Source organism: Ischnura elegans, chromosome 6, assembly GCF_921293095.1.
Source record: "Ischnura elegans chromosome 6, ioIscEleg1.1, whole genome shotgun sequence".
Classification (NCBI taxonomy): domain Eukaryota; kingdom Metazoa; phylum Arthropoda; class Insecta; order Odonata; family Coenagrionidae; genus Ischnura; species Ischnura elegans.
The window spans coordinates 73,190,258-73,262,346 of NC_060251.1; positions in this window are offsets into that span (position 1 = coordinate 73,190,258).

Here is a 72,089-nt window from a genome sequence, read left to right on the forward strand (position 1 = left end):
GTCTCTTGGACACATTTCTACTTTCACTTTAGGTTTTGGGTACCTATTGCAATTTTCTACGCTGTGAGCCTGTGTGGCATTTATATTTCAGCACCCACACCATGGAATGCGTACTCTAAATTATGCGCTCAAACTGAGCATTCAATAGAAGGTCGATATCCTTTAGAAATAACACCTACTCCAATGGTGTGTAGCAAGGTATATACGGAATAAAAAGGCAACAGTTTATCCCATAGAAGCAATAACCTCATCTCTTTTTGAAATGATTTACTAAAGGTGAAATGTCAATGAAGGCAACTAGAGTAAGTCGGGTATTTAAAATGGTTATTTGCGATTGAACTCAAGGTACATTCCTGTCAAGGTAATTAATTGGGATGCAGCAGGGAGTAGAAGGATTCAAGAATGAACATTGCTTTTAAAAAGTAGGGCTCGTTTTAATCACATTACATATATTTAGATGCGCATGTTTGATCAATGCATCCACCTAACATAAATAAAATACTGAAAAGTACTTGAGGTCACGAAGTCATAAATGTTCTCTTTAAAGTATTTACCCAGGAGCTAATTACCTCGAGGTGATGGGTAAATATGTCGATAAGAAATCATTTATTAATTATATAATTTTGGCTCTCACCTACGAAAGTGAACGTATGAGAACGAAAAGTATTGTGGTAGTACACCATGATCGAGCTAGAGTTGTCTCAAGGATTGACATATTTATTTTTCATGTGGGTACCAGCATGGGTGGATAAGCGAAGAAAAAGAATGCGTTAATTTCTAGAATTTAACAGAATACCACAAAAGTTTAGCGCATGAATTCAAAAGGACAACGAAATGAGAGAACAGTGAATATCAAAATCGGTAAGCATCTAGGAACGGCTTTAAATACAGCATCCGAGGCTCTTGAAATGATGTAACCCCGGAGCTAAATACGTCCATCAAAACAATGCAAGCAGAGATTATCCAGATCATTAAGTTTGGGACGCAGGAACTCGAAAAATTAAATGCATGCAATTGAAAATGAAGCCATTTCCCGTGTCATTTAACAAATTACTGGATTTATTAGTCTAGTTATGATCCGGCAATATACACGTCATGATGATGTTCGTGATTATAAGTACCAAATTTTTCATGATCGGAATAAAATAAAGAGGCATTGACTTAAGTTATTGCCGGTCTAAATTAGGCAATATTTTGGGCTTTCTTCATTTAAAGTGTTATTTTTTTCTGCTTAATGCGGTGACGTTAATCCTTATGCCTATGTATGCCGAATAAAGTCCCAATTGTAGTAGCGTGTACCTATTATTTGCATATTGGTATGGAAGACTGTAACTTGTTAATACTGGAGCATTTTTCCACAAAGAATGTAATGCCATTGTCGTCTACTAACTTAAATCTAATATATCTTTATAAAAATACCTATCTTTTTGCCGAGAAATTGAGTACTACCCTTAAGTCAGAGGTCCTCGTAAAACAGAGATTTCCTTGAAGTGGTGTGAATTGGGAGATCAGTGTTCGAACCCCGGTCAAGGTGAATGGTTTTTTACTCTGTTGAATTATCGCACAATTTCGAATCAATCCGTAAAATTTTGACAGTGGCCAGTCCAAGTATACTTAAATAAGAGGTTTCGCTCTATATGATATAATTAATACTACAAAAAAGTGCAACGGTGGAAAGATAAACGACGGAAGATAGGGAAGACAACACAATGCTTTTTCTCGACGGTATCAAGGAGAAGGGTACTTTACCGTCATAGTTTTATCGCATTCATAGCATCACTAGTCGACCTGAGATTCAGACGAGCGTTTTTAGCCGAATTCTTCATTGAGTAGTCCCACTCATTACAAATTATGCGTCTTACTTGCCTTGAATTAACTCAATGAAGAAGCAATAACATTTTACTAAAATTCTTTAAGTAAAGTACAAGCAGTGTATTTCAGGCTTTTGCACTACATTTTACCAAAGAAGCAACGTAGTCAGTGAATTAATCAATTTCTCTCAAGGTTCTTCAAAGTTCAAACCGTTAATAATTCGTCGAATATTAAGATCAAATATTCACGATGACGCAAAGAAATGTGCAGTTAAAAGACGCTGATTGTGCTAAAGCGAAATTTGAATCTTGGAAGCACTGAGGAGTATTTGATGTCGCTTTATATGTCCTGAGTGATATCTATACTAGGGCTTTTCTAGTTTCAAAGAATTAAAAATACTACTTCTAGTAGCAGTGAATCTATTAGCATCCAGAGTGAAATAGCTGATGGCTATCATGGCTGTCATGGCAGCCTGCACTCGAGGTAAGTTCAATATTTCTGCGGTCTTCTTCGCTCCCTTGCGGCCATACGTTGCATATACGTTTATATGGATGCCTCTAGAGCTTTAACTATGAGAGGGAGATGGCTTCTGAGGAAATTCCCCAGGCGGACGAATCATTGTAGCACACAGAACCTCTTGCCTTTATCGCTAGCAATTCCAAGTAAGTCATCATGGACGCTGTTTGCAGGGTCATTTATGACTTGTTTTCCCTCATTTTTTCAACCCCTCGGCCTCAACGATACATACTACATAGGTATGTGATATAATTGACAATACAAATGAGTAAATAGGAAAAGAAAGTACCTGTATAACCTGTGTAAAGGAATACCGTTGGCAATAAAGAGTCGCATATGACTATTTTCTCTCATCCTTTCAACCCCTCCGCTTGCTATTCACACAATTTCCGTGATAAAGTCTATATCCCTCTCACACAAAGGTTTTAAAAATGTACTACTCTTGGTCGACGGCTTCATCCTTCTACCGGTTCAATGTTGCAACTCCCCGATCGCGTCTTTTTGCTTGTACTTTCAACTTCGTATAAGTAATTAATTCAATAAAATAGTTTGAATTTGATATTTTTCCATTCGATGATATGGAGAAAATAATAGTGGCTTTTATATTTTGAGAAACTGTATACAGTAGAATGCGTAAATAAAAATACGGAATCTCACGTCGTTGAAAAAGTTTGATGTTAAATAAACCTCCATTCCGTACTTCTATACATATTATCATCTCATTCATATTAATTCACAGGAATGAAAATTTCTGCAATAAAGGTGTATTATCTTGCCTAAAAATATTAGCAGCATGATTATCCAAAGAAAAGCATATGAAGAGGCAGGGAGAATGAAAGATAACACATTTCCCAGCTCAGGACTTCTCTAGAATCGGGTGACTACTATTTAAAAGTTAACCAGCTCTGCTATGAGCCGGGGTGATTAACTGAAGGGTAATAAATTTACTTAACAAAATATCAAATTTTATATCAGACTGCAGGATAATTACTCAAGCAGGCGTGAGTCATGGGAAGCACATCAAATATTTTAATACGCTCCGTGACATTTTATACAGCAGAAAAAATATTTTCTATTTCTGTGTTAGATATTAATTTCTAAATGGCGTAGCAACTTGATTCAAACGAATAAAAGAAAATATTTTATCCAATAATTACTTTGGGATACACTTAATATTATCCTTCAGCATGAGTTTTAAGGTAATGAGCGCAGATAACAAACAAAATTCAGCACATTACACAAAACTTACAAAGAGCATGATGAGAAAAAATCGAAAATTTCTCGGTACCTACGTTATAAGCGATATATGTTGCCGTAGAGAAACTTGAAAGTACCGCCGCAATTACAGTATTTAGGTTAAATTGCGGCTGCCTCAGTCCTTCTCTGACATAAACAGTACTGATTGTGAGAGGGAATAGATGACCCAGGAAATAAAACTATTCTTAAAGAAATATCGAGTAGAGAGTTAAAACATAAGTTTAACTCAGGATCATTGAGTAAGGATTGGAAGGAATGCTGACGATAAAAGAATATTGGGGATATATATACTACTTAAAAAGTAGACAAAACCGAATAAATCACGTTTATGTGAGCGTGTATTCATTGTTTCAAAGGCAGTTAAAAATAAATTTTTGCTGAGTGTAGACGAAGTACTAGCTAGTGATAGACGGCTACTTTTCCAATGATAGTGAAAACGATAAAATGGCTTTCACGGATATCTATAGGGCAATAGTTTGGTTGATAGATTTCATTGGTTAGCCAAATGATTCCTACCAATTGAATGATATTTTACCAGTCCACGCTTGTACAAATCGACGAAATTCTGTGATATTTTCCATCTTCTTTTTACAAATTCAAGTTTCTTTGAGATTGATATGGATTCCCTGTTGCTGTTAGTACACATTGTGATCAGGTCTGATCTACGGGTGAAGAATCAACGAGATATTTGCACCGATAATTTTTTCCCCAATACCCTTTGGGTTTGCTGCATTCCTTGACGATGTCCCACAGGTCTCTCTGATTGTCTTCCCTTTCATCTTTTCCTCCCTTTCTACTTTCGATTTCCGCTTCATTTGATCTGCTCCTTCGCAGCCCCTGCCCCTCGCCCTTCCCGTCACTCCCCTCACATCAAACCTTCCTCGCGTTCCATTCTCTGTTCTCTCCATTTCAAGCTTTTTTCCATTCCACTATCCACAGATGTATGGTTTATGCCTTCCCTCCATTTCATATGCAGCCAAATTTAGGTATGCGCGAGTAGTATTTTTTGATCTCGAGTCGAGTATCGAGTCGAGTCAGACAATTCCTGAACTAGGCAATGCAGCAACGCATTCTCCAAAATATTGTCATTTATCCAATCCTCTAGTCACTTTTCTATTGGGAATGCTTAGCTTGATCTAAAAATATAAAGATAATGTTCAACGTTGATGGTAACTGTTCCATAATAAGGAGATGAATGACAATTAATGTGTCTTAAACAGTTCCATAAGCACCATTGAAATTAATTTACCCCTAGTAATATTTCGACAATTTAATTAATGTATTCATCCAAACTGCCGACAAGAGCCCTCAGTACAGGCATTTTTCCAATTTCAATAAAGATTATACACGTAAATAAATCATATAATATTTTATACTAATACGCCGCCGGGTTGGAAGACGGTTGGCCGCCGTGGCTAACGAAAAGGTATTCGGCGCCCACGTTGATTACTATAGCGTTTGACAGCTACGTATATAAAAGCTGAAACTCATAGGCAACGACATGAGAACGACTTATCAATTTTAAAAACGATCGATATTATTACAAGAGTTTCTTGATAGCGCTACCTGTAGACTAACTTCAAGAAGAAGTTTACTTAATATTTATCGAAATAACTTATTACACAAAAGTTAAATCTACTGATTTGGTATGCATTAACAATTTCAAATAAACAGCTTGAGAATATCGAATAAATACAATTAATAACATCTCGTGTGTTATTTTAGCAAACATTTTTATACATATTAATATCTCAATATGTGTAGGGAACGGAGATGGTACCAGAGTGGCTTAACTGCAATACTATATTGTTTTATTACGAGATGGGTGACCTCGAGGAAAAAAATTGAAGTTACTAATTTATGACATGTCTAAGACACCTTCCAAATTACATTTGATGGATTTTGATGGAGCTGATGTGGATGGGGAGGTGATATTAAACCTGTTAGAGGGAAATATGATGGGTGAACGAGGGAGAGGAAGGAAATGATTAGGATTTCAAGATAACATAGGTATAAGGGAGAAGTCTTAAATGTGAATGGAAGAGAAAAATGCAAATGCGCGAAATTCCTCAACAGAAGAAAAACCATTCGCTTTGACTGGGATCAAAATTTTCGAAAATTTCTGTTACTTCCAATTCATACCGGTGAGGGCGAATGATTTTTTTGAGGAATCTTGCACATTTTTGTATTGCCGGGTGACTCCGGAGAGTTATCACCATAGTCCAAGTACATTAGAATGACAGAAGTCCTATTTGAAAAGAAAAGCAGACCGAGTGATTGCTGGCTGAGACGATTATCTATTATTATTATTAGTATTTAGAGAGAATTTTTTTCCATTCTCGTTCAAACTTTGGAAGTAAAATTTATGCAACTGAAAATTTCAATGGCTTATAGATGGCTGGATAAAGCATCAGGCATCACAAAAATCGCAAATTCATATCCTTATTTCACCAACGGCTGCCGCTAACTCCAATAATGCCATAAGTATTGCGAGAATTCTGAAATACTTAATCCTGATCTATCAACCTTTTGTTGTCAGAACCAAAATGAAGCGGATGATTGAAAATAGATTAGCATTGATTAAATTATTTTTATTGCCTTTGGTGACTTATTAATGGAAATTTGTACGACCATTTATATACCTATACCTATATTGGTTGTATTCCTATTCGTATATTGTTGTAAAAATGAATTATTTCTTAGATCCAGTTAGTTTGGGAATTGGAAGAACTTATTACGTCCATCAACGTTAACGGAAGTACGTTACCCTCAGAAAGCGCACTTCCTTCACGCCGAGTAATGGCGCCGATAATCTCTACCGGATAAAAAGTTAAAACGGCCTCAGGACGAACCCCATCGAACCCTCTCCTCTCCTCCCTTCATCTCAGCCCCAATGAGAGTCCAGACTTCCTCTCTTCCACTAATTCTATTAAATTACTATTCCCCCACAGGAGAGCATAGACTCCCTATCCTTGACCACCCAGAGGAAAGGGTGGGAGATCTTTCGGCCGAAAAACGAGCACGAAAAAGAGAAAAAATTTGCCGCCGGGCGGGGAAAGTGGGGACTTGATGACCCGGGGACTGCATGAAAAGGAGAGAAGCCAGTCTCGCCATTGGAGAGACGGGTCGGTTTCCTGCCTTCCGCGTCTTTCCCCCTCCCAGCCGGGGAGCAAGTGGAGATGGGGAAGGCGATGGACAGTCGGCGAGCCTAGTAGGAGAGTAATAAGAAGTCCCGACGGGGTCATAATCTGCATGAAGTGCGGACGAAAGGCTGGGAGGAAGTGGGAGGTGTGATAGCTCGTCTGGCTGCACGACTAAACCCTTCATTTTCCCTGAATGAACCGGAGAGGATGTTAGCAGGAGAGTTACGTTTCGTGAAAAATTCATGCAGACTAGTTTATGCTGGATAAATACATACTAAAAGAAAAATGAAAATTTGAAATTAATAAATAAAACCCCATAAAATTTTATAGGAATAAATTCGAGGTACTTCTTTCCGAGAGAAATAGAGAGGAACTAGTGGCCAACATCAAGATATTTTAGCTTATTGAATCATTTACATATATCGGGAGCAACATTACCCAGGATGGAGGAAGCCAACTTGACAAAATAGGTAGTCTAGCCCTAGATAATACGGCGTTTATGAAAGACCATTTATCTGCTCCAAATGCGTTAGAATGAGATAAATGAAGTACAAGTGAAATCCGTGGTGGCAATGTTAGTCTTCGGATCAGAAAAATAGACTAATGGAAAACTGCCAGAGGAGATTTGAAAGCTTCGAGACGCCTATTGTTGGATGTAATTGTTGAAGATCAAATAGAGGGAAAGGGTTAAAATGTTAGAGGCATATTGGAAGAACCGAATAGGTAAGAGTAGAAGTAGAAGGGACAGAAGACTAGAAGAAGAGCCGAAGAGGTAAACATGGAGTAAAACAATCGAAAGAAAGAACTGTTGGATAAGCTATTCCACAACAAATCTATTACGTGGAGATTAAACAAAGGGTTTAGATTGAAAGAGCAGTAAACCAGAGAGGACGCTGAGAATTGTCCTGAAGCGAAAATTGTTAGGCAAGGGGAAAAAATAAAATATATTGTGACGGAACACGACATCACATATAGGGTAGGAAGGAGATCGAGCAAAGGAATGATCACGCCAGAGAAATCATTCTTTAACATATTACACATATATTTTCACCTTCCAAAAAAACACACAAAAATACCCTGATGATAATGATTACAATGAAACAATATATTTTTACCCTCCAAAAACACACAAAAAATACCCTGATGATGATGATTAAAATGAAACAATATATTTTACTTTCCAAAAACACACAAAAAATACCCTGATGAGAATGATACTACTTTTCTTTCACGAACAGTACTTGAAAATTAAAACTAATTGAATCTTGAATGACAGTGAGAGATTATTGCAAATGAGTTCTTCTTCATAACACGAAGAAAATATGAGAGCATTTATCGCGCACTTGGGGAACACTTTCACGTAGGATTGGAAAGTTTCACTTTGGGAAAAAAAAAGGACTGGGGCGTGGTGTGCTTACGCTTCCGTTTTTCCGGTGAGGATAACTTGTAGAGGAACTCTGCAAGAACAAACATCTACTTGCGTTTGTTCATTCGTGGCAAGTCCTCTTTTCTTCCGCTCAAACCGGCGTCGACGTCATCCACTGCCAAAATGGCCCTTTCCCACTTTCCTTCCTATTGTAGGTGTTCTCTCCTCTGCGTCCGCGACCAACTGGGCATGAATCACCCTGCATTGCTCATTCACAACTCACTGTCTCACTTTTTCTCCCTCTCGTCACCTGGGGACGTTTCCCTATATATCCGTCGTCACCTACCCATAATCCCAACCACTTGACGTCGTCTGCACTCGGCACTGGCAGAGCCGACGTAGTGGCCACTATTTGAACTAAGCGAACAACATACACTAAATTTTTTAATACAATGATGAATGAATCAAATATTGCTACAGAACATATTCTTTTATTTTATTTTATTTCTTTTTTTTATCCCCTGCTCGAGTCATCACAATATATAAAAGTGGAAAGGATTATCCCGAACTTGATCTTTTCTGATAACGTCCCCATCTGCCACCCGACCGGGTGGAACCATCCGGATAATGAATAACCATGGATAATATTAGTTTGTTTGTTATTAATTGTGCGAAAAGATTTATAGACATATAATGACATAAAATTTAGCAGTCATAAAGCAGTCATAGTCGGTTAAATCATAACTACATTTCAATATTTATGGACCATAATAAATTTATCTGAGGAACAGAGAAATTGAATGTAGCATACGAACTATTCTACTTCACTTCTGTCAAACAGAACTTCAATCAAGTCTATAAACCTAGGTATATCTTAGGTATTACGATTTTCTCATAGTTTTATAGTTTCCGGCAGCAATAATAATGCAAAAAAATAAACATTTGGACTTAATATACCTTCGTTATTAAATGCGCCACTTGCTTCTTTAGTACATTTCATGAAATTAGATCATCTTCTCAGTTTACGACTAATGAAAATGATATTAAACTAAACATATGGAATAATAAGGTCTATTAAACCAAGAAAGGTTCATCCTTTCTATAAAAAAATATTATATACCTCAATTAATAACTGTCGAAAATAGCTTCAAAATAAATATTTATACAGTTTGAAATGAAATAATAATGCATTCGATCTTAGTAGAAAAAACACATATTTTCATGCCGGCAGTTTTCACTAATTGTATGGAAAATTACCAGAAAACTTAATAAATACTTTCAGTGCTGCAAATGTGAAATACTATAGACTCATCTAACAAAAAGCATACTAAAGGTTTTCGTGTAGCTCAATTCATATAGTCGTTGGCAAGCGTAGTTTATACAAGCAATACGGAAATACGTCATTGTTCTCCGATTCCTATACGCAAACAAGCAACCTCGAAGGAAATCCTCATAGATGCAATTTTTACGAATTATTTTAATATATACCTACTTGTATAAATCAAGTGAAACCTCTTAATAGACTTAAGGATTTATCAAATTTACCAAACATGGCAATGGGGATATTTAAAAAAATATAATTTAATGATTTTGGAATGAATGGAATTTTACGCTCTTTAACTTAAGGTAGAACCTTAAACTTCATTGTATTTTTGAGATCCAATTTCCAGAGATTAGCAATCGTATACATGAAATGGTTATTAGCTTTTACATTGATTCAGCTCCAGTATAGAATTAGTGTGGAGCATGTAACCAAACAAAATACATCTACTAGATGCCACGATAAATTATCGACCAACAGATGGATTTTTAGATCATCGGATTTGTACCACTGCTGAACAAGATTTGATCCCTGGAATCATAAACTGGTTCCATGAATAATTCTACGTTTTAAATTATTTCCCTCGCAAAAATCTATTTGCATTCATACGAGTTCCTCAAAATTCTATGGTGAAGCGTGACACCATACGTATCTAGAAGGTGGATTGAGGTTTTGGGCATTATGGGAAGAGGTTTACTTTGGAGATCCAATCACTTCCCAGTCTATTGGTACCCTACGGGTCTTGAATCTATTGAAGTGCAAAGGGGAGCCATGAAAATTTCCCTCATAAAGAGATGATATGCCATGCAAGAAGAGGAACTTCCAGAAAAGATGACATCATTACTAATGAAACTCCCCCATGGGGCCTATCGTATCTGTCCTAGGCTACAAGGTGTAATATTAAAAGGTTTTCCTTTGCAGGTCTAACTCTATGCTAATCTAAATGTCACCGATTGCGAACAAAGGAGCACCGGCATAGTTAATAGCTTTCGCCTTGAGGAATACAAAGGAAACCTGAAGCTATCTTGGGGTCTCGCAAGGTAATCCTACTTAAAAATTAATAATATTCAGCGATGGTCCCAAAAGGTATTGCGAAGCTTACGTATTCCGAGAAGAAAAAACTAATGCGGTGATGTGGAGTTGAGAATTCTATTTCTTTCGTATGAGATCAGGAATGCATTGAAGTAGCTTGTGACAATCTGCGGAAGAAATGATGAGAATCTCCTCGAAAATCTGAGTGAGGAGAATGCATTTAAGATCTCAATATATGAATTTCTTGGAGAGTCACCAAAGGTTTTCAGAAAGTGGTTCAGTCACAGAGAGATGAGGGAATATATTTAAGACTCAATATTAAGCATAGAAATAATTTTTTTCATGAAGAATAGGTTGCGCATCGAGGTGAATAGCAATTGAATATAAGGGAATTCAGAGGGCATATGCATAAATAAATATGTTTAAGTTCCAACCTTTCACAAGGAAGCAGAGAAGCAAAGATGGGGAAGTCCCAATACAAGTCCCAAAGTAAATAATGACTAGATAACACTAACTTTATGTAACCGCAATACAAACACCTCTATCAATCTAGGACTTTTAATTTGTCCAAGGAGAAAGAGATAATGTAAAGCGTTCAATTTCAAATGAGAGAAAAATAATTACGATTCGTATTAAATAAAAAACTTTATTTTTAAAATATTACCATTTTGAATAAAATTTCCATTTTTATTGTTTGAAAAATTATGTAAAACATATTTAAGAATAAAATAAATCACGGATCATCAACCAACATATACACTATAAAACATATTAATTCATTGAATTCAAAACTCTCTCTCTCTTATTTTTGACTGCACTTATGAAAATATATGCGCAAAGAAACCTAATTGATCTTAATGGAACCAAAAATCCAACAAAATAACTTCAGACTGAGATAAATGCTAAACCTTGCAATTGATTGTATTGCGTATAAGATAAGACCATAATATAAGTTTTATGGTTCAAGAAACGCTTCAGCGTATCAGCTATACGTGATATTAATGCTATACGTAAACTACAACCTGTACAACCAGACCGAAAATTGGCCTGAATTTGACTATAAGAGGTTCGTAGGAGGTAAAACGAGAGGTATTTATAAACTTCTGAATAATAAAGGATATCAATATATATTCTTCACCAAAATATAATAGTTTTATTTAAAATAAATGAAGAAATGATATGTTATGTCCTTATGATGTCTGTTACTTCCTAGTTCAATTGGCGCTACATGCATCCTACCTCCTTTATCTTCCACACCCAAATACTAAATAACTGCGATTTTCTTCTCTAATTCTTTCTTCAGAGTTAACGTTTCCAAGTTTCTCGCACAACTCAATATTAAGACTCTTCAATATTACGACTCGTTTTACATGACCTTCATATGCCTATTCATTCTGTGAGTTAGAAAATACAAATGAAACGAACGATCTGAGGAGCTCAGTTGTGAATGATAATGAGGTCTAGATTTATGAAGAAATGATATGTTGTATTGGAGGAGAATTGCCCCGGGTTAAAATTTTCATTCGATGATTACTCTCAGGCATAAATATATCTATCAAATCACATCCCAATAGAAAGATATTAAAAATTTTATTTATTATTAATTGCACATCTACCATATCATAACTTAAGCATGAGTTCCTTGCAAATTGAAGACTAACTCTCATCAAAATGGAACCTGCATGACAGTATAGTATTATCCTAGAATGAAGGGACTGATATAATGAAAATATTTTGCATACGACCAAAAATGCACAACTTTATGGGACAGGCAAGCATGCGATTCAGAAAAGACACACGTCTGTATAAACTTCTATTTTTACCTTATTGTTAGCGTAGCATTAATGGAAGTTAATACAAAACCAGTGAAGCACCATGGCAAATCAATTTTCCCCGTGAATGTTCAGGGTCTATACTTGCTCCAAAATTTGCGTCAGGCATGCTGCTTCACGCTTCTACTGTTGAACCTTCCTATGAGAAAGTCTAATGAAGGGAAGATTCTTGTTCAATATTTAAGCCTCAAGTTCTTAATAGCCTCACATGAGACGCAAGTTTCTCCTGAAATGTGAATCAGATGACCGCTCACGATTTTTTTTCACACAAGCGAGGATACTTAGCATGATGATCAAAAAAACAAGACATTGATTAATATTCCTCATAAAGAACTAAAATACCACTGTTTATCATTAAAAACTCTCAAGATAAATCTCTGAGTGACAGAGCTTTGAGTGGTCGGAATATAAATCCGATTTTAAAATTTCTACCCTTATTTCAAGTATATTAGTATGGTATCTTCAATCCAAAATAAGAATTTGTAAATAAAATATCGATAATACATCAGGATGATCATAAGGTATATGTGGAAATGATTAATTCACAATATCTGGCAGGAGAGTGCCCAAATATTGTCAAATAGTCTAAAAATGATTATTGCAAAGTTTTATTACAGAGTGATAACAATAACTCTTGCCTAATTGAGAGTAGAGTTTGGAAATAATATTATTTTTTTTTAAATCCGTCATAAAATGATAACACTTTTCTCACATTCACTGAAAATTTATTTGATTTAAAAGTTTATTTTCTTTAAGTTTTTTAATGCAAATTTTTGTAAAAGCTGATGACTTAGGCTGTAACTAAAAATTTTCAGGGAAGATATTGGCTAACGTTCGCATACCTTGAAGATAATTCAACATTTGCTTACAAATTCTTTCCAGAATATTTTATCCTCCTAATCATTTATGATGTGTAAATTGTAGGGTAATTTCTGCTAGAAAATAATTTGACATTCCCATTTTTAGAATATGATTAGTGTTGTTAAAGAACGGAAATCCATATTCTTCCCTAAGTTCTTTCACTAAATGCCTAGTGTACAACTTATATTATACATACTGCCATAGTAATTGGTGAAATTAAGGTGCACTAAATCAATGGTTATCGATAAATGATAGCATAATACTTGGGACGCATCCCCCTAGGCAAACACAAGGGGTCCTCCTTACCGTCATGATATAGATGAAGGCTGACGAGGTTGAGACACCCGTGAAGCACCTTGGAAAGAGGACGGCCGATCGCAAGTATTTAAGGAACTCACGCATGCGAAGGCCTCGCTCTCCCAGAGAGCCAGGGACTGCATCAGAGATGATGGATTTCAGGACGATGCAAAGGAAGTCCATGATCCGCATGGGGAGGGATGATTAATAACCCCGGTGATAGCCGGGATAAGGGAAAAGAAAGATGGAAGTAGATACATGAGGAGAACTGGGTGATCCAGCGAACGTCGAATTGATGATGGCGAGGAGATGCGCAGTTATTAGCCACGGACACAGATGAGTAAGTCCTGATAACGGTATGGCTTAGCCAAAAAATAAGCTTTTCAGTTTTGAGAACACCATAAAGTATCTGGTTTTTATATTTGCAAATATACGGCACCAAGAAAAGTGAGAACTATTACCATAGCCATTAAATGTATTCTACAAGTAAACCGTGGTTGGGGTAAGTTTATGTCTAGCAATACGCAAATCAGCTCCGGATAAGCCCTCTTAATTATTTCAGACCTACGTTAGGCAAAATGATCATTTCCATCGATACAATTGGTTTTCATTCATAAAATTAGACGAAGAACAAGGAAGCATCTATCGATTTGTGAAAATAGAAGTTAATATAATATATAAGGCTTCAAATCATTTCTGTGACCCAATATAGCACAATACGCCAAAATTAATTTTTTATCCATAAAATGATCGATCATAAAATATTTTGAACAATGGATGGCGGAACATCTAATAATTTAAATTACTTGTTTCATAGCACTTGAAAATAGCCCACTCTTGGTGTGACCTATATTTCACAATCCAGGCACAGATCCATATGTTGGGCTCTCTTCGATCCCTCGCCATTCCACTGGTTATAATTCTCACATTCCTGCACGTAATCATAATTATATTCGGGTGGAAGATTTAACAAAATCAGATAAAAAAAGTAATAAATATAATCCTTTGAACTACGACGTGATTTTAACCATGGAAGTAATTAATAAATGTGGTATTTTGTAACTAAATTCATAAAGTTCTGATTTTTTAAGGTTCAACTACGCATTAATTTTTATTATTATTTACCTGAATCACCAGCGCAATGGGTAGATATATAAATATGGCAGAGGGTGTATGGTAGAGGTCCCAACGAAGTTAACTCCGATTATTCTATTGAATGTGTTAAGTGTGGAGATTCATACGAAGGGAGGTCAAGATTTAGGTCTCGTTCAATAGATACTGTCGGGAAAAGCTAGTAGATATTGAAACAACTGTCTGTGTACGAGGTCATGATAGAAACTAATGAAAAGCATACGAGTCCACTCCATCGCGGAATTCGCGGAATTGGGGTATCAGGACTAGTACGATGATCCATAAAATGAAAAGGAGAAGCGAATATCAGCGCCTAAAATCCTAGAATCACATTCAATAATAGATCATCAAGGACAATGTTGAAGAGCAATTTTTTAAGTGTCAAATTTTATTATATTTCAAGTGTTCATTGTGATAAAGTGTCTAGCCGGTTAAGATGTGCCGTGTTTTTGACAGTGTTCCACAAATTTTAAAAATCTTAAAAAAATTAGGAATATACTTTGATGTAGGGGTAACAACATATATTTTTTCGGCGTGTCTATTGTTTCCTAAATTTTTTAATTTAATTTTGAAACTTATATTAATATTTCAATATACTTAATATTTCAAACTTATGTAAAAGTTTAGTTTTCGGTCTAAAAAGTTTGAAAAAAATCAGGGCGGTAGAACGTAATTGTATTTACATTTAAAATCAAGATAACGATTTTACAAATATAAAAACTGGAGATATAGTCAAAAAACTAAAAATCGTGTTTCAATTTTTTTTGGGTTATTATCCATTCTTAAGACCTGAAACTTTGGGGAAACACATAATTTTTTATGTACTTCAAGTTTATATTTTTTATTTTTCAAAACATCGGGGGGCACTTTTCTCCATCTTAACCGGCTAGACCCTTTGCTTCATATGAAGTATTTGTCGAGTCACCTGTTATATTTTCATTTCGTACTTGCCTCTTCAATTCATTACTTCATTCTTCAATTCATCATGCCTACTACCTTCCAATTTAACAGATTTAATTACACCTCCTACCGCATCACCGAACATACTTCTCTCTATCACAGTTTTAGCATCACATTCTTCCTATGCACTATCTCGTATCTCCTCCAGATGTTTCGTATTTTCACCCACCATGCCTGTTACTTCCTAGTTCAATTGGCGCTATATGCATCTCACCTCCATTATCTTCCATACCCATATACTAAATAACTGCGATTTTCTTCTCTTATTCTTTCTTCAGAGTTAAAGTTTCCAAATTTATCGCACAACTCAATATAAAGACTCTTCAATATTACAACTCGTTTTACATAACCTTCATATGCCTAGTCATTCTGTGAGTAAGAAAATACAAATGAAACGAACGATCTGAGGAGCTCAGTTGTGAATGATAATGAGGTCTAGATTTATGTAAAATAAGCACTAGTGATAATCAATTGAAGTCTTAAACCCAGATGGTCAAAATATATATAATTACGATTAATAGTATTCAGTCGTTTCAATGAGATAAAATACCCTGAGATTAGAAATAAGTACCAATTGATACTAAAGCTCCAGAAAGTTTTATTCTTATGGAAAACCAAATACAGTATTTACCGCAGTTATTGCAGATAGAGGTTATCATCAGGAACGGTAAGTAAACCTTTTCCGTTGGCAGAAGATGAGACGGTGAAATTCGAGTAGACGTATATTGATGGATAGATAAAAGCTTTCAGGGAATAACAGGGCATATGAGGTCTATGGAGAGGCTGGGATCATTATTCAGGGCTAAAAACACATGAGAAGGTTAAGGCGTATGAAAATAAATGCCGTAAAATGATGAAATGGCCCGGGAGGAAACTTTTATTGCACCTTTTTCCCATGATGCCTAAAAGTACTCCAGCAACTGCTATTTCAGAGTATGGTCGTAATGAACACTGAAATGCATTTACTTTCCATTACTGAGTCGTGACCTTCATTTTACTTGAGTCACTACTAGTTGATGGCAAAGTTTTTCGTCCCAAAATGCACATACGTGAATGAGAATGTACAAGGCCGAACACATATCATGTGTAATCGTTTTTACCTAGCTGATTCAATTGATGAGTGACTATTTCGAATTTATACTCCATATTCCACTTTTAATACTTAATTGGAGTTTTCCCAACGCAATTGTTTAAACAATTGCTAAAATATTATTGACAATTTTCGAGAAAAAATATTTTTTTCTGTTTAAAAGCAAACTCAAGTTTTTATTACAAAACATAACGCATTAACAAACTTAAGACCATTTTCGAGTGTCTAAAAATAAATGTTGGAGAATGTTGCTAAGAATTCCTTTTCTCGATTAAAATTATATTTTATTATAGGTAAAGGAAACGTCACGAAACATCGAAATATGTGCCCTTGGAATGATGAAATGAAGTATTTAAGAGTAACGATACCTTTGAATCTATCGTATAAATATATTCCGTTAAACATCGCATTTGCCGGTATCGGATTAATCCGTGAACTTAACAAAATGTAAAGGAAAGCTGCGTGATTAGTCAAAATCTGCTGAGGGCGCACAGAAGGCGTTATATTGGTATTAAAGGAATTAGGTTGGGAGCCGCTAGAAACTCGGAGGCTTCGCGCTAGGCTTAGTTGACTTCAGGAATTTAGAATAGATGCCATTAACAGCGCCACGGTTAACATCTTATCAGAGTTTTGAATGAAAAATCAAACATTTTATATTTCCACAGTATCTTTTTATTTCTACACTACAATGGTTTCGACGCTCCGCGAAGTTTAAATTTTCATTCAAAATGAGTAAATTCTAGAAAGCATCGCCAGAAACCATCAACATCATCTTAGAACCCCACCATATTTCTTGGTCCGACAGGAACGATAAATCAAGAGAAATATTTTGCTTAATGAATAGGCACGGGAATCCGATTTTCCCGCTTTCAAAAGGACTTTCATGATTACTAGGCGGATTTTGATTTGACGAAGCATTTCCTTTTTATGTGTAAACGGCTGGTGTCCTAACAGCCCTCGCCACACGCCTATTGAGGTGACTTGCAGGGTAGAGTGTAGTTTTAGATAATTCCGCTTTTTCAACGCTAACTTTTAAGCACCATAAGTTCCACAATCTACATCATTGGTACTCTTTGCCAGTCCCGATCGCGGAGGTTATTGCATATACATTGAAAATTTCATGATGAGAATTTCTACGATTTCGCGGATGGCTATGAATCTTTGCTTGTGGCAACTCCGCATGGCTAGGCCTCACGTTTAACATAGATTTTTAGCCCTCACAACAGTTGCTGAAGAAGCAGAATGAGAATAGCAGTGCAGAAAAAATGACGGCAATTAAAAAATACTATCTAAATTGCCGTCAAACGCGTTGGGGACTCGAATATTGAGCAATAGAGACAGGAGACATTAAAAATAAATGTACGAAATACGTTAAATCCAATCATGAAAATGCCGTCGTCACGGGCTACAACAAATTTTATGGAGTATAATCGACAATATGGTCTCTGTAGGTAATAGCCGATGAACAGCCTCACTTGCATTTCATTAGCTAAAAGAGCCAAATCACGGTATATATGTTGATTGAATTATGGCGACATTATTTTCGCCAGAGGCGAGAGTAACGAAAAGTGAGGGAACGTGAAAATATAAATAGGGCCGTATAAATTGAGATGCATGCAATGAGGGTCGTTAAAAAGGCTGTTGCATCGATACAGCGGAGAAATGTTTTTTTTTCCAGTGAACGGGAATAATTACCAGTTTTTTTGTTAAAAATTCAGTTATCTGTAGAATTAAAAAATCGTGGGTGTACAGCAGTGGGATAGCCAGGAATTTTGTTCGGGGAGGGGTCCAAAACGGGTGGAAAAAAACAGGGAACTTGGTAGAGGGTTTTAAACTAATTTTAACACTCTTAATTTTAGAAAAAACTTCATTTTTCAAGGATGTATTTATCAAAGTTTAATATTTTTTTACATTTTCTGAAGCAAAGTAATTATGTTTTTATTTTTCAGGGGGGGGATCCCGACCACCCCGACCTTCCCCCTGGCTGCGTCACTGGTTTACAGAGGGTAATCAAAACATTATAAAAATGCATAATCACTGCTAATTTTGATAATTGTTTTTCGGATTAATGCCGCGTTGACTTATTTTTAGTGGACGAGAGTTTTGGGCGCATTCCAGCTCCCGTCTTCGGGTTTAACGTTTTGGGTTAGTTTAATTTTCGGGGTTTTCTAGTAAACGCAAGGATGTATTCGGATATCGTCTTCATTTTGGAATGATCTGCTGGAATGTTCCCGAAACTGTCGTCTGCTATTAATGAGTCGACGCGGCATTGACCCGAAAAACAAGTATCCATTTAATCACCCCGGAAGCCTTCATAGCAATATGGCTAATATTATTTAAATAAGAAGATTTTTAATCTGAAATTTCAAGGTTTTTTTACTTACCAACTACGCTTTTGGTAGAATTTATTAGGTACTTATGACAATTAATAAATTTCAACTTTGGTCCATATTATTTTTTGGTTTAACATTTCAAAATCTCATGTTTCAAGCAAAACATCTAATTCATCCACTAACATGGGCGTATATCCGGGTTATATAGAGTTGATCAAGCAGAAAACCACGAGCGTTAGGGGCATAAATTGGAAAGGGTATTGTAATGAGAGAGAAATAGCTATCAAAATCCGTAAGCATCCAGGAACTACTATAAATATAGAGTCCGCGGCTCTTGACATGATGTGAACCCGGAACGAAATGCGTCCATCAAAACAATTTAACCAGAGATTTAACAAACAATTAAGTTTGTGACGCAGGAACTCGAAAAATTAAATGCATGCAAATGAAATTAAAGCCATTCCCCGCGTCATTTAACAAATTACTGGATTTATTAGTCTAGGAGCACAGTTCATGAGTCACCAATATACGCGTCATGATGATGTCCATGAGAATAAAGCCAGCGTACCAAATATTTGATGATTGGAATTAAAATGAAGCGGTATTGACTGAAGTAATTGCCTGAATAAATTGGGTACGCTTTCAGGCTGACTTTATCGAAAGCGTTAATTTTTCAACATACCGTGGTGGCGTAAAGATCAATTCCACTGCATGCCAAGCAAGATCCCAATTCTGGCAAGGCGTACTTATTTATGTACTTTGGGACAGAAGACATTTGTACGCGATTCTGGAAGTGTTGCTGGCATGGAGGAACCTCTTAACATTAAGTTTTGATTTTTCCCATTATTCCCATCCATTTCGTAAAACATGAATTAATTATTCATGAATAAAGCTCAAGTAACAGTCTAATATTGATTATCAAAAATCGATACAAAATAAAACGTAAATAAAAAGTGTGCATCACTTCTCACGCCCTTCGGAAAATATTAATTTCACCACCAGTCTCATGGTTGCATTTTACTAGATTTGCAACAGTAATTTTACTTCATTGCTGGCTAACACATATTTTAATATCAGTGGCGTACTTTGAGCCATCATGTACATGGTAAGCATAAATAATTATTTAACACGTTCGCTGCCGGGCCCGAATTCTGCTGTCATTCCGCGTGTGCCAGGCGAATATTTTCGAACCTATTACCAAACGGCAATAATGATATTGAGCCTATCTCCGGGTTTTACTAATATTTCTCGGTATATTTACACTCATTACGTGATGCGCTATCGCTTGTAACTTTATTCACGTGCGACGCCATAGGGCGTCTCCCCACTTTTGACAATGCCTAAAATTTGATGAGACGCCATTTGGCGGCTCAGGCAATTGGATCTGCGTTCCAACTTTTTAGTGTACACTCAAAAGCTATGATTGAAAATAATGTTAAAGAAATTTTAATTGTTGATTATGCTTTTAATAATATTTCATATCGTATCCGGAGATGATTAGTACAATAATTTAAATTTGGGAGGCGTAGGTACGGCTGATCTGGACAGATCATAAATTTTTGTAGAAACACGTTTGGCTTTACTGAGGGCAACTTTGCGTCTCATCGTCTGCAAGAATTCTTTGTAACATCCGCGACAGCCAACACGGGCTTTTCTAAAATGAAGAAACAGCGCTAAAATAGTACGAAAAATACTAATTCTCGATTTTATGTAATGATAATTTTATCCTCTAAATTACCAGACTTCGAAGACTTCCTTCAGTGTTATTTGCATTTACCAGGTAGTGCGTCAATTTTTTTAGACCCTATCAACGGAATCCCGAAGAATATGCAGTCATTCTTCTATAATTTAACGTCTTCACTGCTGAAGAGAAATCATGTGGGCACCTAGATTCCGTGTTTCATTCCACAGTTTAAAAGCATTAACAGTGCAAGTCCCAAAAAGAGCATCATCGGCCACCTTCTGGTACCACCTCACTGTTTTTCGATAAGTGCAGTGATACAACGAAAGGGTGTCGTGCAACGAAAGGGCAATGTCAATTCCTACCTTTATTTTATTGTACTCAATCACCATCTTTGGCTTAGTAACCACTTCCCCTCTTCGATTTCTTTCCCCGTTGGGATTATCTCCAATCTGATGGTGGTGGAGATCATGAATACGTCGCGCTGATCTTTCCATTTCTTTACCGTTGCTCCACAAGTTTTTCATTGCACTGAAATGCCTTTCTTTAATTTAGCAGTCGTTATTTCTCTTAACAGCCCTTTCCTATTTTTCCTAATGGTTCCCACAAAATGAGACTTATCTCCCAAGATTTCTTTCCATAAGCGTGGGATGAATCACCTCACTAGAAGTATCTAAACATTACAGCAGGAGCAGGGGTGCCGACTTACAAAAATATTGGGGGGCCAAACCGGGGACCTTGTCTCTGTAAATTTTATAAGTAGTGAATTTTAAGTTTTTTAAGCATTTTAGAAGAGTCATATGATCGACATTAGAACCCTGATCACTCAAATTTCGATATCTGGACACTCCGGGGAAAATTGACAAGCATGACACATTTTTTCTTCACATCTGTAACGAATTTTTGGGGGGGCTCGGGCCACCTCAGGCCCCGTGGAGTCGGTGACACTGAGCAGGAGTTATTAGAAGGTGAATAAAAAAAGTGGAATAAGTAATCATACCTGTATTAGAAGAAGAAAGATTACCTGACTCTGAGGATTCATACGACTCCTCAGACACCCTGAATTAGCGGTGTCACCTTCAGAAAATCCTTCAAGGTCGTTGGTGGAAGCCGAATTGTCAGAATGAAACATATGCTCGATTTCTTCTTCGTTAAAACGTTTCTTTCCCCCAATAATGCGTGACGGAGTACACATGATATATTCACTAAACTGATTATCACTTCCGTATCGAAGGCACAGACACAGAGAATAATTTTGGTATATTGATGCGCTCCTCACTCGGTTAGGTATGAGCGACAACTGAGGGAAGGAAAAAAACGAAAAAAAGCTCTGCAAATGTAATTTGAAACATTGTGTGGAGATATAATACCTCAAGCTTCCACTTGAAACATAGAATGATATAGCCATTGAAATATGCCACTCCCGAAAAAAACACGAGAAACCGAAGGCGAAAAAAAATGAAATTCGAGCTGAAATGTGTTACCAATACCCTCCCTTGACAGAAGATAACATTGTCTCGTCAGTGCATTAGGAAATGTAGCTTAAATTTCAAGTTCTATACATCGCTTGATGATTCAACGAAAACGCTACTTTGACGCCCATTGGCGTCTCACTAGTTGCGTCCAGCAGCAATGCGAGACGCCATATGGCGTCTCACTAACTCGGATTTGAAGTTATGTGAGACGCCCTATGGCGGCGCGTGGCAGGGAACGTGTTAAGCCCCATACGAAAGGGACATGAGTGAATCCTCTACGTGATAATCCGTGAATTCTTCGATTAGTTTCATCCAATTAATGACTACCACAACTTTTAGCCACAGCAAAATTAAACCAAATGTGTCAGTTCTGCAGGATCTACGAAAAAATGGGCAGCAAAGTGCTCAACGTAAACATAATTAAAATGCTTTCATTCTTGCTGGAGGAGCAAATCGTTGAGCGTGAAGAGGATAATACAGAGATGTAGAATATCACGCAGTTATTCCGTATCAAACGCTCCTATATTTTCGTCTATCCAATGCCATTCATTCACATCATCACACCTTTGCTCTTTCTTATGAATCCTAGAATATACTCAACACCCAAACGGTTTCACAGATTATATGTGGGGATGAGAAACTGTAAGATAAACGTAATTTTTTTCTAAACCAAGTAAGGTACAGAAATTGCTAGAAGAAATATGCAGAAACTTACGGTTCATGGACGCGGATGAATCGCTATTATGTGTTGGCATCGAGTGGAAAATCAAATTAAATACCGTGCATCAAGTTTATTACGATTGTTTTCTTTACAAAATTTCCATTCTTAACTCAGTTCGATCACTTGTTCCCCTTGGCTTCTCACTTCCTTGTATATAATTTGGTCACTAAAATGAATAATTTCCTGTTTAACATTTCTAATCCTGCCGCGTGAACGTCGGTGAAATATACAAGAATTGCCATGAGAAAAAATTTCCCAGGACTGGGAATTGAACCACGGACCTTTGGCTTTTCGGGCCACTGCGCAGATCACTACGTTATCCAGTTTCTTTAATTCTTGCAAAAGGTCCGTGGTTCGATTCCCGGTCCAGGGGATTTTTATTCTCATGGCAATTCTTGTAAATTATTTCCTGTTTCCGTTTCGGTGATCGATCATTTTATTCTATCGTTTAAATTAACATCCGCTTCGCGTTTTCGCAGCTTCTGTGAAAATCAGCATTTCCAGTGTATGCGAGAAATGCTTTGCACAAAAGAAATAAATTAATGCCAAATATTACGAACAAAGTAGCACAAAAGAGATCAGGGTAGCAAGATCTACGGTGTACTTAGACTCGATACACTCGATATAAGCAAAAAATAGCTTTAACCCCATAAATACAGAACATAAGCGAATCATATGTGTGCTAACTGGCCAATAATTCGTTTTTTCTCATAATTCTTGGATACCACCGCTTTTATCCGCAGAAAGACCGGCACCAAAGAAGTCAGAACTGTTTTATCATCAGCATAAAAATGAGAAGATTAAACAATTGTGACGGCTTTCACCACTTAGCTATGAGAAGGAGGCGAATATTTTATCGGTCAAAGCGGAAATGGTTCAATTATTTCTACTGAATTACTGCTACCTACTTTTATCCTCAATAAAAACTAGAAGGTACTGGAAGAAACAGTACGAGTACAAACGATGTAAATTAAAAAAGTAGCTTTCACCTCTTAACGGCGGGACAAGTGTGTTAAGCGGGCCAGCACTTCTTCTATCCACAGAACGACCTGCGCCAAAGGGGTCAGTTCATCTTTATAAAAGAGGTATTTAGCATCAAAATGCGTAATTAAAATAATACTTATGATTTTCACCACTTACAACAGCTATGAGAAAGGGAAATATTTTATCGGTTAACCCGGTAATTATTAGATTATTTCCACTGAATTACTTCTATCATAACTTTTTTCATATAAAAACTGGTACCATAGGGAGCAGTACTGCAAGATACCATCAAAATACAAGATGTAACCATTAAAAAATGGCTTTTGCCGCTCAAGGATGTTACAAGAGTGAATCGTTAAGCGGGCCACCACTACTTCTGTTTTGTTTGTGAGTAAACCGACCCATAATTCGATTATTTTCTCTTAATTACTGGCCATACCACCTTTATCCGTAGAAAGACCTGCACCAGTTTTCACAATTATCATGGCTTTCACCACATAGCGATGAGGAATGGGTCTACAATTTTATCGGTCAACCCTGGAAACGCTTCGATTATTTCTGAATTAATTACTGCTAACTGAATTACTACTAACACCACTATGATCTAGAGAAAAAATACTGGTACCATGGTAAGAATTACAGCAAGATCCCATCAAAATGCCTGATTTAAGCATAAAAAAATGGTTTTGCCACTTAAGGATGAGACAAGGTTGAATCGTTAAGCGGGGAAAGGATGGGGGTATGGAGGGTAGGAAGTGTCGAGAGAGATGTAGCCTGGCTGGGGAGGGCTCAAAGACGGGGAGTCGTCAAGGGTGGCGGAGCATGTTCGGGAATATGTATGGGAGATTTCGGGTCAAAGATGAAGTGGCCTGTGGGGCACAATGGGCCGAGGATTGAGCCTCCTTTAAGGAAGCCTCCACCCGCGACGCCTCATCCCCGAGCCATGACCTTGAATGAGTTATTCTGAAGGGGAGCAAGTCCGTCTGCCACCCCTTTATAATTCAAGCCAACTTCGAGCCACGTCGGATCCTCCTCGTCCCTCCGTTAGCCCATTATGCCTTAGGGGTAACTAGCTGTACACAACAGAGGAGACGGATGAAGGAAGTCCCTGTTTAACCTTTGCGGGACGTAGGAAATTCTCCAAGGTATCCTTGGTTGTGCAACTATATTTTGGGATTTATATGGCCTTTTTTCAATTAAGTATCTCGTTTCTTGGCCAAAAAAAATATTGTGAAACATGCACAGCATAAATTAATTTAAATTAAAGAAAGAAACATTCCTGTCCAACATTCGCAGAACCTCGGAATTTCTCCAAGGTATCCTCGGCAGTGCAACGATTTTTATTTTTTTTTATTTTGCTTTTTTCAATTAGATATCTTGGCACAAAAAATTATTTTGAAACACGTACAGCATAAAGTAATTTAAATTAAAAAAGGGAACATTCCTGTTTAACATTCGCAGAATCTCGGAATTTCTCCAAGGTATCCTCGGTAGTGCGATGATATTTTTTGGATTTATTTTGCTTTTTTACAGTAGATATCTTAATCATTGGCCTCAAAAAAATTATTTTGAAACATATACAGCATAAAGTAATTTATATTGAAGAAAGAAACATTCCTGTTTAACATTCGCAGAATCTCGGAATTCCTTCAAGGTACCCTCAGGAGAGCAACGAGTTTTTTTTTTATTTTACCATTTTCGCAATTAGCTATATTGGATTTTAGCCTCGATGAATTTGTGTAAAATGTACACAGCATCAATAAATTGGAATAAAAAATACATCATTTTTTTAAAGAGATAAATATGAATTTTTGACGTTTTTTATGCGTAAGTACTGAAATTAAACATTTTTCACTGATGTTTAATCAAAGATTAGGTGATTGGGCAATTAGTGGTGCGCTACCTTGAAACGTCATATGATTTTTATTTGATAATGATGAACTGCTAAAAAGTCAATATTTTTATCTTAAGATAAAATTGTATCTTATCCAAAAATGTCAGCAAAACATTAGTTTTTTACCAAAGTTATGCGTGAAGTGTTTCAGAGTATGAGTCATTCAAAGCTCTCTTAGCACCAATATATTTAGATGGCTGATGTATAATTAAAATTTACCCGTGACGCCTCCACTCCATTTTGCAAGCCAGCTAAAATTAATATAGGTTAAACTCTAAATAGAGCTGACAGCACCAGACCAAAAGAGAAAATCTTATCCACAAATGTCGTAAATGGAATTAATACTTCCCAAATTTCCTTCCACCGATTTAGAGCAAAGTTCACCGCCTAATCTTGTTACTGATCTGTCAAATACGTTACCCCACGATGGAATATTATGAAAGAATATGGTTTCAAGCCACATACTTGGTTAAAGAAGAAATATTGGGTAAGATGAGTAATACATTACACCGAAAACGGTGAATAACGATTTAAAATATAAATGACGACTTATAAATGTTATCACACCGTTCAAGCTTTAGTTAGTGTCACTTCATATAGTTCAAGTTTAGTACCTTCAACCCCTCTGCTAACAAAAACCACCTCTATGGAACAGAACTCCATTTTCATATTAATAAAATTTCCGGAATTCAAATGAAATTTTGAAATCCCTTTAATGTCAATAAGGGTTCTAGCACATTGTACTAACTCTTATCCTCCAAATCCTTTCCTTTCAAAATAATGTCAACGGTCGGAATATAAAGGACACACGAGAGTTTCAGCTGAAATAAGAAATGGCCGACAGAAGTCATGAATTTAACGGCCAATTATACATGAATGGAGTCTTAACTTGGGCCTTTTGGACACAAACACAACTGCAGTCATGACTAACAACATAGCACAATACCATTCAGAAAAGTGAATTTGAGTAACAACAGTCAACTTAGGCCATCGTATCATATATAACCTAGGATATAATTGATAGCTAAATGACTTTATTAAATTTAATTTTATTGATTCCTTTCAAAGTCTAGAGAGTTTCACATAAAAAATCATTTCATCGAAATTGCTTTCCATTAACTTAGGCCAGCCTATCATATATATCCTCGGATGTAATTGTTTACTAAATTACCCTATTAACTGTAAATTCTATTTAACCATTTTTGATTCTACTGCGTTTTACATAACAAAGTATTTCATTGGCAACGCTTTCCAATTACTTCGGCCATCGTATCATATATATTCTAGGATACATCGTAATTAATAACTAAATGACTCAAGTACATTTATGCTTATTGGCGCATTTCAGATTCTAGACCGTTTCACAAAACAAAGAATTTCATTGACAACGCTTTCCTCTCCGGTTAGGATAATTTCAATAGTCGGAATACAAATGACAATTCTGGTCGGAACACGAGCGGCAGAAATGGGGCCCAGCGGGTGGCGGGTGGTTTGGATGCGTGTGGGGAAGCGAGTATCCGGGGCAACACTGTGGGCGTGAACCGGGAGATGGATGCGTGGGGTCGGGCGATGACAGACGGGCCCGCCGCGGGGTGTCACCGGCAGGGGGTGTCTCTTGGCGCGTGCGACACGAGGGTGGCGGATTTGAGAGCGCAGTAGCGGGGTGAGTGACAGGACGAGAGGAAACGACGAGGGTGTGGCCGTATCCTGAGCGCTTCCTGATCCCTGAATGGAGCCCAGGGTGGTTGTCTCCGGGAAAGGCATTATTATGATTCATAGGGTTTATTTCGGGAATTTAAAATTTGTCTACGAGCCATTGTCCAGACATGTACCATGGGGTCACCCACAAGGGATACTGGCGGGGCGTAATTCGCAGATTTTGATGAAAATTGGCGGAATAATGCTCGGTACCCAAGGCTCTTACGTGAAATTTCCCGTACCGTGATAGCTATTGATTAGATACATTTTTTTTAAAGCATTTTATCGATTGTTGGTACGTTCCCATGGAGTACTTAGAAAGTATTCCGTCAGCCTCTCTTTTCTTCATTACTTCCCTCTTCAATTCACAATAAGGCCTGCCCCCTTTACAAAACAAATATCTAATCTTATAAACACATGTCTATAAATCTAAAATATTTATAAACAAATATCTAATATCTAAAAATAATATTCACTAAATTCCCCTCCCACATTAACCTTACACTCTAGCACTGTGCATAAATATTATATTCCAATTTTCCGCGCGCATCACACAATCTCCTCCGAAGAGACTCTCGTCTAGGTATTGTGGCACAAATAATTTCTCATTTTTGCTACGATTACCTTACACTATTACCCTACCAAGTTTGTTCGCTAGCTGAGGAGTGCACCTCCTGATTATGTCAGGAATCCATACCGCCCACCCTTGATTGAACAAAAATCACAATTTATTACAAGAATTCGATAGATATTAGAGCTACATAATATCGTAGATCTCTGATCTGGAGTGTTGACTTTTATGGTGCGGAAACGTAGAGACTTAAGAAGGAGGACGAGAGAAGACAAGGAAGGAGGAGTTCGAGACGTGTGTGTGGTGTGTGTGAAGAATGGAGGTGGCGGAGAAGAGGTACGACGAAGTGCTGGACATGATGGGTGTGGAGAGACAATTTTGATATGAGATACAAAGGAGACAGAAGGCATGGATTAAGCGAGGCCTTAGCGGGGAGGTGATGTTGTCGCCTTGCAGTGAAATTAATAGGGAAACAAGTGTAGAAGGGAGGGAGTTTGCCAGAATGCTTCTTAATTAAGTACTCCATGGAAACCTACTTTTATTAGTAAAATACTTTAATAATAATTATAAATATTAATAATAATAACAACAATAATTTTAGACTAGAAAATTGTTAAATGAAGTCTAATACTTTTTGATTTGGTGGTATTTGTTCACTAATAAATTTAGACTATGTGCCAGCAGTTTTCGAAATCTGTGACCCAACGGGCTAACATCTGATCCAAAGTCGGCAGAATGACCCATCTTTATTGATTTACTTTGGAAGGGTTTTACAACTCGAGTCGAACTGGAAACGTTTTTTATTTAGATACAATTTCAATCTACCCACGACTCCAGGTAATAATAAGATTTTGAAAAAGGAAGAAAAAATCTTTCCTTTCTAAAAAACTCTCCTGACGACCTAATAGCCACAATATCTTCATTAAATGCATTTTACGCTGAAGGTGAAATAGTTTAAAGGTCGTTTACACTAAAAAATTATAGAAATAATGGAGAAAATATAGATTTTCGATCGAGAAAAACGCCGATTAGCCACTAAGTAGGCGGCTTATTACAGTTATTAATCCTAACCACTTGTCATAAACGGTGAAAATAATCTCGGATGTAGGGCGCCTCCCGAAAAAATCAAGTTATACACGACCATAAGAGGCCGTGTTGGGGTCATGTGAATCAATTTTTCCACGACGAGAGAAGTGAGGGGGATGGGGGTATCTCACTGACATCGAGAACGCTTATCGGTGATGGTCATAAATAATTGATACATATTTACGCATTGATACATTTTACTTTGCCAATGGAGAATTCCATGGCTGTTAGTGACACTATAAACTTTAATTACTTCTAAAAATTTAAAAAATGTCTCTCGCAAACTCAAGTATTTAGTTTATAGCACTTAGGGAAAATCGTTACGCACAACATAGTACAAATCATATGCTGAGAACATTATATTTGACAAAGTGAAAATATATTTTGGGCGAAAGAATAGCATTGTGTCATTACTCAAATACTGAAAAGCATATTTCACCAGGAATAAATTGGGAAAATATTAGTTCGTTATGGTTTATTTGGACATTTTCAAAGTAAAATGTCACCAAAAGTATTCTTAGCTACATTATTTTAATAAAATGTCCTAATAGCTTAGACTAACTACATTTTTTAGCTCTAAATATGTAGATACGTTAGGAATGACGGATACGGACGGATACGGATACTTCCATTGCACATTCACGAGATTTCAGTCACTATGACGATTGCTATAAACGAAAACTTTAGTTGATTAAAATAATGATTGCAATTGCAAGGAGGAGAAACAGACTAACTCCAAAATATATATAGAAACTTTTTATAATCCAAGCAAACTATATTTGAAATATTAAATTTGCCTAAAAAAGTGACTCACAATGGGTTTAAACCCATCAATGCACCTCTTAATTAGACACCAAATTACCTCTACTAATTCCATCCACCAGTCATAAGTGATGCAAATAATCTTGGACCACCGCCGTATCCAAACATTACCAACTAAATTAAATTTTTGCGTGACTAGCAATGTGAGGGTGGGTTGGATGGGAGCTCCTGACCTCGGGGACGCCTATTGATAATATTCATTAAAAAATCACATGAAGAAAATTTCAGTTTGCCACTTGAGAAGCTAATGGATATTAGTGACACCAAAGACTTTTATTGCTTCTGGAAAAAAATTTCTCTCAAATTTAAGTATTTTGTTCAAGGAACTTGGGAGAAAGTGTTATACAGAGCACAGCATAGATTAAATTTTGAAACCATAAAAATTTGAAAGTATGCACACATTATGAGAATAAACCGTTGCCTAATTATTCAAATAATGGAAAACATATTTCACCAAGAATAAAAAGGGAAATTTTTCATTCATTCTGAATAATTTGAGCATTTTCTAAAAAAAACAAGTAGGTACATCTGGAATGAGGAAACAATGTTTACAATATGAATTAGCGAGATTTCAGTTAGTAAGGCGATAACTATAATTAAAATTTTAAGCATTTTAACAGCAGCGAAAACTACAAGGAGAAAAGTGGAGTTACTTCTTTGCTCATGATATTTTTTGACATCTGCTTTCGAAAGGTTTTTGCGGGAGGCTCAAATTCATCGATGCACCCCTTAAGTAGACACAAAATTACCTCTACCAATTCCATCCACCTGTCATAAGTGCTGCAAATAATCTCGGTTCACCGCCGAATCCCAAAATAACCAAGTTACTCGACTATAAGAGGCCGCGTTGGGGCCTTGCGAAGTAATTTTTCCACGACGAGCGATGTGACGGAGGGAGGGATGGGGGCTCCTGACGTCGGGGACGCTTATTGGTGCCGAAGCGAACTGGCGAAAGGCGGCTCACTGTCACGAAGCATTAAGCCTCTCCACCACTACGGTATTCCTCGTTCAAAGCAGCGTCTTGGAAGCGAGCGCCCTACAAACTCCGGGAATTCGATTAATCGGGCACGTCGAAGGGGTAGAATAAAAAAATAAAAGAAAAACGAAATATACAAGATCCTGACGTATTTTAGACCGAGAGATAAAATGCAATTTCCGCGGAAATGGCCTCCAATGTTTCCAGTACCATCGATTGACATAGTTTCCTCTCCGGCCGGGGAAAGGAAATGCTAAGAGCTTATGTGCATTCAATAGGTTCCCTTCAAAAAGCTTCCTTTCCTCTTTTGCCCTTACCCTTTTTGCTGTTTGTTCTTACAAAGGTACACCGGGATGGCTCGGAGTTTACATCTCTGAGTAAACTCGGCTAATCAAAAATCGATTGCGGAGCGGTAGACATGAATCATTCATTAGGGCGATGAGGCTCGTGGCGGGGGGAGGAACTTCTTGCGAGTCGGCGACCGTGTTTCCAGCAAAGCTTGCACTAATGCAAAGATTAATGTATTCATTTCCTCAAATTTATAAGCCGGATGTGTGCCCGGGTGATGAAATCTTTTGGATTGCGTTCTGTCAAGAGTGCGGCCTAGTGTCTTCCTACGGGGAGTAAAGGAAATGTGTTTCAATTTGGTGAGGAATTATGGTATGCAGTCTTGGAGGCAATTATCGGATATTCATGCAGATATGGTGATGAGTTAATCATAGAGTATCTCCCCGAATATTGGAAGTTAGTGAGCAGCTCATGGCATAAAAAATATATTGAATTTTCAAATTTCTCAAGAAAATGAAATCAAATGCTGACAAAAATCGCAGGGCAGTGCTTTTAGAGATCATAGAGAAAAATTTTAATGACGAAAAATAGTCCACGTGTGTGCTTATTATGACCTATGCTCGAGCAATATATTTTTCATAGTACACGACCATTAAGTTTAATTTTAGCACGTGGCAATGGTCTCAATAATGGTTATGAGGAGTTTTTTTGGATGCAATTATTGTATAAATGCATATTAGACGAATTTTGCACAATAAAGGAGATTCTAAGCACTCATGCTTGTTCAATAGGACTAATATGAAAAAGAATGTACTGAAATTTGTATATTTTTTAGGAGAGGTTTGGAAGCTCACAGGAATGGCAAGACTGACCTACCTGATGAAAGAAGAAATTATCAAAATAAAAGTAAATCCTCCCATAAAACATCATTTTTAATCCATTTGAAGTTTTCATCTAATTAATTTAACTATCTGCTACATCTTAAAATGTTATTATTGCTCGTTAAGTTATAATAAACATATTTATGGTTGTTCACTCAAGCCATGGGTGATATCCAATTAAAACTTACACTGAGAACTGTTATTTATCCGGCTCACGCCAAACGAATTAATACTGAGCCATTTCCTTAAATCAGATGCCGAGTCATTCCCGGAAAATGAGAATTATGCATAGCTTATTTCAAAATTAAACGTGCCCCATCATCTTCATTCAGAGGATGTGAGAGACAATTTTTTACTATTAAGAGAGTGGAGGGTATTATAGATAAAGCCGAATTAGAAAAGGTTCCTAAAAATTCGACCTCATGGAATAGGTGATAAAAAGAATAGATTGAAATTTGTACAAGTTAAACAGTAGGTGCAAATGCCTTCAGAAATCTCTAAACAGTATAGTCTCATGAAAAAAAAGTAAAATTCATACAGAAGAAAAAGTCTTTCGAGAGGAAATACTGGGTCCATTTTATGTCTCTGCGCGATAAATGCCTGACATGATCATTAAAACAAATATCGAATCGTAACAAAGTTCCTTTAGCCACAAACACCCTCATGCAGGATATTTTGTATGACTGTGAGTGAATACCTGTTCACAGTTACGCTAAAAATGTGTATTAACTCTGCCCATCTCAATAGTCAATCGTATATCTTAACTTTGATTTTAGGGAAATAGAATCTAAGTTACCATACTATGGCCAAATGAAGCGATTTTGCTGATACGGGAACACCGTCTTAAATTAATTAAAATCCATTTACATAGATAACCTATCTAGACTGCTAAATTACTACTGCACTACCTAAAAAGTTACAATAACCATGCTGTTCAACGGTGAACTTTTTTTATATTTTTATTGCTTTATTTAAATAACCTTCTAAGGCATTACTGTTAAATGCACCTAAATATGTATTTAACATTTGCATTGATTGCACGAAAAAATTATTAACCACAGCCGTTTCTGTCCAGTGTACAGAAGTTCAATTCGAATTCAAATTTAAAAAATGAAGAATCAACTAATTTGTGCAAGCACTCTACCAGCTACACTAATACCGATCGAGGCTTTCTGATACCAGGTCATTCTATCTACATACTCTTCCACGTATCCAAGAAAAATGCAATCCCTCATTTACCTTCCAATAGTCTTTTACAGCCGCGCGTGTACCCACTCTTCCTCATTCCAGGGATGCCGGCTCCTGGAATCCGTTCAGCCATCGTATTTGGATTCCTTCGGAACTTGGTTGAATTTCTAGAACCCAACCACAGGTTTAAAGCCTACCTCTCTCATCAACCTATCCAGCTATAATGACCTCAATTCTTTTTAGTGCCCCAATCTTACATTTGACTGGAGCTAAAGCCAGTAGAATAACATAGCCGGATTATAATGCTCAGCTTTAATATCATAGCCTACAAAGCGTTGAATAAAATAATCATGGAATAAAATTTCCTCTTAGCAGAAAAGGCGTTAATTTATTTAAAATAACAAAATAAATTGAATAATTATATACATATAAATTTGGAGATATTCTGCCTAAAATACCGGTAAAATTATGAATACACATATTTAATTTTTCTTTGAGTATATAAAACCATTTCGATCACGGGGTATTTTGATAGAAATTAACTGATGAGCCCGTTGTAAAAATTCAACGCTTATTTAAGTGGTGCTGTTTGGGTAAGTCGCTAAAATAATGTCTGAGTGAGTGCAACCTATACCAGCCAATCTGCACAGGAGTTATCAACGTTAACTACAGCGAGACAATCTTCAGAAAAAGTGATTATAAATGCTTGAATGACTCTGTGGATACAAATGTAACTTTCTGCTCTTCTATAAAAAAAAAAATATTCAGCTCATTATTATTATTTTTAGCACTATTTGCTCTTTCGATAAAAATTACGAATGTGGGTTAAAAATTAATTTGACGCTAAGCACTAAAATTAGAATTATCAGAATGCCGAACGGTTTAAATCATCATCATTAATTTTGCTCATTTCTGATCCAAAAATTTATTTAAGATTCTACAGAACACAATTAATAAAATAGCAAGACGATCAGAGTCAACTGGAACCGACACATGGCTTATTGATTAATTAATCTAAGGACTTATCTATTCCGTGGAGCTACCTCGATCAAATTTTACGAGACTATTTTGATACATGGATGATAAGTCAGCACACGAGCCTTCTTAATCTTATCTCTTTAGGTATATTTCTTAACTGCATATTAATTCGGAACAATTTAGGCAAGGATGAATATAAACCGTAAAGGAAAGAAAAAGTGCCACGTAACAGCTAGGAACTATCGATTTTACGCCGAAGCACTTTGCTTATCTACTGCTTTTTTCAACTTTCATCATCAAATTTAATTTCTTTTCATTCTAACATGGTAGCCAATATTTTAAAGCCCTTCAGATTAAGATACCAAGTATAAGAGTAAAGATTAATTCAGCTTAAGAAATAAAAACAAAAATGATTAGAATATTCCATGTATGATTATAATTCCTTTACCCTTTTTGAAATTTGAGAATGTTTTATGGTTAATAAAATCAACTGATTTGGGCGTTACTTGGTGGAACGATGAAATTTTCATGGTGAAACAATATCCAAGCACTATTCCACAATTATTTTTACATTTGCTGTCAACTAGTTTCAACGTCTATACCGTCATTATCAAGACCTGTTTGCCTTTCTTTTTTTTATCTTTGCAATTTACCTCAAAACTGCGTACAAGGTCACTCATTTTTTGGTGTCATACTCGAGTAAATAGATTATAAAATCGCTCATCTTCACAATGTCAAAAAAAAACCGAATAATGTAAAGTCTATAGTGACTACATATGTGAAACAATGTGACCCTTACATTTAATTTAGTAAAGTAAAGAAGGGTAAGTGCTTTCCACAACGCTTCTCATCTCGAAATAGCTTACATTCAGCCCCATTATCATTTGTCAACAGCACCTCAATTTGAGAAACTTCGGACAACCTATTTTTGAAGAGAGCGGCAAGCGCTGCGGGGATAGGCATCAATCCATAAATGCTGAAGTCGTGGATGAGGAACCACCATTTACAGAGGAGAGCCTGAGAACCGGAGAGTGTTTGCATGCACCGGGTCATTAGGGACTTTTTGCTACTACTCTTCAATCTTGAAATAACTTTTTTCGCATGCTCCCAGTTAACTGAACGCTTGGCTGAAACATTTTTTTAAATCCGCAACGATACCTCCCACGAAAAATATGAGGAAGGATCATGCACCAACCATATGACCCAACTTTTCTTCTTACCTAGCAGGAAAAAGTAAAAAATAAGCTAACATGTGGGCTATCTAGAGGCAGACTATGGCTCTAAGTCCAATCAGCAGCGAGCCCCTTGCCATATAATAAGAACTATTTCTTTCCACTTTACAAATTTTGCTGCCCTCTTTCCTCACATGAATCACCTTCCCGCTACGCTATTCCGTTAGTTTACCACACCGCGGTAGGAACCCCTGGCATTGAAACAACCGATAATTTTTTCAAGACGGGGTAAAATGGGGTCACGACTGCACCATTTGACGGGCAGTCAGGCGGAGGGTGTAGGGGAGACGAGGGAACAAGACTACCTTGATGAGCACGCTAGGTCGGGAAGAGAAAGGATCAAGGCTGCGAGGGAAATGACTAATTAGATTCGTCGAAGAACTTGGTGCACCGCTCGCATGGGGGGCATTTTCCATTATTCCCCACCTGCAATTAAGCTCAGTGAACGTAAACAACGGGCTTTTAATAAATATTCTCAAGGAAACAGACGAAGATATATATACTCTTAGAGTTTACGGCGTAGGAAGTATTTTACCCCGAGGATACTCGAAAAATCTTGAGCCGAAAATAAAATTGCCACTCACCCTAGGGAGTCGAAATTGAATTTTAACTGCTAACGAAGAAGCCAAGTTGCTCACCCAATTTCGTCCGGGCGTCGCTAAAATATTTTTAATGCAAAAGTGAGGAAACTTCATGGGGGTGCTGCCAATTTTTTCTCTGGTTTTTCACCCAACTTAAGGCGACGCGGTGTTTCCAGTGGACCGCACATATTTTGGCTTGATTTCCCGCATTATTACTTACTTGAAATTAACGCTCTCGTACTAAAATGTTCATGGAATATATATGATGCATTGCTATCAAGAAGAAATAAGAAAAATTAAGCTCAGTATTTACGCAAAAATGCTGGCAGCACCCGCTAATCCAAAAGCGCGACGAAATGGCCTTCATCACGTTCCAAGCTTTGCTTGTCCAAAATATTTTGTTGGCTGTTGGCGGTACTACCAAGTAGGGGAGAGTGTTGCACCAAGGAACACGTTTTCAACTTTTTCATATAAATCACAATATATTCACTGAAGATTCAGTCTAATAGTTGCAATTCAATCCATCAGGATTACTTCACATAAGTTTTCAGTTTTACACTTGTACCTTTACTATTAATGGATTTAATTAGAACTTTTAAAAGTGTTTGCAATTTTTCCTAGGTACATTATGTTCATGTCTCGGAACACTACCCATTATACCAGGGAACGCAAGTTAGATTGGAGGGAAAAACAACGAAACTCGTGAAAAATTAAATCAATTTGTATTATGTTTATTAAATTTGAAAGTTAATTAAAATTTTACATAAAGAAAATGAATGTAGTTGGTTAAAGCTCAATTATAAAATATAACTCAGAACTCAGAATAAAGAACAGATATCTTTCACTGAAGGGGCCGTTAACTAACATATGGTGGAATAAAGTCGTCGTCTGTGAATACATCACGATCCAGAGGGAAAATTCCTGGAGTCTTAAATCCACTCATAATTTATTTGATTGTATATTTAACAGATATCTCCAATGGAAATATATCCCTAGGTATATCATGTGTTTGTGTCCCTTGGCTCAAAAGGTAGCCATTTTGAATCCCAGCTGATTTTTCAGGTTAATATTTCATCTAAAATACCAAATAAGCAGCTAATACTACTCGCCATTCTATGTCAATTCACCTGTGCTGCGACAACCACTGCTGGTGTGATCGAATTTTTGTAAAACACTTCGATATGCAACTAAAAAAATTTACTTTTCAGCGTCAAATATTTTAAAATAGCGCCTTATTTGTGAATGTAACCCAAATGAACTCAAATTGACTTATGCTACTCTCTAGCGCATCTTTCACGTAACAGCTTACTTTAAAGCCCTTAGGTCGAAGCACTTGCCGATAGTTCTTAGTGTTCCTAGGTATACTACCCTCCCCTACCCGTAACCCTCAGCCGACGTTGTACTGCCTGTGTATATTTCTTATTACATATATACTAGGGGAATGCATAGAGGAGGCTCACTTCCGTCCGTTAGAAGACTGATTTATATGACCCCTTCGGTCGCATTTTAATTAGCTTCCAAAAATAGCCGCGGCGCGGTGATGAATGTAATGCGATCCACTTTTATCCAATAAATTGGAGTATAATGTTTGTCATTGCGAGGAGTAGCATTGGAAAGTAGTAAGTGTGATATCAAAACATCATGTGTATAAATTTCGGTTAATACACCTCATTATACCTTATTTATCCGTGAAACTTGGATCAATTTGTCTGTCAGCGTCACCAATGGCGACTTTTGTAAAAATAAAAACCAGTATTTTATGTTGAATGCATGAATGGCGCAGAGAAATGGGGAAAATGATATATATCTCTAGTGAGTAACCATTAATCATTGTGGTGTAAGTTAATGATGAAGTCAGTTATTCTTAACAAATAATTCACGCGAACGGAAACTATTTTTGACAATTTCAATCGCTGTGTAAGTAATTGAACTCAATTTATATCAATGTTAGCTAATGAATTAATTAGTAACGCTAATGAATAAACGTATTATAAAACTAAATTTTTAGCTTCTGTTTTTTGTTGGGGATACAGACAATGCCTGGCCCTCTCATTCTAAAGCAAGTAAAGTTAATAGTTGACTGCATTAAATATAATTTGTTTTGATTAATCCGAAAAGGCGCAGAGAATGCCGTTTGACTTTGCTCACTATAATTGCGAAAGCAATATGCACATGAAATGGTGAGGTGAGGTGAAATGGAAAGGTGAGGTGAAAACTATTCCCCTTTTAAAGACAAGTGAAATGGAATGCCTTTTTTATCAAGCAATAGAGGATTGGTTATAAATGGCTAGTATACAACACAACGAATGGAAACTACGGCTACAGTGGTGTGTCTCATTTCCCTTATGAAGAAAAGAAAACAAAAGAATGCATCGTGCAAATGCATAAAAGAGTAAAATTACCATTTGAATCTTAAGAGCATATCCTAATTCCGACGGAAATAGTATGAAATTAATTTTTACTTTATTTATTTATTTAAACTATTAATTACCATTATAAATGGCTGTGACGGAAATAGCTTATTTCGTAGAAAATGTGATATTTTTCAGCTTAAAACATAATTTTCATAAAATAGTGAACACGAACGTATATTGATAGACAAAACTATAAACTTAAATTACTTTAACTCCAATAGTAGTTATTAAAAGTACTTACTTTTGAAAAAATAAATTATCGCCTGCAACCAACGAAATTCTTATAATGGACCGCCGAGGTGGATCAAAGGACGGCTTACAACAAATCTGCTAGCACCATAAATGCCTTCTCCTAGAAAAAACGCATACATGCATCGATGAGTAAACTGTGTCGTAACCCAATGATCATGATTAGGTGCATGTATCTATGATAAACTTTGAAGGAGTAGAACTGTTTTTGTTACAGGCTCAATAAAATTAATACCGTTTTTTCGATACTTGGTCTTGCATAATAATTACCAATGCTTATCAAAGAAAAAGCGATTGTTTTCACCAGTCAATGGCCATGCGTTATGGATAGTGCCTCCCTTATTTCTGCCATAATGATGAGAAATAAAAAATTTCGCGTTATCCTTTGAGCATCAGGAACTTGAAATGATCACTATAATTTGAGTGTGCTATCTATATTGGTTATGTACCAGAAAAAATGTGATGTAAGGAAGGCCATGTAAGACTGCTTCCGTAATATTTAGGAAACATATACTTCAGATTTCCGGGCCCTTGCGCATAGCATTACTATTTAAGCATTCTAGCGCTTAAGGTAGGTTTCCATGGAGTAATTAAGAAGCATTCTGGAAACCTTGCCTTCCTTCATGCACTTCCCTCTTAAATTCACAAAAAGGCCTACCCCCTTCTATTCCGTCTAAAAATCATAATTCTCTTCCATCGTCTCCTTCGTTTACACAACATTCTACCCTCCAGTAATGTTATCAACATCCCCTACCCGCTGAGTACTCCCTCCATCCATACCTTCTATCTCCTCCGTATCTCATATAGATGCGCGAAGACTATTACGCTAACAAATTCCAATATACTGGTAGAAATTATATCGAATTTAATAATGGTAGCTGTTAGGCCCTCGCTACATATCGAGGCCGAAAACGTAATGCACCATGGATTTCATAAAAAATAGCAATTGATCAATAAACCATAAAGAGAGAGCCCCCTTATCTGTAATGGTTAGATGATTAGTGAATGGAAAAAAGAAAATGTTTATTAACGAGTGCACGCACCAATCTTTGGCAGCTAGCGTGACTTTCTGCGTGACGTGATTCAATCACAGCCAATAATATACGTGACTAGAATGATTTAGTTCACAAATTATCACGATAAATGATAACGGAGATATTAAATTGATTTAAAATTGCCGAAAAAATAAATAATGTTTATCGGAATGACTTGAGGCAAGTATTTTAATCCATTTATTGACACCTACAATCAAATATTGTCCATTTTATGGGCACATTATTGATTCCGAGCAGATTTTACCACTCTTTTAAAATAGCTCAATTTATCTCCAACGCTTAAATTACAGATAAAAACTCCAAATCCACTTTGCAATTAATACTAAAATTTCTGAAATAGTTATCGGAAAAAATTAATGGCTGTTTGATGTACCTTATGACGGCCAAACATTTTATCCACAAGACATCAAGTAGGTTTTATCAGCAGGACTGGTTGTAAAATATAGAAGTAAGAGGGATCTTGGCAGTCCGCCAGGCAAAGGTTTAAGAAACAGACGCAACACATCTGAATACCGCTGCGCCATCATTCGGCGAAAAACGAACGGTCCAAAGATGAGGTTTTCTTAAGCCCATTACCCCTCTGGCAAAGCAGGAAAATAGAGGCAACCAGTCTAAGAAAAGCAATGTGGCTGCTCTAAATCCTCATTACACCGGAGAAGCAAGAGATAACTCACCAAGTGAGCTGATTAACCTTAATCCAACACAAAAAATAGAATGGATGTTAACGAGATTCTGGGAAGTTCCTGGATTCCCATCTCTAGAGATTATGACATGTAAATCTCAGCAATTTATAGCCGACGAGGTGAACAAAAGATGTACCGCAACTGAAAGGATGGTATATCGAGAAATCGACCACAGCAATAAATCATAGCATACTTTTCCGGCTTCCTTTCCTGTGAGCTTACAGCAATCATACAATAAAAAACAGTATCATACTTTTCTGCATAATAATGACAACCTAAGATTATAGGTGCATTAAAATTCCGGTTTGAAAGTGATGGAATAGAAACACGGTGAATATGATGCACTTAGATGATTTATCTAAAATGCAATCCCATATTTTTACATGTAATTGTTAAGTTCGGGAGGTGCCTCTCAGCACATTCAAGAATCTATTTACCTCTGATTTCAACTTATGATTAACTAAAGTTATGATTGTAAGAGGATGTATGTGACACAATTAACGAGGCTATAATCAAAATTAGCTCTTTATTTACCTAGATCGCGGCATAAGCTTACGTTCTGCGGATTGTAAAAAGCACAAAGTCAATGGTATAATAAGAAAACTTGCCTCATTCTTTGCTAAATGTACCTACTATGGTAAGGTAAGTATCCCAAAAAATGTTTTGCCGCCACTTTCGCTGTAAGGAAAAAATTATTTCCCTCCTGGCGGTATATCACTCGTAGAAACGAAACGAGAGAAAATACCGTCTTTTTTTAGCAACCGAGTATGCGACGAACTATTGCCAGCCCACCCGCCCTAAAAATAATTCGAGCTGGTCACTATAATAGACATGCATTCTATATCCTTTGTAACATTGACGTTTCATTTAACTCTCGCGCCTCGCTTTTCCTTGCTATCTCCCTCTTTTACTTCGATGATTCGTACCTGCTCTTTAAATCATGCCAATCCTGGATTTTACTCCATCCCCACTCCTTCGCTCTATAGTCTTTGAAAACTTTAGGACAGAAGTCTCTAGACCGAAAGCACCAATAAACATAAGTTTCTTATTTATTTACGTTTAATCCAATGCAATGAAAGTTTGGAAAAAATAAAAACATAAATCCAGAGTATGTTTCAGTGAAGCTTGAACGTTAATTATTGCAAAGAAGTTAAAGATTGAAGCACTTGAGATGCGGCGATGCTGAAGAATGATGAAGATCAAACTGAGTTGATAATGAAAAAATTCTAAGAAAAATATAAAATAGAAAGATCGTCAAAAACCTTTGAAAATAAGGTCGGGCAATTAAATTGGCCACATCTTGAGATATTATTGCCCGATAAACATTATAATCGATGGGCATATGGACGGGAAGCACGAAGTACGGGTAATGAAGGCCCGGTATGAGTGGTGTGGGACAGGACGTTGAAAGAAAGCGGAGAAAAGCAACATGCAGACATCAGCTGATGTGAGAGTTGATTAGTTAACCACAATCCAATCTGAGGACTATGAACCGAGGATGTTGATAATGACCACGTGAACATTGCCACGTAGACATAATCTACGCCACAGATACGAGCTGATGACCAAAAGTAACTATAGATTAGGACGCATAAGACATATCCTTGACAATGATGATAGATGATTCCCATATTTACAGCTTCACAAATGCGCATTAGCATGATTAGAGGCCTCAATTCCATTTCTGAATATCCTCACTTCAAGTTATCTATTCAAGTTATCAGAAACTCAGGCTCAGGAAATTCATACTAAAATATAATCTAACTTAAGGATCTATTGAGCAGAAAATATAATAATTTATGTCAAGCATGGTGGACGAGACGACTTTGTACATGCATTTAGCTTAATAAGTACCCCGATTGATTTTAACCATTAGGGAGCCAACGAAAATGACGTTAAATTGACACTTTGTCGTTGAAATACATACGTACAAAGCTGTGCGGGAAGTACAAACGTGTTTTATCTGCCATGCTTAACGTTTTGAATATCAACGACAGGATCCGCGTCAGGCATTATATGGTGGTGAATTCAACGAGAAATTAGGAAGAAAAATTAAAACACTGCTTTCTAAAAATTAATTTTCATTTTCAACTAGTTATGCTAAACTGTATCAACATCAAGACTAGTGTGGTCCATCAATAGTCTTCGTGATGATGCAGTGTATCTAAACTAGTCGACGATAAAAGTTAATTTGTAGGACGCAAAAATTTTCTTTTCCCTCCTTTAAACGGAATTATACAACTTATAAAACTGAAACATATTGTACCATATCCTTCAGAGATCTGACGAGCGATTTAAAGCTAAATTTGCAAATGTACCTGAACTCATGTGTCAGATTCGTCCGAGACCTTCGCTGGGATGTACACATTCCTTCCCTTACATGGAAAATTTAAACTGGTTGAATATTTCCCCTCGGTGGAAATACTTTCTTCGCATCTTTCTATTTCCTCTGTTCAAAAACAAAGCACTGATATATTTACTTGACATTTTTCAGTACGCACCTACAACAAGAACCAAGATAAGATAGAGTGAACCATCTATTATTTATTTACCCTCACATTAGACTACAATGTTCCACCAATGTTCGTCGTCAGATATACAGTTGTTTGGAATGAAATTCCCAACGACATAAAATTTTGAGCGACTATGAAATCCTTTAATAAAGAGTGTTATCATATACTGCTTCATCACTAATAAAATTACATATTTTTACTCTATTTCACGGTTATTTAAAGAGTATGGAAATGGCGTCATAATAAATGAATGCCATAGCCAAAAATTGGATAATCCTGGCAAGGACAATTTGCTGTGAATATGTAATGATTATGAAAATATCTTGCTCGTCTGGTCGTGAATACCGTCTAACGCTGATTTGCGTTTGTTGCGCCATCTATACCGTAGCAATTAAAAAAATTTTTAGAATAGCTATTTTCATGTATAAAGTTAATAAAAATAACTTACGTGTCAGGTGATATTTTTTTCTCGATATTTCGCGTTCCTATTGCCATCTCTCGCCTCACAAAGAAGAACACGTTTTAGAATAGCAAATTTTATGGCTGTTTTTAAAAATAAATTACAGGTCAGGTGATAGCTATCTTTCGCGTTATCCGCGAACATCTTGCCTTATAGTTATGAATAGAGAGTTATGAATAGATGAACATGTGTATGAAATTTCGAATTTTTATAAACATACCTCAAGGAATATGCGAATGCTGGATTTTTGGGGACAGATCTTTGGTGGCGCCCTCTCTAGCTTGATATGCGATAACATATAATAGATCCTCGATTTTTGGGATTATGTCTTCGAAATTAACTTGAGCAGCTGAGCTGGGTGTTGGTGTCAGTCCATTTATCTAAAAAAATTGTATAAATTTGTTTAAGTTTGTTGGGTTTAAACCCTCATATTGAGAAAGGGAGGAGCTACAATCCTAGGGTAAGGGCTAATATACGAAAATCGACTATATTTCACAAGTTCATCCGTCATTAAATTTAAATTTCTCTCCATTACGTAAATATTTAGTTCAAAACGTTCTCCTAACGTTTATATCATCGTAATTACTAAGACGACCTTAAGTATTGTTGAGGGCGAATATATTGTGAGGGTTTTTTTCGCTTTTTAAGCAACTTATGGACCCAATACTCGAATACACGTGACACAAATATGTTCCCACCCCCATTCAAAACCCGCTTGATGAAATCAAGCAACGATCGACTCGTCATATATATTATAGCATGTTATTTAAGTTGTTTTTACCTATATAAACTCAAAATTTCATGTTACTTCATGTATTTGTTACTCTTAGGGGTATGCACCCAAAACATAGAAAAAATTTCTTTTCATTTCAGTTTTCATTTTTTTAACCATTCAGTCTACGAGAAATATTCTTTCCCCACCCTAGAGGTTCAGACTATTCGCTTCCACAATTCTCCCGCGAGCGATGACTCCGTGTGTGTCATCCGCTTATCCATCTTCGGTTAGCATCGCCCTATCGCTGTTCCATCCCCTATCTCACGTGTCCCACCCCAAACACCAAAACCCACCCCATCCATTCGACCACACCCGATCTCAACCCCTTTCCCCAGCGGTCGACACAATGGCAGAGGCGATGATGGTGCGTTTCCGCCAATCGGGTGAATGAGCTGCAGTCATCCATGCGGAAGGAATGGGTGGGGGATGACGATGGAATGGGGCCCGTGGATGGAGTGTGGCAGGGGTTGATGGAGTTGAATGAGAGGTCACGGCACAAATACATTCGCTGGATTTGCAACTCTGCTCCCAAGAGTGATGCCTTAATATTCTGCAAAATGTACGTACTCACGTATTTTTTTAAATTTAATGCTTTTTTAAATCAGGTGATTTTCCTTGAGTTTGCTAAACACCTATGTATATGATGCACAAAGGTTAAGAAAAGACTTAGCTGTTTCACAAAATAAAATATATTTGCGACCGGTTTCGATACAACGTATCATCATCTGGCAATTACAAGTATCGAAACCGGTCGCAAATATATTTTATTTTGTGAAACAAGTCTTTTCTTAACCTTTGTGCATCATGAAGGAGTTTCACCATGTTACGCCAACCACCATCGCATTTACCTATGTATATAATGAATTCCGCCGGAAAAATCTTAAAAATATCTATTGATTGGTATTTTACTTTCCATATCACTATGTAAAAACCATACTATATTGTGTGACTTATTCACTTTGTATGATTTATCACTTTCCTGGCGAGTATAACAAATAACCTTTTTTAGGGTTTCCTTCCGGGTAAGTAAATGCAAGAGTACCGACATTTCGGGTTCCAGATTGTCGCTCTTTCTCAAGGCTACTAAATTCTCAAGTCAGTAAACTTGAAAATGGGTGACGAGACGGAATCCGACATATCGGCTCTCTTAACGGCTCGGCTCTCGGCTCTTACTCGCGTGGAAACCCGAGAAAGGTTTATTTACTCATTGCTTTGATTGACAGTGGAAAATATTTTAGTCTGTTTCAAAGAATTAAGAAAAAGGACACTAGAAATTTTTAGGGTAGACCAAGATGTAGCAATTGAGAGAGATGGAGGTTTAACCTCTAGACGCTGGGAAAAAGGAACAAGGAAGTGCTAGAAAGGGCGGAGGAGAACACGAAAAGTTGTAAAAAACAATATGAGACACACTGATCGGACGGAGCGCGAACTAAATGGGGAGAGAATGCTAAATCATGTTGATAACAACCGAGCTGAAGAAGTTAAAATAGAACAGGAATGGTGAGACACCGTGATTAGTAATAATCTCACCTAAAACCCCACAACAAAACGCTCACGACTTAAAAAAGGGCTGTTGAAATCTATAGTTACCAAGCAAAAGTAATTTAATGGTATCATCATCAATTTGAAAGTATTACCGATTATTATGAAAGCAATTATAAAGGAGTGCATACAGAAATTATTATCTACATGAAGTAGCTCATTCCCACAGATTAACCCTTTAAAGCCCAATGTTGCTTCCAAGCAACATCAAAAATGTGTAAGTTTTCTGCTCAGTTTAGGAAATATCTAAACTACGCATTATTTTGTGATGTAAACTGCAATGACGAGATATTTAGCTGCCACGATGATGGTGTTTGAGAGCAAAATCTTCAAGTTTTCGTGGTGAAAAATGCTAAAATTTGATTTCTCCCAGAAGCAGCTCTGGGTTAGAAAGGGTTAATAATAGGAAAGCTGAAATACCGAGGAGACCCACGCGAGTAATTATTGGTTAAATTGATGTCCCTTTAAATACGGTTGTTTACAAGTTGGTTCATATAACTCCTTTCAAGCCCTAGAGACTACAATGCGAGGCATGTTTCTCTCCTTGTTTCTTTTTATTTCTTCTTTTAGGCTCACTCAAAAATTAAAGCTACTGAATTCCTTTCTTTATGTGGACGACTCATTTTTTTTACAAGAACTATTTTGCTTCAGTTTTTGCAATAGCTTTCAAAAATCATTTCTCGGAAAGGAATAAATTACGAATCGTCGCTGAATTAAGTAGGTACTTTCTAAAAGTTTTTTGTTAGCATTATATTTATCAAACAGACCCCTTGTCCCTTTTTTTACCTTTTAAATTGGGAAGAGATGTGTTAAAAGCTGTGGCTTGTTTTCCTCACCAATGGTCAATGACCTAATGCTAAGTTGAGTTTTATTTCCTACTTCAATGGAAACTGGTGAATGTGCGAATACTCCTACGTTTTTCTCGACTTTGTGAGGAAAATGTTAAAGTTCTTGTTTGCTTTGGATAAAGTGTATCTAGAAATATAAGAAAAGTATCAAATGTGGATCTTTCACATTAAAACGTTGTCGATACTCCAAATAATACATTGTGCTAAAATTTATTACAATATTTTCATAAGGACGCTATAGTAGATAAATAGGCACCTATGAGTGAAAATATCAAATATGAAGCTTTCTAAATTCGCAAAAACACTAAGATCCTTTGACATTTGAGATTCTTATAACCTCATCTCTATGCTACTAATTTGGAGAAAGCTTTGTAAAAACATTCAAAAGAAAGTTGTTTGAAACAGCACATTATATTTACAATCAGAGACATTGTTTGTAATCATACTACTGTACACATGCTACTTGATTCCACTGAAATGGAGCTGCCTTTGAAACTCATGCCTGGAAAGAGCCATAACGAACCACAATAGTGGATATGTATGTTGATTATAAGCCTCATTTTGGGCAACCTTTTGGAAATAATTCAAAATTATATTTAAAATGTTCAATATTTTTATAATGATGCAGCTAAAAAATAATGAATTCCCTTCTTGAATCATCCCTGTATCTATTCTCCCTCGTCCATTCCCTTTCATAACCACACATCAAAAGCTTTCGAAAATCTTCTCCTGGTTCTTCGCGACCAAATTCTTCGCTCCTTCACGCGTCGCGCTCTGCTTGCGCTGCCTTATAAGGGCCATAGTCAGCCTTTTATATGCCAATAAACGTACCTCTCGTAAACTATTTGGTAATAATAATAGCATCTTTTCCCAGATTTCTTCGACACTATCGCTCATTTTCTTAACGTAGTTTTCAAATAGTCCCGTTATTGAATAATAAATGGGCGGAAAACGAGTGAAAATCAAATTAACTAAGGGAGTTCTGAAAATTATCCCCGCAGCAAACGAGGAAGAAGACTACGAAATACTAGTACTGCTAATGATAGACTAAAATGATCAAATAATTAGGCCAAAGAACTTGGGGAACAAACTGAGAGTGGAAGAAAGGAACGGAGAACATTTGAAAAGGTCGCAGACGGGGGCAATCCCTGAGGGTGAATTTTATAATGGGAAAACACGTGAACGCAAACGAATGGGGAAAGGTAGGAACAAGAGCAAAATAGGATGAGAAGGTGATGGATATGGAGTGGGTAGAAAAGAGTTGAAAAGCACTCCCGTGGCTAATGGCGTGTGCGAAAATTCAAAGCGATTCTGTCGATTCGGCACTGACGCAAATATATGCGAAACTGTCCCGCAGTGTGTGGTCGCGGATGAACGGAATTTTGGGGAGAGACTCTGCGACTAAATGCGTCGGAATCGAACGGCAAAAGGTTAGGGAACGTGTTCATCGATATTTGATCCCATCGCTCTATCTCTCGTCGGAGTGATTTACTTGAGCCCCACGTGATGCATTGTCACCCGTTCCCGAGTTTAGCACGCTGAGCTATGGGTCGATCAGAGACAAAGAGAATTGTTTTTAAACGACTTTCACATGAAAATGGAAACCACGTTTCAAATCGCCTCATTTTAAAGGTTAATTTTATGGTTCCGATTCCGCATCTAAAATAAAAAATTGAATCAATCATGAGGATGAAGTACGCACCGAATCGGAGGCAGATACGAAGTGCCAGCTGAAGCATTCAAAATTCTGTAACCCGATCGATTTTTTCTTGCGACATACTCAAGAAAACATTTTTTTTTCGTTAAAACTTCCGTGGTTGCTCGTCATGTTGATTAAACAGACACTCGTCGGAGAAGCCACAGAAATATCTAAAGAGGAGAAGAACAATTTCAACAGGGACACCGGCATTAAAATTAGCCGTACTTGACAACCAGTAATCAGCAAAAACAATCAACAACCTACTCCTCCAACCTCCCGTTCCCCTCCCCCACCACCTAAGACGGATACCTATACATGAATTTAAATTCCCAACTCTTCAGAATCCCTTGAGAAATCGACCGGCATCGGTCGGGAAACGTTGGGTCCACCCAAAGATTAACGCGGCGACATAGTCTACAAGTTTTTATTCAGCAAAATTTATATTCTCTATTTTACATTTTTCGTTTGTCCAATCATGGATTAATTTACCATTTGGCCTCATACATATTGGCATCATACGAATTCAAAAGCCGGAATCGTCTCTTAAAATGTACCCACTCAATCGATATCTTTACAATATATCTAACTGAATGAATGAAAATTAGAAACTATATTCTGTATGGGAAACGAATGAATAGTTAAAAAAATTAATTAAAACTATTTGCAATGATTTTAAAAAGCCATAGTCAACAACAAAAGGAGCAGAACTTCGTAGACAGTGGAGCATTTTTTTTTATTTTTTACGGATTGAAATAAATATGTATTATGTAATATTATATGATTCTGTACTAAGAACAAGACTTTATCCATAAAACTGTAGTAGAAAATAAATAGTAATTATAACATTTATGCAAATATTTTTTACCATTTGCTGGAATTAGTCCAGCTCCTTAAAGATTATTGCTAAAATTTGTGGGTACGTTACGTTGCTTCATGTAGTCATTCTTTGTTCTTTTTAAAATCATTAAGTTATTGCAGAAATTGTCTTACAACTAAATATCCAAAAATCTCTGTCTATCATGCTCAAGAAGTTTGCTACAGTGAGTACATACATACAAGTAACATTTTGGCTGAAAACTAATTCCTTCGTCTTATAGTCAAAATTATCAATGCGATATAAAATACAGCTCAGAGGGCATGGACTCATTACCAGCAGCGCACTTTTTTATTTCCAAGCCCACTTTGTATTGCTTTCATTTAATCATCTTTAACCAAGGTATTTATGAGCAAGCAAGCTAGAGGCGAGCAAGCGAGCAGGCGAGCTTCTTTGACGATGGCATACAAAAGCTGGTCCCAAGATACGATAAATGCCTCAATAGTAATGGGAATTATGTAGAAAAGTAGAGTAAAGTATGGCCTTTCAAGTGAATAAATTATTTTTGAAAAAAATGTGCTTGTTGTTTTTTTATGTCAAAACGGTACTTACTTTAAAAACACCCCTCGTATTTTGATTAAGTAACATTTCTCTACAGGAATATATAAAAAATAAAACTGCTATAACCATCGGACATATCAAGGTGTTAACATGACGACCTGAATACGAAAATCATTTATCATAAAAGTAATATGAAATGCCTTTTTTTATCTAAATAACATTTACTATGTTGTGGAGAAAAGATTGTCATTTTTATGATGTTAGTGATATTCCCATTACAGGTGAACTAGTGTTAAAGGAAGGCCTTCAAACCTGCCAGGGTTGCGCTTCGTTTAAATTATGAATTATTTTTTTTTTAAAGGTTTCAGCGTACTTAACCTCATTAATTTCGCCTGCTCTGCTTACATTCCTTCCTTGATAGCCTATTATTATTATTTCAAGATATTATTTCACTATCCCTTCACCTTTCCATGCACTTTCTTCTTAAGATAGCAATTTATTTTTCTCTTCATTTTAATTATTTGCCCTCTGTTTTCTTCAATCCTCTAGGAAACCTAAAATTAAACAAAATAATACGTTCCATGATTATTTTAGGTGTATTTATACCTTATTTTTCTTCACTGCAATTATGCTGGTCATTTCATCCCTTTCTAATTAGCTCTTAATTACAAATTCGGTAGGTCTCGACTCTATTAGCGTCTTAACGCATTAACATTCTTAAAGTTAAAAAAATTATTTTTTATCGGTCAAAAGGCCATGAGTTTTTATTTTTCTGAAATTCTATGACCTTGCGTTTTATTGACGTCATGAAGTCATGTTTTATCCATGGACTTACATTTACTTGATTAAATACCACTTGAATGAGAATGATGTTCTTTACTTAAATTATTTATATTATGCTAAAACATTACACAAATTTATAATAAGCGATATTGTGAACCATCAAATACTCTAAAATACGGATGAATATCGAAGGAGAGGTGCCTTGGGTGATGAATATTGGCTATCTTCTTATTCCATTCAGAAAATTTGGAATTCATATACTTCCCGATGCAAGAATTTGAACTCGGAATCTATCTTATGTGAACTCCCTAGGTTATCATTAATCTTCCTTGATGAATCATTTAACACTTAAAGTGGCCTAGTTGTATCGTATTTCAAGTAGAATTGGCTCATTTTTCATTCGAGATAAGATAAAGTTTTCCATCTAAAGAAAACAAAAGATAGCATGCAGGTTGGTTAATGATGAATATGGATTATTGTTTGGATTATATAAATTGGGTTGAGCAATCAATATTATTACTTGATCCGAGCTTTATGGAGTTAAGTATAAGTTATTTCAAGAGTATGGTATTATCACAGGGTAAAATTACCATAAAGATAGGTAAAACTATTTTATACCAACAAAATTGATATAAAATAGAATATGTAAAATAGAAAGAAATAAAAATTATCAAAAAGGTCACTTCTAACGTAGCTTTGACAATGCATTTGTAATAGATAAACCTTACATAATATATGTGTAGAGAAATAATCATTGTCACTCTATCATTTAGATCGACTCCAAAGTTTACTAAAACAGAGCTAACAATGTAAATGATTTTAAGCTGAAAATAGTTATTATAATTGGAATTTTCTATTTTTACGGACGATCTTCCGACACTGGATGGTTTACACTGGACAATTTACAAAAATTGCGAATCAGTTCCGCATTCTCTCAAAGCTCCCTTGGATTTACTTTTTCGATTCGGAATAAGAGCTATAACTTTCCATGCCGTACCTTCCATTCATACTTTGCCCTAAACAGTTTTCACTACTCTTCCTCGCCTTAGTACACGTTCCATTCACACTTGCTGATGTATCTTCATCTACTCTGAAACTCAAATAGCTCTTACTTCTTCATCTACTCTGATATATCCTATAATAGTGCATTCATTCATTTCCCTCATTCACTACTTCCTTTTCTTTCCGCCAATCTTTTTTTTCCTCAATAATATCGTTACAAATAGATGCAACAGCGTCAATAAGCCCTAACTATTATTATTATGAGATATTGTCAATTGAAAATGAAACTATTGTCATTATCAAATCTTACTGAAGGATGTGAGCACACAAAAATTTATTCCGATAAAGATTTCGAAGAGTGGCTGGAAGCTGTCAGGAAAATCCACATAGTAGTTACTAAAGGATGGTTTAAAGATTTTCTAGTGGGTGACAAAGATACGGTTTTCTGTACTAAAATCTCTTTTCAATTGTTTCACCGTTTTCCACGGAGAGGAGGAGGTAGATAAAATGGCCTTAAAAGGCACCCGATAAGCCTATGCCAAAATAATTTCTATGGAGTATAGACAATGATGTAGAGCTCCATGATTAATACTATTAATTAACTAATTTAAATAGGTTTTACTGTGTTTCTTCATAGGAACGAAACAGTTTGGTAATGGAGAGCAATATAAACTAAAACTGAGGAGCATAAATGAATTGATGGCTAAAATCTGGAATGGGTAGAATTCATTGCAATTGCTTCTCGCGATGATAACAGGAATGAGTAGCACGAATAAGTTATGACTGAAAAAAACCTTTTTTCCGCCACCGGCGATAGCACTCAGCGTATCTCTAATTGAAATCTAGGTCAGCCAGCCGCCCAAATATTCTGTGCATTGAACCAGTTCCAACAGAAAGAAATTTTTGCCGAAGTTGGAGAAAAGATCGTTTCAATTTCTATTAAACTCAGTTTTCTCGAATACAGCTCAAGAGAAAAAAAAGATGAATAAAACTGATAGCACCGAGCCGGGTGGGGGCATATTGAAGCACAGACAGTATCAGGAGGAGAATCGTTTTCACGCTAAATGAATGGAAACATTTTCCTTATGGCGTCAATACCTTTTCCCCTTCGCATTTCTTCTTTCTCTGATACATGAGATCTTTCATTCTCTTTTTTTATACTTCGTTCACGAAATTACTTTTAAGCTAAATTGGTATTTTTAGACTTGGAGAATTTTTTTCCAAGTTTCTACTCCTTTTTGTACCAATATGCCAATCCCATGGTCAACCAGTCTTCCACACACTGATAGAAGAACACGGTTTTGGTATGAATGGCAATCCAATATCAGAACAATCTGATAAGGGCCAAATACTGATAAACCTTGGTTGTATAGCAAGAATATGTCTTTTAATACGGCTAGGATCTTACCAACTTATTCAATCAATACTCGATGTTATCACTTAACATAATGATTGAAACATAGTAAATGAAATTTGAAACTTAATAACCTTGAATGGTGTGCAGAAACATTGAACGTCTTTCTGTTGAAGTCTATTGCACTTGAAGCAATAGACACTCTTGTATATAACTTTACTACTGCTCGAAAATGATTTTGTAAGCCATCCAGTGTCAACGCTGCAGTGCCATCGCGATGAAACCAGATGGGTTATGAAAATAATTGCTGAATTGTAAACAATCTATCTTTACACGTGCAATGCTGAGAGTGCTTGAAAGTGCTTGTGAAAAGTTTTGGATAGAATTGAAATGAATAAATAGAAAAATATATCCGGAGAGGACATAATATTCGCCTTATTTCGGACTCCACCTAGAAATTGATTAATTATGACCGATTTACCTACAAAATTGTCGCAATACTGTGGCCTTTGAGACCACAGTGAAAGAAAAAACAATCAATTCAGCTCATAGACGCAGGAAAGCGCTTCTGGTGAAAGACTACCTCAATGAAACAGGTTTTGGACGATTATGTAAGTGTTGATGGAATAAAATGAGTTATATACAAAAGGAAGGGAATTGAGTTCCACGGCACCAACTATTCAATATGCAATGAGAAATTCTTATCCAGGTTTTATACTTCTTTTACTGTTAAAGTTCGAGTATATCCTTTCTTATGGAATACTGTGGGAGTTATAAATTACATTCGCAGTTACTGTGGAATCATAATGTACAATGTCCACCCTATCTATCATTCCTACCCTAGCTCTCCCTCTGATATAATAGCCCTCCCTCACAAACGACAATAAATTTCAGATTTTTGTTAACTTTTAATGTAAATCAGTGAAAACTCCATTATTATTTTTGGCAAGTTATTTTTATCCCATATCCGTCTCCCGATTTAAAGAACTTAATCTCAAATTCGGGTCACGGTGAATGAACACATATTTCAGTGGTTTAGATTGGGATCGAAATTGCACCCAAATGTAATTGAAGCAAGATGCAAGCGAAAGAGCGTCATATATGCCAGTGATTTCTGCCTTGGAAATTACCTTTTGACACTGAGTAACCCAAATGTTCCTCCCTGCGTTGACGTTGCTAACCTGCCGACTTGAAAATTTTAAACGTCAGGACTCTTGCTGCAGGGGATTAGGTTATCCGAATTTTATAAAGTATAGCAACATAATCCTGATATCAGTAAAAGTTTTCAATACTGAAGAAATTTAAACCTGGATCAATATGATCATATAGCCTAATTTTAAAGAAATACATTAATGTCTAGTCTGTGTAACGGGTTGAAATAAGATATCATATAAGTTTGAAAAACTTGCCTATTGAATGGCAAGCGATGAATTCTGGAATTAAAAAAAACTATCGAATCCAATGGTCTTCTTTAAATTCTACCTCATGTACTCCATAGCAACACATGGGAACAAACTAAAATAACACAGGCATGCACGCCAAGGTTATAATAATAGTTCATGCGTGATGAAAAAAGTTTGGAATTTTTTAAATTAAATTTTAATTAAATGTGATAATTAAATCAGACTGAGGGGATTTTCCATCATGCTGAAACTGGGTATTTTTAGAATTATATACTCCTATGTTATTTTATTCACGTAGCACTACGACAAATATTTGGATATGAGCTATGGACCCATGTCTAACAAAATCATCATATTAATGCATGTTATTCCATCAATAGGCTTAAAACACACATTCGAATTCAAACATTCCTTCATTTTTCATTTATTTGATATAAAAAAGTTTCTTTGGCAACCATATTTCCAACAGACTGATTTCAATTTAATTTCATTAACGAGTGCGATGTATATATGCTATCACAATTCCTTTTCTTTAATTACTTTCCATTCAAATATTTAATGATTCAATATTTATAGTTCCGAAATTCATTACGTAGTACAATTTGAACAAGAAATATCTGAAAGGATATTTCAAGGGAGGGAGGCACAGAATTTACCAATCTGTATGATGGGAAATCGAATTGGGGACTCTAAATTAGACACGTCACCGCACAATATGCGTGAACACTCTTCGTCAAAATTAAAAAAAAAATTGTACCTCCTGCCAGTTATCTATAGTCATATCTATCATAGTTAATTTCAATCATCAGTTTTGCGCACCTTCCTAGCAATCTATTGACCAAATTGATGACTATCACTTGAAACTAGGCATGTGATAAATACGAACTTTAGATGTGTATCGAACACTGCAAATGACAACTTGTAATCACGATTAATTATTTTCAGTCCGTTTTGCATCACGAGTGACAACTTTACTGGTAACATTGCATTACATATCCATATTCAAACGTTGCAAGATGATGAATAATATTGTTACAGAAGAGGTGCACGGAATATCACACCTCTGTGAATCGTAATTCCAGATTGCCACGTGGTAGACCTTGAAACATCCTAATGATGTACCATTAAGATACTTGATACAACTTTGAGAGTAATATTTATTTTCTTGATGTGAACTTCATATTTTGGTCTACTTGTTGGATCAAGTCTTAATAAGCTAGATTGATGAGTGGCTAGATCATGTACAGTTGATTAGGATAAAATTCCTTCTCACCATTAAGAACAACGAAAAAATTAGACATTCGATTCCATCCTTCAGAAAGCTAAGAGAAGGAAACACAATTATAATTGAGATCTAACTACATTACATCAATTCCCTAAGGACACAGCACGACAAGTAAAATAAAAAAAGAGAGAAGTTCATCGAGAAGAATATAAATAGGAATTATTCCTAGTTTTCCACGAGGCCTTAATTTAGCCTAATAATGATATCATGAAGATACTTGGTTCAACTTTGTGAGTGATATTAACTGCCGATAGAAGTAAAATTCAGAATATTCTCCACTAAAAACTTGATGAAGAAGCATGAGAATCCATTTCTTTTATTACACAAAAAACGAAAGGATAAATTTTATACTTCATTGAGATGCGCCTACATAATTTTTAACCTCAAAAGGCTTAGTTTCACTCTGGTTCACGGTAAGTTGGAATCGGCATGGGTCCTTTTGTGATGGCGACTAGGCGCAGAGGCATTATCAGTCCCAGAAATAATAAAACAGTGGAATAACGTCGACTGCAGCTCACCTCTCGACTGCCATCGATCGATGTCGGCATCACAAAGGATCGTCTAATTAAAACGACGGAGGCTCGTCAGCGCATCCCAACTTGATTTCCATCATGCAAGGGACACGATTTCGCCAACGCCGATTTCATCATTCAATTTTTTTCACACGACTTACTCAGGCAGAGACGCGTTCATTTCCCTGCACAGTTTGTGTCATGGGTTAATCTTGCAGCTCACTTGGTGGGTGACTACGCGTTGAAAATAATTTAATTTAGACCTCAGAAGGATGACGTTGCGGATTTATTCGCATCAGTTGGTCCTCAGCTGGAGATAAAATAGTATGGTGATGGTGCTTATTCTTTTACCCTTCGAAATTTTCATTGAATCTTCGATTTTTATTAGAAAAAGACAAATTATTGAATACTGGTGCAGAGAGTGGTTGACATATCGTTTCTTACTGGAAACCTAATTACGGCGCCTCGGTGGGAAAAACAACTTCAAAGGATATTTGAAATCTGCTGAAAGGCCGTGCATTCGACTAATTCTTAATGTATCTATTTTTATGGAAAAGGTTGAGGTTAGAGCTATAAAGTGGTGGAATATTATCATTCTGAATAATTTTGCACGCGTGCTCGACATCTATGGGTGTAGTATTGATTTAGGTTCAGTTTCAAGTTCCATGGCATATCAATCTGGGCCTTTCCCTTTATAAGAATATGGCAAAAAGTAGCTTATCTATCCCATTAAGAGATACTTGATGCATTGGTTGGTTGGAAATCTTACACAAAAAATTGAAAAAGACATCATTTACCTGTATTCCAAAGACATTAGCAAGTAAATTTCAAAACGTTCATTTGAGAGTTGGAAAATGCATAATAAGTTCCACGTTGTAGAGCCCTGTTGAATAACTGAACTGAATAATCATCAAGGCTAAGAATCTATGATGCTGGTTACATAAAATATTACATATAGGCTGCTGAAATCGGGTCAATTGGAAATTTTCATAGAATTTTACTTCGAATGAAAACCCAGGTTGGTACTACATAATTCGTATGCATTCTTGGTAATCCTGTAATATCTTACTACGTACAATATTCATAACGACTGATAGGTATTTTTCATGCTTCCTATTAATGTCCTGTCTGTTTATCCATTTTATTCGTTCATAGTTCTCACGCAAGTGTTTTTTATAACTTTAGCTAGTTATTTATATAAATAGAATCCCAAAATGAATTCTTAAAATGTTTTATAAACCATGTATACATATGGATGTTCTTAAGGCATAAAAATATAACTTCTACGGTAGAGTATAATAGAATAACGGATGGATATTGAGGAAGAAACATATGCGTTATCATATAGATAGAAAAATTAAGTAAACAAATATTTCTCTAACCCTAGTCTAATCTATAAAGGATGCAAGGGGATTCGAGTTTGTTGAAGCTAGAAGTGATGGAGCGGTGACCTTGGAATAAATTGTAAAAATTATATATAATGGAGACGTTTTCAGACAGTGGTAAGGTTAATTTTACCCACAAGGCCATTGTTTATTGCGTGATCATCGACCCGAGATAAAAACAGTTCAAGGGAGATGTTTTCGCAGCTCATCCCTGACTTGGGGAACGTCTCCCGCTTAGGAAACGAACGCAGGTACCTCGATGTTGTTTGGCCGCAGGAGGTTGGCAAATGGCACCCTGGGGCTAATTTCTCCCGCGTCACCCTCTCTCGTCTGCTGCAAGGAGATGGGAAGGAGATGAAATTTGAATGACAAAGCTCTCTTTCGCCGAACGCGTGCTCGAGAAAGCGGGAAAATAGGGAATGGAGATGGCGCGTTGGTAGCGAAAGGAAGCGGGAAGTGACACGACCCCTTCCCGACAAGATATACAACGGTCTCGGAATAAGAAAAAAAAAAGTTCCGGGGAATGCGGTAAGAAGTGAAATTCTCGCTGCTTGAAGGAATTGGCTGGGCAATACAAATTTATAACTCGTATTTTATTGATCGGGGAAGAAAATCGAAATTTGTTTGGAGTTTAGTGGGAAATAAAATGGAGATCATAAAAAATGAAAAATAAAATAATAATAAAAATTTAGGCTCACTTTTATATTTTAATGGGCATGAAACGGGTTCATAACATAGTTATATCTCCAATTCTTACATTCGCGTTATGAAAACCTGACGGTACCAATTTAAATATGCAATTGAACCTAACGAAGTTTATTCTTTTATTTGTCATAATAGAAAGGTTTCACAGAGTAAAGTCTAAAGTGATCAATTACAATAAAGCTAAAGGGGATTAATACTTTTGGAAAATATAAGAGAAAAGAGAAACAGTAGCCCAAAATTGATGATAAGTCTCAAAAAAGAGGGTTTAAAAATACTTCATCATGAATAACATGGCAAAATTTAAAGTCACTTATTACAGATTATATTGAAATTTTAAAATACTGAGAAGTATAATATTGAATAGATATCTTATCGACCAACTTGTCCGACACTTTTATTCGATTTATTTGAAGAATTTCTCGGAAAATACAATGAAAAAAATTTAGATTGCGAAAAAGAACTAGCAGCACAAAAATCACAGTTCAGTTTTCCCTCACGTGCATCCAGAGATGCATGATCCAATTTTCATGCATGAATAAGCTCATCATTTTTTAATCATCGAGTGTAAAATTTTGCATTTATATATTATGATTATTTTAAATACATTTTTTACGCATTAAATGGTGGATTTATGCTTGGAAATGTATTTTCATAATGATGACAGTGCTTCAAATACAAAGTTACTTTTACATCAATTTCTGGCAGAGCAGCATCATTAAAATACCAGATATTAAGGATCGAAATACATTTTAAGGATCGAAGGACATACACATATTAAGGATTAATTTATAGAAAAAATTCCAAAAGTCAGAACTGAAACTCAATTGAGAGTTTCCCTATAGAAAGAGTTACATTATCATATTTTCATATAATTTAGGCATCCTTGTTTTTATAACATTCATTTAAAAAATATTAATAAATTATACTATAGAGAGAACATTTTACTCCATCACTTTGGTAAATAATTACCTACTATCACAATTCAACTCTCAACTTAACTGACTAAATTCACTAATATAATAATCCATCACTCTATACAAATTCAAATTAAATTTATGACTATCACTAGCAGTAAATTAGATTAGCACCATTTTTGACAGGAGCTAAAACGTTAAAAATCATTTGCATTATAACAATATCATCATCATTCAGAATGAACTCAAAATAGTATATAAACCAGCCAATAAACGGAATTTGTAATGTAATAGTAACTACAATAAATTAACATTCCACCCTTAGCGTACTATACTGATATTCTTCGTGCAAGCTCCAACTCGGCGACATCACTATATTCGCTGTTATTAATGAAAATTAATTCTACACCATGAATAGAGAATAACGGGATCCTTGAGACAAACCAACGGGAACGTAAACTGGCGGGGCGATGGCTAGAAGAAGAGAGCACGACGCGTCGCGACGTGGTGAGGGAACGGAAGTGAAAGTGCCCATGCTTCGACGGTGGTGAAAGGCAAATGCACGGTGGAGACAGAGAGAGTGGAGAAAGGGGAGAGAAGAGCAAAAGGTAATGAAGTGAAGAGAGAGAGAGAGAAGGTAGCTGAAGCAAGGAGAGGAGATGTCAGCGAGGAAAGAGAAGGAGTCAAAAGCATGAGATATATACATGGGAAGGAGAGGAGGACTGTATGAGCCGGTCCACAATAGGGTTGACTTAATTTAAGGCAAAGTCCTCCGTCCCGGCTAACAAGCAACTATAAACTAACGGCCGTGTAGACATAAATAGAAGGATGGGTGGGGAGGAAGGAAAGAAGGTCGGTTGGACACGGTAGGTGAGCCTTAATGAGAGGTTGAAAGATTTTCGCGTCGGATGAGGTTGGTATGTTTTCGCAGTGCTTTGCAAGGATGAAGGGGAACGGATGTTACTGACGAAAAAGGGAATTTAGACACATGGATAAGGTCCCGAACGTAAGGTTGAAAACATATGAACAATGGTGTAATGTCTGGTTATTTCCCGGCGAACAATAGTAGCGAAGATATTTCGGATTTGGCACTCAATTGGATTTGACTCCTGAATCGTGATGGGCGAGTTGCTTGACGAAACGTTGCAAGGAGATATGGAGGACTTTACCCGGTACAAGACTCGAGAAATCTTAACTGATATAAACTAAAAAATTTAGGAGGCTTGAGAATTCAGTATAAGGTCATTCCATCGTATTTTACGTGTTTTAGTCAGGGTTTGATGGATGCTGGCAGAAAACTACAAGGCACAATTCTCCAAAAGCATAATTGATCAAATTGCATAAATATCAAGTTTCATGGGTACCGATAAATTTTCAAGTAACGCGTTAGATGAGGTCGGCATGTCTTTGTAGTATATTGCTAGTATGAAGAGGAAGGGATATTATTACCGAAAAATAATATCTATACATAAGTAAACGGAAACATTTGGGCCTGAACGGAAAGTACAAAGTTGAAAACATATGAACAATGTATTTTGGGGGTTGGAGAAACCCATATAATGTCATTCACTCGTATTTTACGTGTTTCTTTCAGAGTGCAATTGAAGAGGGCAGAAAAAAGACGCGGCAGAACTCTCCAAATGCATGTTTAGTGAAATTGCATAATTATCAGGTCTCGTGGAAACCTTCTTTCACCTGCACATTTCTTCAGGCTCCTTTTAAGCTGCCTCACTAGCGCTGCATTGTAAATGAATGACATTTTTTTTACTACAGCTCCCAAATCAGCAATTGAAACGATAATGAAGGTGTTTTCTGGCTACTGATTTGTATTAAAATGCATAAAAAAGAGAATTTAAAAGCCAAAAAACAAAAAAATGTACCAAAGACTACTTGAAATTGTCAACCTTTTCTTCAATTATTTAAGGTAGGTAATATATAAGTATGCAACGTGTTTTATGCTCAATTTGAATTAGGATTGAACATGGTTTACCGGTATTTCTCTTGTATTAAAACTAAAAAATCAAATTCCTTTCTTACTTAAGCGCTATTATTTATCTATAAAATTATATTATTGAGAAAATTTTGATCCAATATGTATGACATAAATTTTGTTTCGGTTATAATGGATTTTCTCACGACGTCTCAAACCATTCATTGTATCTGAGCCTGACTGAATTCAGTAGTTTTTAACTGCATTACCTCAGCCTCCTTTAAGTTTATCCATCGTGAGATCAAAACCGTAAGTGCTAGTAGAATGAGAATCAAATCTATACAAGGTTAAATGCTTTGAGAAAATCAAATGCTTCAATAGTTTCTCTGAAATATTTTCATATGTGCGAGATTCCTATAGCCCCGAAAAGTAACTTAGGATTAACCCTACTTTTATAATCTTGCGTAAGAATTGAGGATTGCCACTGAGGGATGACGGCCCTGAAAATGGAATCATATTGTCATTAGAGACCATCCGTTGCTCCTCTGACTGGTCGGAATGGGAGGGCTCAAATGCTGTGGGACAGTGATTGAAGAGCTTAGCTGGAAAAAATCGCAGTGGATCCTCAATAAGGCCGAAAAGTTTTCGATCAGTCAAGAAAGATTTTGGGTCCTTTCAAAACGTCTCCGCATAAAGACATAGTTCCAATACTTTTCGAAGAAGTCTTCGAGAAACTTCTTAAGGTCTATTTTGGAAGATACTTAACCCATATCTGTACCATCTGTGTGTTTTTTCTCTTACGAATATTCATTCTCATTCTCAAAAGGAATGATCTGTATCATAGTCGAGGTTGCACAAACAGCCTACCGTTTGAAAGTTACTGTTTACATTGGTAATAATTTTGAAAAAACTCTCGTATTGAAATAAATCAATGTCCACGGATCATTCATCATCCCGATCCATAAATTCCAACAAGATTACAAAAACTACGGTATAATCACTCGTTTATTTAGAAGAAATTTAGTGGATAAAAAATTCATTTTCATCTTAAATGCATGAGTTATTTCCCCATAAAAGCTGATTCTGATTGATACCCTAAATTAAACTGACAATAAATGATTTTTTCCTTGCATGCCATGGAAAAGAAGAAATGAACCAACCCTATGTCCTGTGTTATTAACATACACAGTACACCATAATTTCAAAAGTATCTTTGAGGAATCACGAGGTATCTCTAAAATTTACATTCTGGCTTTCCCTATTCCTTGAAACACACCTTTGGCATACTCTGAGTGTTTATGTCCTTAAACTCAAAAATTGTTTAACGCCAATTTTTCCACCTGAATGCTCTCAAAAGTTCGCAGATACTTACGAAACAGGTACAACTGCCGCTTTTTGATTCAAAATTAATAATGAAGAACAAATGAAATAGGTACATGACATTCAGGATATTGATTTATCGCTGCATAGGTAATAAAAGTTTCAGAGGAACCCTCATCATGGAAAAAAACATTTCGCGCTGAGCATGTTTGGTTTTAAATTAGTGTGACATCGGGAGTATTGTCATAAGAAGAATTTAGAATTTTCATCCTGGCGCCAATTAATTGTTTGCATCAATCGTCTCATGATAAATAAATAGTTTCGAAATTATTGTTCGGCGTGCCAAAATAAAGGAAGGGTTTAATATTTCCATTCAGTTTCCAACTATTTGAATCAGGATTTTAATGATAAAACTAGGCATATGGAATTCATGGGTGGCTTAAAAAGATAGAAAAGAAATCTTTAAGCTTTTAAGAACACATTTCGGAAAATAAAATTGTCTTTGGGCTCTAAATTTCATTTCATATATACCTTGCACATTACATCATAGATATTCATTAATTTTATTAAGACCAAGTCGTCTTAAAAGAGTACAACGTCTCAAAATAATGCATGCGTAATGAGGCTTTCAAAAGAGAAGAGGAATATCATTAAAAAGTGGGACTTGTAACATTGGCAAAAATATCATTAAATTACATTCAAAAGAGTACGCTTACAGCGAGAGACATTAACTGAAGTGATGAACATACGATGTCAAAATTGTCAGCATGTTTTCACAAACAAAAGAAATTAAATTAGAGCAGTTTAGTCGAAAGGCAAGGTTTGAGAGCGCGCAAATAAAATAGAAGAAAAAGTTATAAGCGACGGCAGACATTTCATTTTCAAAAAGGATCCCAAAAAACTGCCTCAGGTTAAACAAGAGAACCTGAAATATTTTCTGTTTCTAAAATGTATTCACTACGGCGCTGAGGCAGTGATTAGAAAAAATGTATACTATAGATAAGTGCTCTTATGAAATGATTTATGTTGGACGTAAAATATCTTACATCCTTACCTTAGAGACGGGAATAAGAGAAATTTTTTAATTACGAAAAAAATTATTATTGTTATTACTGCTCTTAATAAAACCCAGCAGAAAATAATGACACAAAAGCTGAAATAATTCGAATGGCCTTTTCAAAATAACTAGGCTTTGTTTTCATTTTCTCCAAATTACTCGGTAAGATAATGGCATAGCTGAGGGATTTGATATTTTCGCGCAACTATCGCAGTAACAGTCTTGGGCACAACTTCACTGTACTATTCTATATTTAACTAACTACTTTTCTCAAAACTAAAATTGAATATCAAAAGCTTCAGTTTACGCCAGCTAATGATGAAGATTGTCGGCAAAAAATTACGTATGATTTTACAATATGATAACGAAGTCTTTTCTTATGGTTTCCGATGATGTTTCACGGGGTAAAAATTAAGAATTTTATCTTCCATGATTTGAGCCATTCTCTGACCAGCTCTCGTAGAGTGAGGTTGTGTTTGCCGTGCGCTCCTGAAACCGGTTCTTCACTGACCGACAGCGATCAATTTGGGCTTTCACGCCGTTGCTTCCGTTTTTCTTAGTGTAGTGATTTTAGTGTGTACTTCTACTAATCATATTTTGCGAAGTAGTAAGAGTAGTAAAAGTGTAATAGTGAAGTAGTGTTGTGAAGCCGCCTGGTCCTGTAGCTGCTGCTGTGCCTGCCACGCGACGGGGAAACGGATAAGTAGTCGCTGACCAACTTACTTGCTTCTAATTTCTCTTCTCTCTTCCTTATTTCAAGTTGCCTTAATTGTTGTAAAGATTGCCTAGTTATAATACTATTAGAACTTATTGATAGATTTAAGGTATTAGTGTTAATTCCTAAAAGTTACTTGATCCTTCATTTGTGTGCGAGCTCTATCATTCACCCTTGTTCTTCATCATTATTACCTGTCTTAACTAACTCGTTTAGAAAACTAACTTCCTCTTACGCAATATTTGTATCATTATTATCGAGTTCTGTAATTTCATAGCGTTTTTATTAAGCCGATAAAGCCGCTAGAGTAGTATGGCTGGCCGATCTTCCGTCACCAAGATCAAGAGTAAGGCGAAAAGCGACCTTCTTGAGGCACGCGTCACCGAACTCGAGAAATTGGTGGCAGAAATACACGCCCGGGTAACGGGTTTTGTGGAAATCCCACGGTCCGGGGATCGTAGCGTCCCCTCTAAGGGTCCTCGCAATTCCAAGGTGGAGTCTCGAGCAAGCTCGGGGGCGGTAGCCTGCGCGGAGACCTTGGAGAGGACGGTGCAGTCTTCGGGTCGGGGGATTACTCATAACCTGAGGCCCGAGTGGGTGGTTGTACCCCAAGGGCGGGGGGCGGTGGCACGGCCAAATCGGGGAGTGGGGGAAGCGAAGGCTAACCCCATCCCCGTTCACAACAGCTTCGAGGTCTTGTCGGAGGACAATTCCGGGGAGCTAATTGGCGAGGTCGTGAAGGAACCCCCTGTCGCGAGGGATGCAGCTTCGAGAGGCAGCCGGGGAGGGAGGGCGGGGATTGTTCTGTTAGGGAGTTCCAACGTCCGGCGGATTTTCCCCCAGTTGGAGAAGAGGGCAAGGAGAGACGGAGCGGACCAACGGGTCTCTTCCTGGTGTATCCCAGGAGGTCTTGTATCCCACACTACGGCGGCGGTAAAAGCAGCGGTGAAGGACACGGGCTGTTCTAGACTGCGGGTGGTGGCCCATGTCGGCACTAATGATGCCTCCGTACGCAGAGCTGATGAGATCTTAAATTCCTTCAGGGATCTAAGCTCGGAAGTGGAACGCGTTCGGAGGGGCACTGGTGTTGATATGCGACTGTCCATCTGTAGCATTGTTCCACGGACGGACTGCGGCCCTCGAGTTTGGGACAGGATTTCCTGGATCAACAAGAGGCTGTGGGAACTCTGTGTGAGCATTGGGGCAGAGTTCGTGGATCTTCGGCCGGTGCTTAGATCGTGCCGGGCTCCCCTCAATTCGTCTGGGGTGCATTATTCCAAAGAGGCGTCGGAACGGGTGGCTCGTAGGATTTTATAGCACTGTAGGTATTTTTTAGACTAGAGGGTAGGTCATCTAGCGGGGTTATCAAAGATTTAATTGAACGTAGCCTCCGAGGAAATCCGCAATGCGAAATAAACAAGAAAGTAAGCTTAGAAGCGTTAACGCCGGACAATAGCGTCATTATTCCCAAAACGCGTGCTCCAGGGAAAGAAAAAATATCAAATATTATTAGTACTGCCAATAAAATTCTCCCGCTGAGTATACAAAAGCCTAGAAAAGAACCAACCGAAACTCTAACTACAAAATATGACATTAACCTTGTTGTAGTTAATTGCCGTAGCGTAAAAAACAAGCGCGCCGAAATCGAGCATATTTTTCAGGACGCAGACGTGGTCATGGGGACAGAGAGCTGGCTTACGGAAGATATAAGCGACAGCGAAGTTTTTCCTCCAGAATATAAAATTTACAGATGCGATCGACGCAATAGAACAGGTGGCGGAGTTTTTATTGCCGTTAAATCCCATTTACAAAGCGCCGCTCACGAAATAATTGACAACGAAATTGAAAGCGTATGGTGTACAATAAAACAACGAAACAAAAGGAGTATTCATGTTTGCTCTTTTTATAGAACGCCGAACTCCAAAGTCGATATTATGTACCTTCTAGAAAATCAAATATCCGCATTTACTAAGAGAGACAGTAAAGGTGTAATAGTAATCGGGGGAGATTTTAATCTTCCATCCATAAACTGGGATACTTACACTGTAAAACCGAATTCAAGGAATAAAGAAATCAGCGAGGTATTACTCAACATACTTGCAAATCACTCTCTCGCCCAAGTAGTTGACAAACCTACGAGAGGAAACAAGCTATTAGACCTTTTAGCAGTAAGCGATCCTAAGTTGATAAAACAAGTCGATATTATTGACGGTATAAGCGACCACAGAGTAATATTTGCAACGTTAAAAGTTGATGTGGTGTCAGCCGTAAAACCAAAACGCAATATTTACCTATTCGATAAATGTAACTTCACTAAATTTGGCGAGATGTTTAATGACTCCTACAAAAAATTCGTTGTTACATCAAAGGACCAAAGCACAGATGAAATATGGACACGTTTCTTAGAAATTCTGCGCCAAGGAATCAACGAACATATTCCGCAAAAACTGAAATGTGATAATAAGGAACCTCGCTGGTACAACAACGATGTCAGAAGAGAACTTAGGAAACAGAGAAAACTATACAACTTGTACAGAAAGTCCATCACGTCTCGTAATAAATCGAAGGAACTTGAAGCTAAAGAAAGTTACGCTGCTCAACGCTCAATAACCAAGAAATCAATGCGAACTGCAATGCGAAAATTTAAGAAAAAAGTACTTGGTGAATTACTCGAAGAAAATCCGAAATCCTTTTGGTCGTACGCGAAAGAGCTTCAGGGAAAACATTCAACCGTAGATTCGTTATTTGATAAAGATGGTAAACTTGTCACCGAAAATATAGACAAAGCTAACACTTTAAATGCCCACTTCGAAAGTGTATACACTACTGACGATACTCAATTCAATTTAGACATCCCATATACTGAGGATTTGATGGAAGAAATATCTATAAAACGTGATGGGATAACTAAACAACTACAATCGATTAAGAATAGTAAATCTCCGGGTCCGGAGGGAATACCCGCGCGTGTCCTCAAAGAGTTAGCTCCACAGATCGCGCCTTACTTAGAGATCATATTCAAGAAGTCACTCTCCGAAGGGAAGTTACCGCCCGACTGGAAAATTGCAAGTGTTACACCCATTTTCAAAAAGGGAAACAGAAATGACCAAGGCAACTACCGTCCAATTTCCCTAACATCAATTATAGGCAAGATACTTGAACATATCGTTGTTAGTAATATCATGACTTTCTTGGACAGACGTAACTTCCTCCATGACTGTCAGCACGGATTCCGAAAAAATAGATCCTGCGAAACACAGCTCGCGCTCTTTCTTCACGACGTTATAAAATCTGGTGAATCGAAAAGACAAGTTGACGCACTATTTCTAGATTTTAAGAAAGCTTTCGACACTGTACCTCACAACAAACTTTTATACAAATTACAGTCATGCGGATTAAACGAAACAGTTGTAAACTGGATACGCGACTTCCTCAGAGATCGTAAACAAAAAGTAGTTCTTGACGGAATTAGCTCTGATGTTGTAAAAGTTACATCAGGTGTTCCACAAGGAAGCGTAATCGGCCCCCTGTTGTTCATTATATACATTAACGATCTCTGCTCCCGCATTAGCAGTAAAATACGTTTATTTGCTGACGACGCTGTCATCTACCGCGAAATTAGTGATCACTCTGACTATGAAAATCTATCATCGGACTTAAACAACGTTCATTTGTGGAGTCAAGAGTGGGGACTCGAACTTAATCTGAGCAAATGCATGGCGGTACATTTTTTGCGGAATTCGTCCAACACTAACAATGTTTATGCAGTGGATGGCATTAACATAAAGGCAACAGACGAAGTGAAGTACCTGGGAGTTACGATAACCTCGAACCTCACGTGGGGAACTCATATAAAGAATATTTGCGGCATAGCCCTGAAGAAATTAGGATTCGTCAAGCGTATTGTGGGAAGATTTTCGGATGAGAAAGTAAAAGAAAGGTGCTATTTCGCTCTCGTCCGACCGCACCTTGAATATGCAGCGAGTGTATGGGATCCAGTGCAGAAAGACTTAATCCGCGAGCTGAATAAGATACAAAGGAAGGCTGCGCGTTTCGTCAAAAACCGCTACGGGCGTACAGACAGTGTTACCCAGATGTTAAGCGAATTAGGCTGGGAGCCGTTGGAGACTCGGAGGCTGCGCGCTAGGCTTAGATTGCTTGAGCAATTGAGAATGGATATATTTAAGAGCGACACAGAGAACATAATCTTAGAGCCACACTATATTTCCAGGTCCGACAGAAGCGATAAATTAAGAGAGATTTTTAGCCGAACGGATAGATATAAGAATTCGTTTTTCCCCCGAACAATAAAGGACTTTAATAAACGCTTGTCCCAACCTCGTTAGAGCACTTCTTCTTTTTTTTTTTTTTTAATAGCTGTAAACGGCTGGTGTCCTAACACCCCCTGCCACACGCCTTTTAGGCGGCTTGCGGGGTATTATGTAGATGTAGATGTAGATGAATGATATTTATCATTTACACAGCATCATTCCCTAAAGCGCTACTATGATGGCATCATTTTTTGCTTGCTGGTGTGTATTTTTCACAGAAATTTATCCATGAATATAGATAATAATGATACCTTCAATTAGTAAATGAATTGTTGCATAATGATACCACAGAACCATCCTAAAGTGTTATATTAATATTTATAATGCAATGACAGTTATTTCCATTACAATATATGTAGAGTGGAACTGGTTTCTTTAAGGAAAGTAATTATTAGGAATGTGCGAGTTACACTGTTTGATCTCGAGCTGAGTATCGAGTCGAGTTGAAAACTACTCGAGATTATCGCGTCGAGTCGAGCATTATAATTTCTGGACTAACCAATAGAGCAATGCATGCTCGTATATATTTTTATCTTTCAAACCCCCCGTTAGTTTTCTATTATGAATACATGAAGGTAAAGATTATGAAGAACGTTGATGGTTAGTGTCAAAATGAGGATACGAATGAAAATTAATATGTTAACTTGAATTAATGAAAATTAGTGTCCTAAACAGTTCTATAGACACAATTCAAATGAATTAACCTCAAGTGTTATGTCGACAAGTTAAGTAATACATACAACCAAACTGCTAGGGAGAGCCCTGAGTAAAGTTATTTGCACAGCTATAATGAAGATTACATACTACGAAATAAATCATGAAATATTTGATCCTTTCAAATTCTCATGCAGAAAAACCAATTTTTCTACATGCTCCGGCAGCAGTTTTTGACATCTCCATGTTACAGTATTACTGCCTGTAGAAAATTGTCTTTCGCTACACACTTGTTTGTTTTGGCAAGTACTTTCCTACCAAAAGTGCAAGATTTCGGAACCTTTGGAATTTTTATTAAAAACTATATCAACGATTTTTATGGACCTTGAATCATCTTAGAATTCAAGTGAACGAACTATAGTACTTAGCTTTGGCTTTGTAAATCCCAAAAACATCTATATTTCTATAACACTAATCGCAACAAATGGATAAGGAAAATTAACATTTGGCATACGCAATAATCAAAAAGGCTAAAACATGACACCACTTGTCCGGAAAAAACCGGCATTGTCTGCTAAAACCTTAAAGCTGCATATTTTTTCTTTCTTTCAGAAATCATACCAATTTTTACGTATTGTCTTGGCGTTTGAGTAAAGCGAGTTGGGATAGTATCGCATGAGAAAGTAGGAGCGATGCTGCGATCCACTCCGAATACGCCGCCGGGTCGGAAGACGATCGGCGGCCGCGGCTGACGAAAAGGTATTCGGCGTCCACGTCGACAGTTATAGTGTATACAGAAAGCTGAGACTCCCAGGCCAAGGCATTATAATGACTTATCGACTTTAAAAACGATATTATTATATGAGTTTCATGATGGCGTTTCTTGTGTGCAGATTGCTGGACCTAATGGCCTCGACAGCTCTGTAATCGAAACTACTCGACTCGACATTCGTAATGTTATCTGAAACACTCTAGTCGAGTACCAACTACTCGCACATCCCAATCAACAATTTGTTCACTATTTATTTTCTATATTCCTTTATCTATTGTTTTTTTATTATGGGATTATGAGAAAAAAGGAATACATGGAAATATTATCTGACGCAGATTGAACATTAGTAAAACGGTGTACACGGCATTGAGGTTAAAATTGATTAATGGTATTGTTGATGGAGACTTTCGCGGGGTGGTGCAGCATGTGAAGCAAGGTTTTCGGGTTGACCTCCGCGTCGATTCATCTTCAAGACGACAGTTTCGCCGGCGTTGCAGCTAGCGTCCTCAGGTACGAAGTATCTGATGCAGGTTTTTTCCCGTCTTATATAGGCCTTGGTTTGGGCTAGGTGCGTTCTGATTGGTCCGTTTGGCTAAGAATCTCTTCCAGGTGTTTGAGAGCGAATAGCTGTCCTCCCTTTTGAAAGTGGATGTTTTCGCGATTTCTATAGCCTCCCGTATGAGTCGGGGAAAGTAATGTTTTTCTCTAGCGATGATTTTTGCGCTTTCGAAGTCCACATTGTGTGGTGGTCCTTCTCATACGTGCTCGGTCATCACTGCAACGCCGGCGAAACTGTCGTCTTGAAGATGAATCGACGCGGAGGTCAACCCGAAAACCTTGCTTCACATGCTTGATTAATGGTAGATTAAAGAGATTCCTAAAATCAATTACATGTAATCAACTTGGCACAAATTGGAGAAAATATCACCACTATTATTAAAGAACCTCTAATAATATCAATAGCTTGAATTTCCGTTCCCTTCAAATGAAAATTATCACTTGGTTGTATTTCTATGATTAATTCACAAACAGCTTAAAAGTTAGATGGAACAGCCCATTTTATCCGATAGGATATTAATGAAACAAATAACTGCAAATATAATCCACGTTAAAGAAATAAAATCTTGCTCATTTTTTTAAGAAACGTTCATTCTATTATCATTACTTTGAAACACTTTAAGGGAAGTGTGACATCCTCTTGAGTTAGTTTTTGTAGCGTATTTCGCAGAACTGTCAAAAGCAAGCGCATAATTGGGGTCATTGAGGTAATATTACAGCATTTTTTTTAGATTAAATAACTTCAAAATTCAAAATTTTGGCTAAGTATACTCACCTACATGTAATAACCCATGAACTCCAAAACTCCTATCAGATTTTGTAAATTTCGATGTCCCGGAATTACCGTAGCACCACGATGTATAGTTATCGTTGCACCCAAACAAGTTTCAAATTGAATTTCATCCAGCAATAAAGCTTGTGAAGCCCAAGTGTCAAAACCAGATATCTAGTCTTATTACAATTAGTCGAAATCTATATTTTTTAAATTTAGTGATCTGAGTGATTTCAATCAAGCCTCAACGAATATATAGAGTATAATTGTATGGCTCGTTATTAAATTACGGTTTGAGACATAAAAGCTGCAAATAGGGAGTTCGCACAAAGAAAAGTAGTTTCTTTGTGCGAATGTATGTAACATTAATGATATAAATTTCCTAATTTTTGCATATAATCATAAATAATTTGCTTGAGGTTACAGTTTTATTCAGGCACCAGCAACTACGGACCATTTTTTGTATCACGACATCGTATTACTAGTGACCTACTTCTTCTTTCTTAATAAAAGTCTCATAAAATGAACTTACTTTTTGACATAGTTTTTAACATGCTATTCCCTAAATTTATGAAAATGGTAGAAAATAATACTCCGCGGCGAATATGCAATGAATTATGTGACTTTACTAAAAAAATTGAAGCTGATTTAACTTTCAGATAGAAAACATTATATATCTTTTATTTGGTAAAACCTACAAGTAAAATCATCACAGAGGGGGGGGATTATAACAAAAACTTTCGAAGTTCGTTATCCACTTCAATGTCTTAATGCGAAAGTTTGTTGATTCTATCGGCAAAGCCGTGGCTACTTATGCGGTATAACACATTGCCGCTAAGAATTCTCGAAGCGCCATAAACCTAACATCATTCTTCGAACTATAGCACTCTGCCGCTGTAAAATTATAACTACTTCGTTCTCCTTGTTATGCATGCGCGCGAAAAGACTTCCTCCACCCTTGTTGAGTGCTCTCCAGGTTGCTTACTGCCCGCGGAAAAAATCTTGTTCCTTGTATCC